The following is a 72,089-nucleotide window of genomic DNA, read 5'->3' as shown; positions in this document are numbered from 1 at the left end:
CCGAATAGGACAATGAAGGGGGGGCGGCGCCCCCCTTGCCTTTCCCCCTCTCCCACTCCTTCCTTCCCCCTCCTAGTGGGACTAGGAAAGGGGAGTCCTACTCCCACTAGGAGGAGGACTCCTCCTCTTGGCGAGCCCTGCAAGGGCCAGCCGGCCTCCCCCCTTGCTCCTTTATATACGGGGGCAGGGGGCACCCCAAGACACACAAGTTGATCAGTTGATCTTTTAGCCGTGTGCGGTGCCCCCTGCACCATAATCCACCTCGGTCATATCGTAGCGGTGCTTAGGCGAAGCCCTGCGTCGGTAGCATCATCAGCACCGTCATCACGCCGTCGTGCTGATGGAACTCTCCCTCGAAGCTCTGCTGGATCGGAGTTCGTGGGACGTCACCGAGCTAAACGTGTGCTGAACTCGGAGGTGTCGTACGTTCGGTACTTGGATCGGTCGGATCGTGAAGACGCACGACTACATCAACCGCGTTCTCATAATGCTTCCGTTTACGGTCTACGAGGGTACGTGGACGACACTCTCCCCTCTCGTTGCTATGCATCACCTTTATCTTCCGTGTGCGTAGGTTTTTTTTGAAATTACTGCGCTCCCCAACACATATATTCTTTGGCTCCCCTTGTATCGAATCTATAAATTTGGGTTGAAACTCTACCCTCGAAAACTGTTGCGATCCCCTATACTTGTGGGTTATCAAGACCTTTTTCTGGCGCCGTTGCTGGGGAGCATAGCTATATTTTTTGAGTCACCTGGGATTATTATCATATTATCACTATGAACAATTTGAAGGATCCAAAGACTAAGATATTTCCCTCAAGGACGAGGGGAGGTAAGGAACTGCCATCCAGTTATGCTTTAGATTCACCATCCGTTATGAGTAAACTTGCAACACCACAACATGCTATTAATTCTGATATGTCGCAAGTTATTGATGATGCTACTTCTACTATGAATGATGCTTATGATGATGCTAGTACCTTGCTTGATAATGATGGTGTGCCACTTGGTGAATTTCTTGATAAACAAATTGCTAGAGTTATACAACATGATGTTGTTGAATCTAATGATGAGCTTGAAACTGAAACTCCTGAAACACCTGCTAGAACTAGCCTTGCTAGATATGAATTGACTAAGGTACCGGAAGGTTATGTTATGAGTGAAGAAGGAACTAGAGATATTCTTGCTTGTAATGATAGAGATGATCTAGAGAAATTACTACACGAGTATAAAGAAAAATATCTGGATGCTAGAATGAAATGTGATCCTAAGTTTGCTACTTCACCTATCTGTATTGATGATAAGGATTATGAATTCTCTGTCGACCCAGAGCTAATTACTCTAGTTGAATCTGATCCTTTCCATGGTTATGAAACTGAAACTGTTGTGGCACATCTTACTAAATTGAATGATATAGCCACCCTTGTTACTCATGATGAGAAAACTCACTATTACTTAATTCTAAAATTATTTCCTTGCTCATTAAAGGGTGATGCTAAAGCTTGGTACAATATTCTTGCTCCTGGTTGTGTGCGTAATCCCCAGGATATGGTTTATTACTTCTCTGAAAAATATTTTCCTGCTCATATGAAACAAGCTGCCTTACGGGAAATATTTAACTTTGTGCAAACTAAAGAAGAGAGTCTCCCACAAGCTTAGGGGAGGCTTTGCTAGTTACTTAATGCTTTGCCTGATCATCCTCTTAAGAAAAATGAAATAGTTGATATCTTCTATAATGGACTAACCGATGCTTCTAGGGACTTCCTAGATAGTTGTGCTGGTTGTGTTTTCAGGGAACGAACTATTGATCAAGCTGAAGAATTATTGAATAACATATTGAAAAATTATGATGATTGGACTATTCCTGAACCACCGCCTAAACCCACTCCGAAGAAGAGGGTATATTATATCTCAGTCATGAAGATATGCAAGAGGTAAAGAAATCTATGAAGGAAAAAGGTATTAAAGCTGAGGATGTTAAAAATTTACCTCCTATTGAAGAAATACATGGGCTTAATACACCACCACTGCCTAAGGTGGTAGAGGTAAATTCTCTTATGAAGTTTAATGAAAATGATAATCCTCACAATATGCATCCTAGTCAATGCCTTTATGAGTTTGAAAACTACATTAGGAAACAAGATCTTCAATGGAAATGTTATGAAATAATTGAAATATAATTCTGATATGATTGCTCGCTTGAGTGACTTGTTATTTAGAATATCAAATGATGTTAGAGGTGTTGGAAAACATGCTTCTATGGTTCAAACTCAATTAGAGTAACTTGCTAAATCACAAAGAGAATTACTTGATGAAATGAATCAAAATATGCATGAATTTGCTGTGAGAGTTGCAACTAGAGGAGGTAAAATGACTCAGGAACCACTTTATCCTGAGGGACACCCAAAAAGAATTGAACAAGATTCACAAAGAGCTAACACTAGTGCACCTAGTCCTTCTAGAAAGAAAAGGAAAAAGAAAAATGATAGGACCTTGCACACTTCCAGTGAACCTGAAATAGAAAAACCTCCTGATAATGATAATGAAGCTTCTATCTCTGATGTTGAAACTCAGTCTGGTTATGAACACTCACCTAATGATAATGAAAAATATAATGATGAGGTTCATGAAGACTCTCAACCAACAAATGACAAAGAACCAGATAATGACGTTGAGATAGAACCACATGTTGATCTTGATAACCCACAACCTAAAAATAAAAGATATGACAAAAGAGACTTTGTGGCTAGGAAACACGGTAAAGAAAGAGAACCGTGGGTTCAAAAACCTATGCCTTTTCCACCCAAGTCAACTAAAAAGAATGATGATGAAGAATTTGAATGCTTTGCTGAAATGTTGAGGCCAGTCTTTTTGCGTACTCGCTTGGCTGGTATCTTGAAAATGCCTCCTTATGCAAAGTATATGAAAGACATCATTACAAATAAGAGAAAAATACCGGAAGCTGAAATCTCCACTATGATTGCTAATTATACTTTTAAAGATGGAGTACCTAAAAAGCTTGGAGATCCGGGAATACCAACTATACCTTGCTCTATCAAAAATAATTATGTGAAAACTGCTTTGTGTGATTTAGGAGTTGGTGTTAGTGTTATGCCTTTCTCTTTATATAAAAGACTTTACTTGATAAACTCACACCTACTGAAATATCTTTGCAAATGGCTGATAAATCAACTGCCATACCTATTGGTATCTGTGAGGACGTGCCCGTTGTTGTTGATCATGTTACTATTTTGACTGACTTTGTTATACTCGAGATGCCCGAGGACAACAACATGTCGATTATCCTTGGTAGACCCTTCTTGAATACTGCAGGGGCTATTATTGATTGCAATAAAAGCAAGGTCACTTTTCATATCAATGTTAATGAGCATACGGTGCACTTTCCGAAGAAACAATTCCAAGTGAATGGTATTAATGTTATTGAAAAATCTCCGACAATCACTATCGGAAGTTTTCAAATATCTCTATCTATTGTCAAAAAGAAATATGAAATGCTTATTGTTGGGGAAATGCATATCCCCATTGAGGTAACTTAGTGATTTATTTACGAAAGTTCTTCGGTTTCATGCTAATCGAAAGTGGTTGTTAATAAGACCTGATCAACCTTATTAATGAATCATTTTTGAGCGGTATGAAATTGATGAATTTAGTAAGCACTACTTTCTGTCCCTACTTTTTATTCTCTGTTTTTATTAGTTAAATAAAATAAAATGCTATGTTTTGTTTGTTTTCTGAATTTCCCATGCAATAAAAAATGACCCAGAAATAAAAGTTCTCGGAATACCCTGAAAATTTTATATGATTTTTTCCTCATTATTTAAGAATTTTTTGTGTAAAAATAACTAGAGGGGGTGCACCAGGTGGGCACAACCCACCTGGGCGCGGCAGCACCCCCTGGCGCGCCCTGGGGGTTGTGGTCCCCACGTGGGCCCCCTCACTTACCTCTTCATACTACATTGTCACCTACCTCCGGAAAAAATCCCCATTGCTCTCTCTCTCGTGTTCTTGCTCATTTTGCTGCCATTTTTGATCTCTTTGCTTGAAGCTCCGTTTCCGGAACTGTTTCGGGGGATTGTTGCTTGGTATGTGACTCCACCATTTGTCCAATTAGTTTTTGTTTTAGTGGTTTATACTTTGAATAATTAGCTACTCTTGGTGCTGCTTTAGATGTGCTTGCATGTTGAATTCTTAGTGTTCTAAGTTGTTTGAATGCTTGTTATGGCCTCTATGTATCCCTATGAGTAGTCGCTATTAGTTTTGTGAAGTTTTATTGACAAATTTTTGTCACTCCAAAAATTTTATTTTCAGAAAATTGTACGCGGACATGATGAACCTATTTGGAAGGAGTTCTTCAAGGACACGATCCTCGGGGGCATCCTCTAGTGACAGTTCTGCCCACCGGTATTACGTTGAACCAAGTGAAAGTTCCACGCGAGATGCAGCCACCAAAACATGATTATGGCCCTGCGATGAGTATATGATGCAGGTGGGCATCAAATAGGAATTTGAGCAATATGTTCACAATGTCGGTCTCTGTCCCTACCTCTCATATAAGGGTGAACAGCGCCATCTCCTCACTGAATCATTTGCCAACGGATTTAAATATTTTCCACGTGAGTCTAGGGTGTCGTTTATGCTTTATGATGAACCATTTACTATTCCACTAGAAAATTTTGCTTACCATTGCAAACTTCCATTTTGGGGTTCACTTGATTAGCCAGCAAAGGCTGAGTATGAGACCTTCTTGACTAGCCTTTGTTACGGTGAAAATAGAGGAGTGAGACAAGGAAGAATAAGAAGTGTTCACTTTCCCGCAATTCAGTACCTTGCATTATTTAACGGCAAATGCATAGTAGGCAAGCAAGACTATAGCATACTTTGTTCACCAGACTTGAGCCTCATTCACACCGCTCTCACTGGTGAAAGAAATTATAACCCTAGAGCGATTGTTGCACGTAGACTTCAGCATAACGCCAAAAGTGGCTGGTTCTATGGTGGAATTTATGCCACACGCTTAGCACGAGGACTGGGTGTTTCACCTTTGCCCTTTGACCCTATCCTACCCACTCGATATTTAGATTTTGATGCCTTAAAGGAGCGTAAGATTCTCAAGGGAAGGGCTGATAACTTCACTTATAATTTGTTGTTTAACCAATCACATGTTGTGGACACATATTTGCCTGCGCCTGCTCTCTTTGATTATCATAGCAAGGAAAGATATAGTGTTCTTGAGAGCGAGGCCCGAGCTCACAACGCAGCAGTGTTGGCGGCACAGCGTGCTGAGGCCTCCGCATCGAGAGCATCCATGAGCTACCATGCCGACTACTACCCTCTAGGCTACTGATTCACTACCAAGTTAGGCCAAAAGCCTAATCTTGGGGGAGTACGTGTTTCTCACCGACATTAAATTCATGTTCACATATCATTTCATTTGTCAGTGTTCACACTTTTTCATTGTATCATCCATGCTTAGATTTATTTTCTTGCTTTCTTCTTGTGTGTATGAAAAACTTTAGAAAAACAAAAAAATAGTTGTAGTTAATTTACTTTCTATGCATGCTTAGTAGTAGTATTAAAAAGAAAATCCAAAAAGATTTCCTTGTTCTTCTTTTGCTTGTTGGGAGCTTACCCGTGTAAATAGTTTTTCTCATTTTTGTTTTTCCCTTATATGCTTTCTTAAGAAAACCAAAAACTCCAAAAAAAATCAGTGTTTTTCTCTGAATTTCTTTTCTTTTATTCGAGTTGTACCGAGGAGAAGACCACGATGAAAATGTTCAATGGCTCTCATATGAATAACTGTTGAACTAATAAAGAGGCCATTTTACCTTGTCTTCTCCTGTTGAATAAAATATTTGCAGATTCCAGCTTAGTCCATGGCACTCTTGCACTATTATTATTTTCATATCATTTGGTCGTGCAAGTGAAAGGCAATAATGATGACATCTGATGAACTGGTCGTGGCAAAGAGAAACTGGTATGAACTCGACTTGTCTTGTCTGTGTAAATATGTTTAACCTAGTGCCCATGATTCAGCCTGTTATGATTAAACATGTTTGCAATGACAATTAGAGATTATAGTTTCTCATGCCATGCATAAGTAGCTGGGAGTTAATAATGATTTATCTTGGATATCAACATAGCGTTAAAATGATTGTGATGCAGTATGATGATATGGTATCCTCCTCTGAATGTTCGAGTGGGTTGACTTGGTACATGTTCATGCATGTAGTTGAATCAAAACCAACATAGCCTCTATAATATTTATGTTCATGTTGTTCATATCCTACTCATGCTAGTGTCCAATGTTACTTATGCATAATGCCTGGTTATGATCGTTGTTGCTCTCTAGCTGGCCGCTTCCCAATCTTAAATTGCTAGCCTTCGCCTGTACTAAGTGGGGATTCTGCTTGTACATCGAAAACCTTGAACCCAAAGTTAATCCAGACGAGTCCACCATACCTACCTATATACGGTATTACCCTGCCGTCCTAAGTAAATTTTCATGTGACACCTCTAAAAACTTCTAAAAAAATTATCCGTTTTGTGTGTCTGGATCATTCGTGGAACGACAGGAGGTGGCCGATATCTTCCGTGCTAAGCATGTTATCCTCAGGTCGAGTGTTTATTCACTTGCCATCGCACGAGGAAATGGGCGGTAATAGGGATGCCCAATCCCAAACTGCAAAATACAAAAAATAGTTCATCTCTTAAATAATCAAACAAAAACTCCCAATGGAGTCAAAACCTTTACTTTACGCTTGGGAACCGCCACTAGCGTGCTTAGCATGGAAGATGTTGATAACTAATGGTCGTGAAGTGAATGAGAAGGGTGCATGTCTCAAAATTTCATTTATCTCTATTTTAAAAATTGAGCTCTGGCACCTCTGCAAATCACTGCTTCCCTCTGCGAAGGGACTTTCTATTTACTTTTATGTTGTGTCACCACCTTCTAAAAACAAGCGCCAGAAACTGAGTAGAGCACATCAGTCATGATTTATGCATTGTGTATAGCTAATGTTGGGTGCATCATGACTGGATCTTTTCTACCATGAATTACAATGTTTAGTCGCTGCTTGAACTTCGAAGGTGCCCTACATTTAAGTTTTGCGGTCTCAAAAAGGGCTAGCGAGATACCATTATTGTTATATTTTATCATGGTTATTTTGACAACGTGTTGTTGTTTGAGATATCTTATTATTGCTCGCTAGCTGATTATGTCATTGATATGAATCATTATAATCTTTAAGAGTTATTGTCGACATGGTTAGTTATAATGATGGCTGAAAACTTGGGTGTTGTTTAAGCTTATTTATGCAAACAAGAGCAAAAGAGTTCGTAAAAGTTTTTCTTTCTCACTTTTAGTTTATCAACTGAATTGCTTGAGGACAAGCAAAGGTTTAAGCTTGGGGGAGTTGATACGTCTCCAATGTATCTACTTTTTCTCATGCTTTTTCTCTTGTTTTGGACTCTAATTTGCATGATTTCAATGAAACTAACCCCGGACTGACGCTGTTTTCAGCAGAACTACCATGGTGTTGTTTTTGTGCGGAAATACAAGTTCTCGGAATGGAACGAAACTCTTTGAGGATTTTTTTATACCGATAATAAGAATTTCTGGAGTAAAGACCTACCAGAGAGGGGCCCCTGGGTGGGCACAACCCACCAGGGCGCGCCCCCCTCTCCTGGCGCGCACAGGTGGGTTGTACCCACCTGGTGGCCCCGCCGATGACCCCCTTGATACTATAAAATCACATTATTCTAGAAAAGAATCAGGGAGAAAGAATTATTGTGATTCACGAGACGGAGCCGCCGCCAAGCCCTGTTCTTCCTCGGGAGGGCAGATCTGGAATCCGTTTGGGGCTCCGGAGAGGGGGATCTTCGTTCTTCGTCATCACCAACCCTTATCCATCGCCAATTCCATGATGCTCCCCACCGGGAGTGAGTAATTCCTTCGTAGGCTCGCTGGTCAGTGAGGAGTTGGATGAGATTCATCATGTAATCGAGTTAGTTTTGTTACTCCTAATCCCTAGTATCCACTATGTTCTTAGATTGATGTTGCTATGACTTTGCCATGCTTAATGCTTGTCACTTTGGGCCCGGGTGCCATGATTTCAGACCTGAACCGTTTATGAATTCATCATTATATCTATGTGTTAGATCCGATCTTGCAAGTTATAGTCACCTACTGTGTGTTATGATCCGGCAACCCCGGAGTGACAACAACCGGGCCCACTCCCGGTGATGACCGTAGTTTGAGGAGTTCATGTATTCACTATGTGTTAATGCTTTGTTTCGGTTCTCTATTAAAAGGAGGCCTTAATATCCCTTAGTTTCCAATATGTACCCCACTGTCACAGGAGGGTAGGACAGAAGATGTCATGCAAGTTCTTTTAATAAAGCATGTATGACTATTTACGGAATACATGCCTACATTATATCGATGAACTGGAGCTAGTGCCGTATCGCCCTAGGTTATAACTGTCACATGATGAATATCATCCAACAAGTCACTGATCCAATGCCTACGAATTTATCCTTATTGATCTTGCTGTGTAATTATTGCCATCATCACTATTACACTTGCTATAAAATTATTGCTATCACTGTTACCGTTACCGTTGCTACCGTCACTACTATCAAAACTATCATATTACTGTGCTACTGATCACTTTGCTGCAGATAATTAATCTCCAGGTGTGGTTGAATTGACAACTCAGCTGCTAATACCTTCAAATATTCTTTGGCTCCCCTTGTGTCAAATATATAAATTTGGGTTGAATACTCTACCCTCGAAAACTGTTGTGATCCCCTATACTTGTGGGTTATCACAGGAGGACTGCGAGGCGTGGGAGCGCCTTGAGGCCGAGGTCGCCGACGAGGCCTACATGCAATAGCTCTGCCGGAAGCACCCGGAGCTAGTGGAGGCGGAGTGGGCGATCTTTGCTGGCGCGGAGGGCGGCGAGGTTATCACGCTCTCCTCCGATGACGAGGTTGAAGGTGGAGAGGACGGCGGCACATAGGGTGTCAAGGTGGGTGGCGAGGACGAGGAGATCGAAGTCGATGAGTGGAGGAGTGTCTTCCCCAACGACCCCGACGACGGCACCAGCCCAGACCCGGATCATGGAACATCGTACCTGACGAGGAAGGATTGGCTTGACCTCTACTTCGACTGAAAGTAGTTTAGCTTAGTTTAAATTTATGTTTTATGTTCGGTTATGCAAAACTATCTATGTTTTATGTTTGAATGCAAGCTACTTTCAGTCGAACCTACTTTGAACTTGATCAAATTGAAGTTTACAACATTAAGTTTAGGGGATCAACTAGAAGCGGCCAAAAATTACTGGAGTATATATATACTCCCTCCGTCCAAAAATACTTGTCATCAAAATGGATAAACATGAATATATCTAGAACTAAAATACGTCTAGATACATCTCCTTTTATCCATTTTGATGAATGATGATAGGTATTTCTGGACGAAGGGAGTATCCACTAAGGGTTTTAGTCCTTTAACTTTTAAAGGATCGGCTAGAGATGGCCTTATGCCTTGTTTATTTCAGTTCTTCATAATGTGATGCTCTATATGTGCAACTATTTTCCGTGCAGTTCAATTTCATCAATAACAGTTTCAAGAATACCACTATGAATTATGATATTTGGTTGTTGTTAAGGATATTGCAGTTAACATGTCTTTTTGTTTTTTAACAATAGCTAGTGTACTTTAGACCTTCACAATACCAATCTGAATGACTATTTGCTTGTTTTTAAATGTCATGCATGCCTGATGCAGTTAACACACCTTTCCACTTCTTGTTTTGCTTAACTAGCGTGCTTAAGCCTACACACTGAAGCTATCATTTGTAGATTATGTTGTCTACCATGAATATATTTGGTTGATGTTTAGCCTGTTGTGGTTAACATGCCTTTATATGTACTCATACAGGACAATATTGAGAACAATGTTGTTTTCCATCGAGGTTAGTTTCATCGCATTGCTTATATGTACTCACTGTTCAATATCTCGGTAGCTGGTACCATATAGCCTGGGGGCTGATAAGGGATTAATGAAGGAAATATGCCCTAGAGGCAATAATAAAGTTATTATTTATTTCCTTATTTCATGATAAATGTTTATTATTCATGCTAGAATTGTATTAACCGGAAACATAATACATGTGTGAATACATAGACAAACAGAGTGTCACTAGTATGCCTCTACTTGACTAGCTCGTTAATCAAAGATGGTTATGTTTCCTAGCCATAGACAAAGAGTTGTCATTTGATTAACGGGATCACATCATTAGGAGAATGATGTGATTGACTTGACCCATTCTGTTAGCTTAGCACTTGATCGTTTAGTTTGTTGCTATTGCTTTCTTCATGACTTATACATATTCCTATGACTATGAGATTATGCAACTCCCGTTTACCAGAGGAACACTTTGTGTGCCACCAAATGTCACAACGTAACTGGGTGATTATAAAGGTGCTCTACAGGTGTCTCCGAAGGTACTTGTTGGGTTGGCGTATTTCGAGATTAGGATTTGTCACTCCGATTGTCGGAGAGGTGTCTCTGGGCCCACTCGGTAATGCACATCACTATAAGCCTTGCAAGCGTTGCAACTAATGAGTTAGTTGCAGGATGATGTATTATGGAACGAGTAAAGAGACTTGCCGATAACAAGATTGAACTAGGTATTGAGATACCGACGATCGAATCTCGGGCAAGTAACATACCGATGACAAAGGGAACAACATATGTTGTTATGCGGTTCGATCGATAAAGATCTTCATAGAATAAGTAGGAGCCAATATGGGAATCCAGGTCCAGCTATTGGTTATTTACCAGAGAGGTGTCTCGGTCATGTCTACATAGTTCTCGAACCCGTAGGGTCCGCACGCTTAATGTTCGTTGACGATATAGTACTATGAGTTATGTATGTTGGTGACCGAATGTTGTTCGGAGTTCCGGATAAGATCACGGACATGACGAGGAACTCTAGAATGGTTCGGAGATAAAGATTGATATATATAGTGTTTGGACTCCGGAAGGGTTCCGGAATTCACCGGAAGGGGTTCCGGATGTTTCCCGAAATGTTTGGTTACGAGAACACTTTATTTGGGCCAAAGGGGAAAGCCCACAAGGTTTTTGGAAAGCGCAAAAGGAAGCTTTGCGGAGTCCAGGGGCCAGACACCAGGGTCCCTGGCGTCTGGAAGGACTCTTGCCTTTCGGGTGAAACCGACTTTGTGGAGGCTTTTACTACAAGTTTCGACCCAAGGCTCAACATATAAATAGAGGGGTAGGGCTAGCACCCAAGGGACATCAAGAAACACCAAGCCGTGTGCCGGCAACCCCGTCCCGTCTAGTTTATCCTCTGTCATAGTTTTCGTAGTGCTTAGGCGAAGCCCTGCGGATATTGTTCTTCAGCAACACCGTCACCACGCCGTTGTGCTGCCGGAACTCATCTACTACTTCGATCCTCTTGCTGGATCGAGAAGGCGAGGACGTCACCGAGCCGAACGTGTGCAGAACTCGGAGGTGCCGTGCTTTCGGTACTTGGATCGGTCGGATCGTGAAGACGTACGACAACATCAACCGCGTTGATATAATGCTTCCGCAAACGGTCTACGAGGGTACGTAGACAACACTCTCCCCTCTCGTTGCTATGCATCACCATGATCCTGCGTGTGCGTAGGATTTTTTTTTAAATTACTACGTTCCCCAACAGTGGCATCCGAGCCAGGTTTTATGTGTAGATGTCATATGCACGAGTAGAACACAAGTGAGTTGTGGGCGACACAAGTCATACTGCTTACCAGCATGTCATACTTTGGTTCGGCGGTATTGTTGGATGAAGCGGCCCGGACCGACATTACGTGTACGCTTACGCGAGACTGGTTCTACCGACTTGCTTTGCACACAGGTGGCTGGCGGGTGTTAGTTTCTCCAACTTTAGTTGAACCGAGTGTGGATACGCCCAGTCCTTGAGAAGGTTAAAACAGCACTAACTTGACGAACTATCGTTGTGGTTTTGATGTGTAGGTAAGAACGGTTCTTGCTCAGCCCATAGCAGCCACGTAAAACTTGCAACAACAAAGTAGAGGACGTCTGACTTGTTTTTGCAGGGCATGTTGTGATGCGATATGGTCAAGGCATGATGCTAAATTTTATTGTATGAGATGATCATGTTTTGTAACCGAGTTATCGGCAACTGGCAGGAGCCATATGGTTGTCGCTTTATTGTATGCAATGCAAACGCCCTGTAGTGCTTTAATTTATCACTAAGCGGTAGCGATAGTCGTAGAAGCATAAGTTGGTGATACGACAACGATGCTACGATGGAGATCAAGGTGTCGCGCCGGTGATGATGGTGATCATGACGGTGCTTCGGAGATGGAGATCACAAGCACAAGATGATGATGGCCATATCATATCACTTATATTGATTGCATGTGATGTTTATCTTTTATGCATCTTATCTTGCTTTGCTTGACGGTAGCATTATAATATGATCTCTCACTAAATTATCAAGGTATAAGTGTTCTCCCTGAGTATGCACCGTTGTGAAAGTTCTTCGTGCTGAGACACCACGTGATGATCGGGTGTGATAGGCTCTATGTTCAAATACAACGGGTGCAAAACAGTTGCACACGTGGAATACTCAGGTTAAACTTGACGAGCCTAGCATATAACAGATATGGCCTCGGAACACTGAGACCGAAAGGTCGAGCGTGAATCATATAGTAGATATGATCAACATAGTGATGTTCACCATTGAAACTACTCCATCTCACGTGATGATCGGACATGGTTTAGTTGATATGGATCACGTGATCACTTAGAGGATTAGAGGGATGTCTATCTAAGTGGGAGTTCTTAACACTACAAAAAAAAGACACATCCGTGACATTTTGGGCCGAACGAATTTTTTTCTGTCATACATATGACACTTCTATGACGATAATTCTGACAAAACCCGGTATCATCATAGATGTGGTGGGCTCCTACTTCTATGACAAAAAATCATGACAGAAAATGGGCTTTTCGTCCTAGGCGGGCCGCAGACACAGCTGCATGACATTCTTTGGCCCGTCCATGACGGAAAAAACCATGGTAGAAGCGAGGGTGAGGAAAATTTCGGGGAGTTCCCGGTTACGGTGGGAGGTCGGGGGCCGAGCGATGCGTGTTTCTCTCATACACGTACGCGTGTGTGTGCGAGGCGTTGGCTCTAACTGAACCCGAGCGAGTCGTTGGGCTCTAACTGAACCCGAGCGATTGCACTGCAGGCTACGCATTACTGAACTCGAGCGATCGATCGATGGCTGTTAACTGAACCCGATCGAGTGATTACTTTGCTACTTCTGCTACCTAAAGTCGATCTATTGGATGAACAGTGAGCGTTGCGGGGGGGTGGATGAACAGTGAGCGGTGGCGTTGCCTCTGGATGAACAAGACCCCGTGGTGTGGAGGGCTGGATGAACAGTAGACGGTGGAGGGGTGCCCGTGGAGGGGTGGTTGAACAGGACCCCGTGGTGTGGAGGGCTGGATGAACAGTAGGCGGTGGAGGGGTGGTTGAACAGTAGCCGGTGGAGTAGCGCGCGGTGGAGGCTGGATGAATAGGAGCCCGTGGAGGCTGGAGGAGGTCGACGGTGGAGATGAACAGTATCCCATGGAGTCCCGTTTTGCGGTACGCCACACCCCTCCCGATGAACAGGACCCCCGTTTCGACCGTAGGAGGTCCGTTTCGTCCGTTTTGCGGTACGCCGCACCCCTCCCGATCAACAGGACCCCCGTTTCGACCGTAGGAGGTCCGTTTCGTCCATTTTGCGGTACGCCACATGTAACACCCCGGATGTAACTTTCCCAATTTGTACTCCAACTCTTGCCATTTCTGGCGTTAAGTTATTTTATTTTCTCGGGTTCGGGTTTTTGTCTCCGTGTGTTGTTATCGTTGTCATGCATCTCATATCATGTCATCATGTGTATTGCATTTGCATACGTGTTCATCTCATGCATTCGAGCATTTTCCCCGTTGTCCGTTTTGCATTCCGGCGCTTTGTTCTCCTCCGGTGGTCATTTCTAGCTTTCTTTCGTGTGTGGGGATTAAACATTTCCGGATTAGACCGAGACTTGCCCAGCGGCCTTGGTTTACTACAGGTAGACCGCCTGTCAAGTTTCGTATCATTTGGACTTCGTTTGATACTCCAACGGTTAACCGAGGGACCGAAAAGGCCTCAAGTGTGTTGCAGCCCAACACCCCTCCAATTTGGCCCAAACCCCACCTAAGCCTTCTCCATCATCTAGAGCGTTCGATCACGATCGCGTGGCCGAAAATCATACCTCATTTGGTCTCTCCTAGCTCCCTCTACCTCTATTTAAAGTCCCCTCCCGAAATTCGCGGATCTTCCCCTTCCTCTAACCCTAAAAATCCACCCCGCGCCGCGCCGGACATGTCCGTGCCGGCCGGACACCGTCCGCCGCCCGCCCGCACCAGTGGCAAGCTGCCACGTGGTGCGCCGCCGCCGAGGCCCGCGAGGCCCAGCCGGGGCCCCCGCGGCCCGTAGCCGCCTCTCCGCCGCCCGCCTCCTCGCGCCCCGCGCGCCCGCCTTCCTCCTCCAGCCCGACGCCGCCGCCGCCAACTCCGGCTGCCCGGAGCTCGCCGCTCTGCCGCGCGCAGGAGCCGGCTGCCACCGCACGCCTCCCTGCCGCCTCGCGCCTAGCTGGCCGGAGCCGAGCTCCGCCGAAGCCGGCCAGCTCCTCCGCCTCCTCCCGGCCTCACCTCCCGTACGGATCTGGCCGCCCCCGGCCGTCCTCTCCCTCTCCGACGAACTCCGGCGAAGATTCCGGCGTTCCTCGATTTCCGTGCCCCAATCCAGATCTGGCCGTGAATAGTAAACCCTAGGTGATTTTCTTCTAAGTCCCGAAATTCCAGATCCATATGCTCCTGTTCATAGCCCCGTAACTTTGCATCCGTAGCTCCGATTCATGCACATAGCATATCAAAATGTTCACCTCAAAGAGTACATCATTTCATTCCATTGCATCATTTTCATTTGAGTTCATCTTGATGCCTGAAATGCTGTTAGAAGAGGGCTACTTGAGATAATTGTCAGATCTGCTACTCCGTTTAGCTTTTTGTCATTTTTGCCATGATTATTGTGTGCATGATATGCCCCTGTGCTCTACATATGTTTTGTTAAGGGTTTTGTCATCTTTCTAGAGGTGCAACCCATGTATTTTTGTGATGTGTGTGGTGACTAGTGCAAGCTTGCAAAGTGGTGCACTTGGTAATTCTGTTTTCAGGGACTTAGCATTTCCACTAAGTCCTTGATCTGTTTATCTCATGATGCCATATGTTCATGTTGTTTCCTAGTGATCCGTGCCTCTTTTGAGGATGATCATTAAGGATGTTTTGTTAATATTGTAGTTCTCTATCCATCCATGTCTTTGTTTGCAATTATGGAGCACCCTAGCTTGAGTCAATCGAGCTCTACTTTTGCTACTTTGTGAATCTGGGCAGATTGTCAACTTGTTTGCAATTTTGCCGATGATGTTGTAGTTGATCCGTGCATGCTATGCTATTGTTCTTGCCATTTCTAGCTTGCATTTTGTGTGTTATTAATGGGTGTGTGCTTAGTTTGTCATGACTTGCTCCGTAGTGAGTGTATCGAGCTCGTAAACATGCCTACTTGAGTTATGTTTCAGCATGGGCCAGTTTTCACTAAGTCTGTGATCTGATTATGTTTTTGCTATGTTCACATGCTTGCAATTGTATTTTCTGATCCCTTTTGGCTCAAGGTCACTTAGGGACTTTTGTTAAGCTCTTTGAGTAGCTCCATGCCATGCTTTACTTTGCCATGTTCAGGTCCTGTAGCATGTGGTTTTGTTGCTCCGAAGAGTGCTACCTGATCTGAAATTCCAGACAAGTGTTAATTTCACTAAGTCTGATATCTGTTTGCCATATGCATTTTTGCCATGCTTGTTTGAACCTGTTAATGGATGAATTGGCCGTAGCTCAGTGCTAGACTTTTGTTAAGCATCTGAATGCATCCCTGCCATGTATTTTGTTGTCATGTTTGGGTGCAGTAGCATGTTCATCTCGTTGCATTTAGATGGCTACTTGCTGTAAATCGCAGACCGGTGTCATATTTGAATCGCTTGCCATTTCCAAACCGTAGCTCCGATTCCGGCGTTCTTTATATCATTTTCAAGCGATTTCATCTCATATTTCCAGTGGCACACTTGGATTTCCAAGTTGAGGCCAGGTTCTTGCATTTCCTGTCATATCTTGCATATGCATCCCGCATCGCATCCCGCATAGCATATCATCATTGCATCATATTGCTTGATCCTTGCACGTGGTTGATTGTATCCTTGTTGCTTGTTTGTCTTGTTTGGGTAGAGCCGGGAGACGAGTTCTCTAACAAGGAGCCCGTTGAGTTTGCTTTCGAGGATCCAGTCAACTCTGACAACTGTGCACGCAAGACGATCATACCCTCGAAATCACTACTATCTTTGATATGCTAGTTTGCTCGCTCTTTTGCTATGCCAATGCTACGATGCCTACCACTTGCTTTCAAGCCTCCCAAATTGCCATGTCAAACCTCTAACCCACCATGTCCTACCAAACCGTTGATTGGCTATGTTACCGCTTTGCTCAGCCCCTCTTATAGCGTTGCTAGTTACAGGTGAAGATTGGAGGCCGTTCCTTGTTGGAACATTTATTTACTTGTTGGGTTATCATTATATTGCCATGTTATCTTAATGCATCTATATACTTGGTAAAGGGTGGAAGACTCAGCCTCTCGCCTAGTGTTTTGTTCCACTCTTGCCGCCCTAGTTTCCGTCATATCGGTGTTATGTTCCCGGATTTTGCATTCCTTACGCGGTTGGGTTATAATGGGAACCCCTTGATAGTTCGCCTTGATTAAAGCTTTTCCAGCAATGCCCAACCTTGGTTTTACCATTCGCCACCTAGCCTCTTTTTCCCTTGGGTTTCCGGAGCCCGAGGGTCATCTTATTTTAACCCCTCCCCCCGGGCCAGTGCTCCTCTGAGTGTTGGTTCGACCGAGTAGATTGCGGGGCCACCTCGGGGCAACTTGAGGGTTGGTTTTACTCGTAGGATGTCTCATCTGAGTGTGCCCTGAGAACGAGATATGTGCAGCTCCTATCGGGATTTGTCGGCACATTCGGGCGGTGTTGCTGGTCTTGTTTTAACCTGTCGAAGTGTCTTGAGTAACCGAGATACCGAGTCTGATCGGAACGTCTTGGGAGGAGGTCTATTCCTTCGTTGACCGTGGGAGCTTGTCATGGGCTAAGTTGGGACTCCCCTGCAGGGATTTGAACTTTCGAAAGTTGTGCCCGCGGTTATGGGCAGATGGGAATTTGTTAATGTCCGGTTGTAGATAACTTGAACCTTAACTTAATTAAAATGAACCAACTGAGTGTGTTACCGTGATGGCCTCTTCTCGGCGGAGTCCGGAAAGTGGACACGGTGTTGGAGTAATGTTTGCGCAGGTTGCTCTCTAGTTTCTCGCTCGCGCTTTGCCTCCTCTTCTCGCTCTCTTTTGCGAACAGGATAGCCACCATATTTTGCTAGTCGCTTGCTGCAGCTCCACATATATTTACCTTGCCATACCTATAAGCTTAAATAGTCTTGATCGCGAGGGTGCGAGATTGCTGAGTCCCTGTGGCTCACAGATTACTATCACACCAGATGCAGGGCCTGATGATTCCGCTCCTGGAGACGCGTTTGAGCTCAAGTGGGAGTTCGACGAGGACTCTCAACGTTACTATGTCTCCTTTCCTGATGATCAGTAGTGGTGCCCAGTTGGGGGTGATCGGGACCGTGTCGCATGTTGGGTTCTCTTTTATTTTTGCGCCGTAGTCGGGCCATGAGTGTTTGGATGATGTAATGTTATTTATGTACTTGATTGACGTGGCGAGTGTAAGCCAACTATGTTATCTCCCCTTTATTATTTATATTACATGGGATGTTGTGAAGATTGCCTAACTTGCGACATATGCCTTCAATGCGATTATGTCTCTAAGTCGTGCCTCGACACGTGGGAGCTATAGTCGCATCGAGGGTGTTACAAGTTGGTAATCAGAGCCTTCCCCGACCTTAGGAGCCCCATTGCTTGATCGTTTTTAGCAGCCGAGTTGTGTCTAGAAAAATGTTTTGAGTCATTAGGAATTATATATCGGAGAGTTTAGGAATTCTTTTTACTTCCCAGTCTCCTCATCGCTCTGGTAAGGCATCCTGACGTAGAGTTTTGACTCTTCTCTTCTCAAATTTCACTAAAAAAATTAGGATCACGCGGGTATCTTGGAATCGTTCCGATGGTTTTATGATGAGAACATTGTCTTGGTGCCTCCTGTCAGGGGTTTTGTGGAAGTGTCCCGGGGAGTTGAGCTCTGAGGTGTTGTCATCATAATTTTATCGTTGCAATTCTGGAATACCTGAGTTTAGTACGCCGACATCGAAAATCTCTTTTATGCAGTTCGTTGGTGAGATAACCTCGACGCCACCCAGTACTGGGGCAGGAGTTCGGGAGTATCGCCATAACTTGTATAACGGATGCTTTTCAAAGGTTGAGGTAGATGGTTTCTGAAGGTTTCTTTGTTATGTGTTGAAGGATGGATACAGCTGGATGTAGGATTTGCTAGTTTGGGTGAGATATTATGCTTCCCCTGTATCCCCAACACCTGATTGCATAACCGGAAAGGCTCGGGAGTTTCATAGGTGGGAATTCTTGTAGCTCTAGTTCTTCTTCCACGGATATTGGTTTGAGATTGGGATTTCTTACCGATTATTCGTTCTTGATCCGTACCTTGTTGATTTATTTCTCTACCTTAATTCTAAGTGGCTTCTCAATTTATGGATATGTGACCATTTCAAGAGGAATGCATTCGTTCATTTTGTTCGGATGTGAAGATTATATGTTGCAATTTTCATTCCGTTGGATTCAGCTTCAATATTTGTCTGTCAATGTGCTAATGGATGTCAACCTCTTCAGGATGGCTCCTCCAACGCGCACGACTCCGAATCCTGATCCGCCACCACCTCCACCTCCTCCGGAGGCATGGCAAGCTGTGATGGCCGCAACCAATGCAAACACACAGTTGATCATGCAAATTCTTCAAGAGCGCAATCAAGGCAACCAAGGGAATCAAGGCAACAATCAGAATCACTTTGCTACACTCAACCAGTTCCTTGCTAATGGGCCAAAGACTTTCAGCAATTGTGTTGAGGCAACCGATGCTGACGATTGGCTTGTGGATCTGTGCAAGCATTTTGAGTGCAGTAACGTCAGGCCTGAGGACTTTGTCAAGTTCGCTTCCTTCCAACTCAAAGATCAAGCTACAGAATGGTTCCAGCAGTACAAGGATTCCAGAGGTGGACGTGTTATCACTTGGGATGAATTCCGTCAATCCGAGCTCATCATATCCCTCAGAGCGTGGTTGAAAGCAAGCGTGAGGAATTCCACAACCTGAAGCAAGGCTCTTTGTCTGTCTATGACTACAACAAGTTGTTCCAGAAGCTCGCCCGCTTTGCCAAGCAGGACGTCCCTGATGAGAAGAGCATGATATACCAGTTCAGGGGTGGTCTCAGAGAAGAAATACAGCTCGCTCTTGTTCTCTTCGAGCCCTTGAGATACGATGAGTTCTACAACATGGCACTGAAGCAAGAGGCTGCTCAGTTGAGGTGTGATGCTTCCAAGAAGCGATTCAGAGATGTTACTCCTTCTTCCTCTACTCAAGTGGCCAAGCAGCAGAAGTATTGGCTTCCTCCTCCTTCGTTCCGTCAGCCGTATCAGCAAAAGAGCAAAGGTGGCAGTGGTTCTTCCCACCCACCCAACCCTGGCTTTCAGAACAAGACTTCATCTCAAGCTCCAAGATCGAGTGCTCCGTACCACCGTCTGCTTTCAGAGGTCACGTGCAATAAGTGCCAACAGAAGGGTCACAATGCCAACAAGTGTTTCAACCAGAGGCGTCTTCCTCCTCCTCCTCCTGTCAGATCGGCAAGTACAGCTGTGGTCAAGCATAACCCCAAGCATGCTAAGGTCAATTTGCTGAATGTAGCTCAGGCAGAGGACTCACCAGATGTGATCATGGGTAACCTTCCTGTTAACGATGTTCCTGCAAAAGTTCTTTATGACACGGGTGCATCGCATTCCTTTTTGTCATGCCCTTTTGCATCGAAGCACAATGTTGAGACTGAGATCATGCCCAAAGTCATGCAAGTTGTTTCTCCCGGCAAGCTTTTGACTTCTAGTTTGGTTGCTCCCGACATCTCTATCACATTGGGTGACTACAAGTTTCTCTCTTCTCCGGTGGTTCTTGGTAACTCGGATATTGATCTTATTCTCGGAATGGATTGGCTCTCTAAGCACAAGGCGCATCTTGATTGTGCAGCCAGGCAGATTCAATTAACTCATTCGTCTGAGGATGTAATTGTCTTTGACGCTCGGGATAATACCATCCGTTTGTTTTCTCTCAATGAGAAGGGTGAACTGGATGCCATCTCGCAAATTCTAGTCATTTGCGAATATCAAGACGTCTTTCCAGAAGAGCTTCCAGGAATGCCTCCGCACCGGCCAGTTGAATTCGTTATTGATCTTGAGCCTGGCACAGAACCTGTGTGCAAACGTCCTTACAAGCTCGGACCTGAAGAGTTGAAGGAGCTGAAGAAGCAACTCGATATTCAAGAAAGAATGGGTCTCATCCGGCCTAGTTCTTCTCCGTGGGGTTGTGGTGTTCTTTTTGTGAAGAAGAAGGATGGAACGGACCGACTTTGTGTTGATTACCGTCCAGTGAACAAGAAGACCATCAAGAACAAATACCCACTTCCCAGCATCAATGAGTTGTCCGAACAACTCAAAGGCTCCCAAGTATTCTCCAAGCTTGATCTCCATATGGGTTATCATCAGATTCGAATCCGTGAGCAAGATATTCCCAAGACGGCCTTCAGGACAAGCTTTGATTCATATGAATATACTGTCATGTCTTTTGGTCTCGTCAACGCTCCTCCGACGTTCTCTCGCATGATGAACTTCATCTTCAACGCCTACACCAATGACTTCGTTTTGGTCTATCTCGACGACATTCTGGTTTTCTCCAAGAACAAGGAAGATCATGCCAAGCACTTGCATTTGGTTCTTGATAAGCTCAGGGAACATCAGTTCTACTCCAAGTTCTCCAAGTGTGAATTTTGGCTCGATGAGGTTCTTTATCTTGGTCATATCATCTCTGCCAAGGGCATTGCCGTGAATCCTGAGAAGGTGTCTGCAATTGTGAATTGGGAACCTCCTCAGAATGTGAAGCAACTCCGTAGCTTCCTCGGTCTCGCAAGCTATTGCCGAAGATTCATTGAAAACTTTTCTAAGATCGTGAAGCCTCTCTCAAATCTTCTCCAGAAGCACGTCAAGTACGTTTGGTCTCCGGAGTGTGATATTGCTTTCAACACTTTGAAAGAGAAATTGATCACTGCTCCAGTTCTAACTCCACCTGATGAATACAAGCCGTACGAGATCTTTTGTGATGCCTCTCTCCAAGGTCTTGGCGCAGTGTTGATGCAAGAGAAGAAAGTTGTTGCGTATACCTCTCGCCAGTTGAAGCCCAATGAGAAGAACTACCCCACTCATGATCTCGAGTTGGCGGCAGTTGTGCACGCTCTTTTGACTTGGAGACATCTTCTATTGGGAAGAAAAGTGGACATTTTCACTAACCACAAGAGTCTCAAGTACATCTTCACTCAGCCTAATCTCAACCTCAGGCAAACTCGATGGGTTGAAATGATTCAAGAGTATAATCCGAGTATCGAGTATACTCCAGGCAAGGCCAATGTGATTGCTGACGCATTGAGTAGAAAAGCTTATTGCAACAGTCTGATTCTTAAGCCTTATCAACCCGAGCTTTGTGAAGCTTTCTGCAAGCTTAATCTGCAAGTTGTTCCTCAAGGTTTCCTCACCAACCTTCAAGTCTCTCCTACCTTGGAAGACCAGATTCGCCAAGCCCGGCTTCTTGATGCTATGGTGAAAAAGGTGAAGATTGGGATTGCCAAGAGTCAACCCAAGTACAAGTGCTACCGCCTTGATGACAAGGACACTCTCTTCTTCGAGGATCGTATTGTTGTACCCAAAGGTGACCTTCGTAAAGTGATCTTGAACGAGGCTCACAATTCTCTCCTCTCCATCCACCCTGGGAGCACGAAGATGTATCAGGACCTCAAGAAAGCTTATTGGTGGACTCGAATGAAGCGTGAGATTGCTCAGTTCGTGAATGAATGTGATGTCTGCAGAAGAGTGAAGGCAGAACACCAAAGGCCAGCAGGTCTCCTCCAACCTCTTGCCATTCCAGAATGGAAGTTTGACCACATTGAGATGGACTTCGTGACTGGGTTTCCAAAGTCCAAGCGTGGCAATGATGCTATATTCGTTGTCATTGACAAACTCACCAAAGTGGCTCACTTTCTGCCTATAAAAGAGTCGATCACTGTAGCTCAATTGGCGGAACTCTATACCTCTCGTATTGTCTCTCTGCACGGTATTCCACAAGTGATCTCTTCAGACCGTGGCAGCATTTTTACCTCCAAGTTTTGGGATTCTTTTCAGAAGGCCATGGGCACCAACATCCGCTTCAGCAAGCTTTCCATCCTCAAACTAGCGGTCAAGTCGAGCGTGTCAACCAGATTCTTGAAGATATGCTCAGGGATTGTGTGATCTCCTTCGGCATGAAGTGGGAGGATTGTCTTCCTTATGCTGAATTCTCCTACAGCAACAGTTTTCAAGCAAGTTCGGGCAAGGCCCCATTTGAAATTCGGTATGGCAGGAAGTGTCGTACCCCTCTCAACTGGTCTGAAACCGGGGAATGTCGGCTCTTGGGTAATGACTTAATCACAGAGGCAGAGGAAATGTGCAAAGTCATTCGTGAAAACCTCAAAGCAGCCCAATCCCGCCAGAAGAGCTACTATGATAGTAAGCACCGTGATTTGGCTTTCGAGATCGGAGATCATGTTTACCTCCGCGTCTCTCCTATGAAAGGTACTCGTCGCTTCGGTATCAAAGGGAAGCTTGCCCCTAGATACGTGGGACCTTTCAAGATTGTCAGCAAGAGAGGCGACCTCGCCTATCAACTCGAGCTTCCTTCAAACTTTGCAAATGTTCATGACGTGTTCCATGTCTCTCAGCTTCGAAAGTTCTTCAAGACTCCTGACCGCACCGTCAACTTCGAGGACATTGAGCTCCAAGAAGATCTCTCTTATCGTGAGCACCCAGTTGCTATTCTCGAAGAGATTGAATGCAAGACTCGCAACAAGTCAATCAAATTTCTCAAAGTCAAGTGGTCACACCATTCTGATCATGAAGCTACCTGGGAACGCGAGGATCACCTCCGTTCTGAGTACCCGGCGTTCTTTCAGTCCTAGATCTCGGGATGAGATCCTTTCGTAGTGGTGGAGTGTTGTAACACCCCGGATGTAACTTTCCCAATTTGTACTCCAACTCTTGCCATTTCCGGCGTTAAGTTATTTTATTTTCTCGGGTTCGAGTTTTTGTCTCCGTGTGTTGTTATCGTTGTCATGCGTCTCATATCATGTCATCATGTGCATTGCATTTGCATACGTGTTCGTCTCATGCATTCGAGCATTTTCCCCATTGTCCGTTTTGCATTCCGGCGCTTTTTTCTCCTACAGTGGTCATTTCTAGCTTTCTTTCATGTGTGGGGATTAAACATTTCCGAATTGGACCGAGACTTGCCCAGCGGCCTTGGTTTACTACCGGTAGACCGCCTGTCAAGTTTCGTATCATTTGGACTTCGTTTGATACTCCAACGGTGAACCGAGGGACCGAAAAGGCCTCGTGTGTGTTGCAGCCCAACACCCCTCCAATTTGGCCCAAAACCCACCTAAGCCTTCTCCATCATCTAGAGCGTTTGATCATGACCGCATGGCCAAAAACTGCACCTCATTTGGACTCTCCTAGCTCCCTCTACCTCTATTTAAAGTCCCCTCCCGAAATTCGCGGATCTTCCCCTTCCTCTAACCCTAAAAATCCACCCCGCGCCACGGCGGACACGTCCGTGCTAGCCGGACACCGTCCGCCGCCCGCCCGCACTAGTGGCAAGCTGCCACGTGGCGCGCCGCCGCCGCCGCCGAGGCCCGCGAGGCCCAGCCGGGGCCCCCGCGGCCCGTAGCCGCCTCTCCGCCGCCCGCCTCCTCGCGCCCCGTGCGCCCGCCTTCCTCCTCCGGCCCGACGCCGCCGCCGCCAACTCCGGCTGCCCGGAGCTCGTCGCTCCGCCGCGCGCAGTAGCCGGCCGCCACCGCACGCCTCCCCGCCGCCTCGCGCCTAGCTGGCCGGAGCCGAGCTCCGCCAAAGCCGGCCAGCTCCTCCGCCTCCTCCCAGCCCCGCCTCCCGTACGGATCCGGCCGCCCCCGGCCGTCTTCTCCCTCTCCGACGAACTCCGGCGAAGATTCTGGCGTTCCTCGATTTCCGTGCCCCGATCCAGATCTGGCCGTGAACAGTAAACCCTAGGTGATTTTCTTCTAAGTCCCAAAATTCCAGATCCATATGCTCCTGTTCATAGCCCCGTAACTTTGCATCCGTAGCTCTGATTCATGCATATAGCATATCAAAATGTTCATCTCAGAGAGTAAATCATTTCATTCCATTGCATCATTTTCATTTGAGTTCATCTTGATGCCCGAAATGCTGTTAGAAGAGGGCTACTTGAGATAATTGTCAGATCTGCTACTCCATTTAGCTTTTTGTCATTTTTGCCATGATTATTGTGTGCATGATATGCCCCTGTGCTCTACATATGTTTTGTTAAGGGTTTTGTCATCTTTCCAGAGGTGCAACCCATGTATTCTTGTGATGTGTGTGGTGACTAGTGCAAGCTTGCAAAGTGGTGCACTTGGTAATTCTGTTTTCAGGGACTTAGCATTTCCACTAAGTCCTTGATCTGTTTATCTCATGATGCCATATGTTCATGTTGTTTCCTAGTGATCCGTGCCTCTTTTGAGGATGATCATTAAGGATGTTTTGTTAATATTGTAGTTCTCTATCCATCCATGTCTTTGTTTGCAATTATGGAGCACCCTAGCTTGAGTCAATCGAGCTCTACTTTTGCTACTTTGTGAATCTGGGCAGATTGTCAACTTGTTTGCAATTTTGCCGATGATGTTGTAGTTGATCCGTGCATGCTATGCTATTGTTCTTGCCATTTCTAGCTTGCATTTTGTGTGTTATTAATGGGTGTGTGCTTAGTTTGTCATGACTTGCTCCGTAGTGAGTGTATCGAGCTCGTAAACATGCCTACTTGAGTTATGTTTCAGCATGGGCCAGTTTTCACTAAGTCTGTGATCTGATTATGTTTTTGCTATGTTCACATGCTTGCAATTGTATTTTCTGATCCCTTTTGGCTCAAGGTCACTTAGGGACTTTTGTTAAGCTCTTTGAGTAGCTCCATGCCATGCTTTACTTTGCCATGTTCAGGTCCTGTAGCATGTGGTTTTGTTGCTCCGAAGAGTGCTACCTGATCTGAAATTCCAGACAAGTGTTAATTTCACTAAGTCTGATATCTGTTTGCCATATGCATTTTTGCCATGCTTGTTTGAACCTGTTAATGGATGAATTGGCCGTAGCTCAGTGCTAGACTTTTGTTAAGCATCTGAATGCATCCCTGCCATGTATTTTGTTGTCATGTTTGGGTGCAGTAGCATGTTCATCTCGTTGCATTTAGATGGCTACTTGCTGTAAATCGCAGACCGGTGTCATATTTGAATCGCTTGCCATTTCCAAACCGTAGCTCCGATTCCGGCGTTCTTTATATCATTTTCAAGCGATTTCATCTCATATTTCCAGTGGCACACTTGGATTTCCAAGTTGAGGCCAGGTTCTTGCATTTCCTGTCATATCTTGCATATGCATCCCGCATCGCATCCCGCATAGCATATCATCATTGCATCATATTGCTTGATCCTTGCACGTGGTTGATTGTATCCTTGTTGCTTGTTTGTCTTGTTTGGGTAGAGCCGGGAGACGAGTTCTCTAACAAGGAGCCCGTTGAGTTTGCTTTCGAGGATCCAGTCAACTCTGACAACTGTGCACGCAAGACGATCATACCCTCGAAATCACTACTATCTTTGATATGCTAGTTTGCTCGCTCTTTTGCTATGCCAATGCTACGATGCCTACCACTTGCTTTCAAGCCTCCCAAATTGCCATGTCAAACCTCTAACCCACCATGTCCTACCAAACCGTTGATTGGCTATGTTACCGCTTTGCTCAGCCCCTCTTATAGCGTTGCTAGTTACAGGTGAAGATTGGAGGCCGTTCCTTGTTGGAACATTTATTTACTTGTTGGGTTATCATTATATTGCCATGTTATCTTAATGCATCTATATACTTGGTAAAGGGTGGAAGACTCAGCCTCTCGCCTAGTGTTTTGTTCCACTCTTGCCGCCCTAGTTTCCGTCATATCGGTGTTATGTTCCCGGATTTTGCATTCCTTACGCGGTTGGGTTATAATGGGAACCCCTTGATAGTTCGCCTTGATTAAAGCTTTTCCAGCAATGCCCAACCTTGGTTTTACCATTCGCCACCTAGCCTCTTTTTCCCTTGGGTTTCCGGAGCCCGAGGGTCATCTTATTTTAACCCCTCCCCCCCCCCCCCCGGGCCAGTGCTCCTCTGAGTGTTGGTCCGACCGAGTAGACTGCGGGGCCACCTCGGGGCAACTTGAGGGTTGGTTTTACTCGTAGGATGTCTCATCTGAGTGTGCCCTGAGAATGAGATATGTGCAGCTCCTATCGGGATTTGTCGGCACATTCGGGCGGTGTTGCTGGTCTTGTTTTAACCTGTCGAAGTGTCTTGAGTAACCGAGATACCGAGTCTGATCGGAACGTCTTGGGAGGAGGTCTATTCCTTCGTTGACCGTGGGAGCTTGTCATGGGCTAAGTTGGGACTCCCCTGCAGGGATTTGAACTTTCGAAAGCCGTGCCCGCGGTTATGGGCAAATGGGAATTTGTTAATGTCCGGTTGTAGATAACTTGAACCTTAACTTAATTAAAATGAACCAACTGAGTGTGTTACCGTGATGGCCTCTTCTCGGCGGAGTCCGGGAAGTGGACACGGTGTTGGAGTAATGTTTGCGTAGGTTGCTCTCTAGTTTCTCGCTCGCACTTTGCCTCCTCTTCTCGCTCTCTTTTGCGAACAGGATAGCCACCATATTTTGCTAGTCGCTTGCTGCAGCTCCACATATATTTACCTTGCCATACCTATAAGCTTAAATAGTCTTGATCGCGAGGGTGCGAGATTGCTGAGTCCCTGTGGCTCACAGATTACTATCACACCAGATGCATGGCCTGATGATTCCGCTCCTGGAGACGCGCTTGAGCTCAAGTGGGAGTTCGACGAGGACTCTCAACGTTACTATGTCTCCTTTCCTGATGATCAGTAGTGGTGCCCAGTTGGGGGTGATCGGGACCGTGTCGCATGTTGGGTTCTCTTTTATTTTGGCGTCGTAGTCGGGCCATGAGTGTTTGGATGATGTAATGTTATTTATGTACTTGATTGACGTGGCGAGTGTAAGCCAACTATGTTATCTCCCCTTTATTATTTATATTACATGGGATGTTGTGAAGATTGCCTAACTTGCGACATATGCCTTCAATGCGATTATGTCTCTAAGTCATGCCTCGACACATGGGAGCTATAGTCGCATCGAGGGTGTTACACCACACCCCTCCCGATCAACAGGAGTTATGTGTTTGTCCAGGAGTTATGTGTAAGTAATGTTATTCATGGCAATTACTTTGCTTCGTCCCATACATCCTACCTCCATGATGGTTATAATATAGCAAATTTTCCCATTTTTGTCTATAGAGAAGGATCGATTTGGAAACTCAGGATGATGTAACCTGTGCTAATACCTCTGCTATCTTCAAGAATGCTTGGTGGCAGTAACGGAATTACCTGAAGAAAACGTACTTCACCGGCAAAGAAACTCAACAAATTCCCTTACGTTCTCCTGAGACACATTTACTGGACGATGACTGGGAACACCTTGTTCTGTACTGGTCCCGAACCAAGAATATGGTAAGGTCTATGAGCTCATTTTCTATTTTTAAGTATTATATTTCTGCGTCTTACTGTACTCTGTTCATGTAGAACAAGTGCCTAAACCTGAAGAACAAATGTTCTAATTTAAGATTCCATTGCTATCATAGTTCAAAAAAGCGCTAGGCGTTAATTGTGTGTTTTGCCACCGCCTTGCGCTTTACTGACCAAAGCGCATGCTTATGCGCAGTTATGCATAGATTATGTGTATTAATGCGCAATGCGTTTTGCCAACGCCTGGAGCCTAGGCACGCTTAAGCGCTCGCTTAGGCGCGCCTTTTTAACTATGATTGCTTTGCTCTTGTATCACTGTATTTACTCATACAAACTTATTTTTAAATTGAAGGATCCAATCGAAACTCCAATGGCACAACAGGTATGTTCACGCATGTTTCTTTAACAGGTTTTCTTTTATCAATAGCTCTGTTGATTTCAATTTCAATTGTGTATACAGTTGACTTTCATATCATGCACATTACTAGCATCACAACAGAGCCAATAGTGTTGTTGTACATGTAGACCCGTGGTACCCATTTGAAATCTTGTTGTGTCGTGTAGTTTCACACGCTTTGTATTCTTTCACTGCTGCTTTGTCTTGAACTGATATGATTTGAACCATGTCTCTATTTTGATTTGGCAAGACAATGCAGTGACCATAGGACATAGATATATGTTTGTTTGATGCTTTTATTATGTACTAGTACTTGGCAATAGAAGACTTGGTAGTTTAATCATGTCCACCTTACTAATGAACTGGTTCACCGAAATGAGTTTCATATACTAGTACATGCTAAGCTTGTTATGTGTCTGCTTGTTTCTTCTTTTAGAATGCTGACACAATATTGGGGAAGAGTGCCTTATTAAGCAATGGTAAAGGAAGTAATGCAGATAAGGTTCAGGATAGTGACACATCCTTGTTGGTCTCCAACAAAGCTGATAAAACAGCTAAGGAAGACTATCTTGAAGACAACGAGACAACCCCAAAGTCCTGTCTTGGTTTAGTGTTCGAGTTACTGGCCACTACCGCTTGCACAAGCTATTCAAACTCACTATCTGAATCAGTTCGGTTTCTTGATTCTCAACTACAAGCTGAAAGACATCGATCAGCTGTGCTGCGACAAGAAGCGGAAGGACTGCGGAAGTCCCTGGAGCATTCAGATGCATACTTTCTGGTGCAACAACAAGCGTTGGACGATTTTAGCGCCAAACAGGACAAAGCTAATCAGCTTGCTAAGCTTATTGCCAGCATGGTGGATACCCAGGATAACGTTTCTTGAGCTCTTCTGAACTTGTTTCAGTTATGCTCTTGTTTTGCTGCCGCGTTTATTTGCACTGGTGGCCAATTTTGACGGCCAGTGTATGTAATGTGCTGCTTTGTTCCCTATATTTGCACTGGTGGCGAACTTTGATGCCCAGTGGATGTAATATGTGTAATAGCGGTAATAGGCTAGCGTTAATTGCTTGCTTATTTATTTCCTTATTGTCTTGTTTAGTTGTTTGCTTGTAGTCACTGCAGTTCTTTTTCTGTTTTTTTCTAATGGCCACAATAGCCTATTTTTGGTAACTAGGCCAAAATAATCATGGCAACACACGGACTGTTGTAACCATGGGCCTCCTGCAGGCCGTATGATCCATGGGCCTTCGTCCGGCCGTAGGATCCATCGGCCTTCTATACGGGCCTTAGGGTCCATGGGCCTTCTACGGGCCGTAGGGTCCATGGGCCTTCTATAGGCCGTACGATCCATGGGCCTTCTACGGGCTGTACTATCCATGGGCCTCATATGGGCCGTAGGATCCATGGGCCTTCTACGGGGCGTATCATCATTTCGCCAATCATGGGCCGTACTATTCGTGGACCATAACGGGTCGTTAATAGGTCGTATTTGATAACTCTATGAAAACATCCCGACGGGTTTTTTTGACATGAAAACGGCCCAACGTATTAACGGTTCGCAAACGGGCCGACTGTAACGACGGGCTGAATTTGGCCCACAAGCAGAAAATGACAGTAATGGGTTGTATGTGACTGAATGCTGCAAATGAGCCCAAGAATCAATGGGCCCTGAGAAGGCCGAAAGATAACTTGGGCTGGAAACGACCCAATGGAATAACGGCCCGTTAATGGGTATAAAGTGATACACTGTTCATTACGGGCCAGTTTCACCACGGGCTGTTAATGGGCCAAGAATTACAAAGGTCCTCATATGGGCCGAAAGAAGTCATGGGCCACACATGGGCCGGAAGTTAAAACGGGCTGAATCATATTAGATGGCCCAGATGACGCTACTGGGCCTAATTCGGATAGGACGTAACGGGCCCTGGGTTAGCGGGCTGTAAATGGGCTATATGCGAACAGGCTGTTAATAGGCTTTCCGTGGGCCGGCCCACCACCTTTTGACCAAGTCAAACGGGCCGGCCTTTTCACAGGAATGGGCCTCTATTGGGTCGTGCCACGTGTCGCCGTATCATAGGCGCCTTCGGTCCAATGAGCGGATGAAATCTGTCCCAATGGTGAGCCGACATGTGTTTCCTCCAGCCAATGATGATTTTACACGTGGAAAATCCCCATTGGTCGGGGCTGTTAACGGGTTATCGGATCCAAAACCCGACCCGATAGCTTAACGGTGTTCCGTTACGGTGGATGCCACGTGTCGGTCACCCTTGACGAAAGCACTTCTGTGACGCGTGATTTATCATCATGGAAGTGGACACTTCCATGATGATAATTTTGGTAATGTCATGGAACACTTCTACGACAGCACAGGTATGACTATCTTGATTCTGTCATAAAATCGTCATGGATGTACATGCATGACAAAAAACGCGACCTACTGTGACAAACACGTATCATCACGGAAGTGTATTTTTTTGTAGTGTAAGTAATATGATTAATTGAACTTAAATTTATCATGAACTTAGTCTTGGTAGTATTAGCATATCTATGTTGTAGATCAATAGCTCACGTTTAGCTCCCCTGTTTTATTTTTGATATGTTCCTAGAGAAAACTAAGTTGAAAGATGTTAGTAGCAATTATGCGAATTGGATCCATGATCTGAGGTTTATCCTCATTGCTGCACAGAAGAATTATGTCCTTGATGCACCGCTAGGTGAAAAACATATTGCAGGAGCAGATGCAGATGTTATGAACGTTTGGCTAGCTCAATATGATGACTACTTGATAGTTTAGTGCACCATGCTTAAACGGCTTAGAATCGGAACTTCAAAGACGTTTTGAACGGCATGGACCATATGAGATGTTCCAGGAGTTGAAGTTAATATTTTAAGAAAATACCCGAGTTGAGAGATATGAAGTCTCCAACAAGTTCTATAGCTAAAAGATGGAGGAGAATAGCTTAAGCAGTGAGCATGTGCTCAGATTGTCTGGGTACTACAATCGCTTGAATCAAGTGGGAGTTAATCTTCCAGATAAAATAGTGATTGACAGAATTCTCTAGTCACCATCACCAAGTTAGTAGAACTTCGTGATGAACTATAATATGCAAGGGATAACGGAAACGATTCCCAAGCTCTTCGTGATGCTGAAATCGACGAAGGTAGAAATCAAGAAAAGCATCAAGTGTTGATGGTAAACAAAACCACTAGTTTCAAGTAAAGGGACAAAGGGAAGAAATAGGAACTTCAAGAAGAACGGCAAGCAAGTTGCTGCTCAAGTGAAAAAACCCAAGTCTGGACATAAGCCTGAAACTGAGTGCTTCTACTGCAATGGGACTGGTCACTGGAAGCGGAACTACCCCAAGTAATTGGAGGATAAGAAGGATGGCAAAGTGAACATAGGTATATTTGATATACATGTTATTGATTTGTACTTTACTAGTGTTTATAGCAACCCCTCAGTATTTGATACTAGTTCAGTTGCTAAGAATAGTAACTCGAAACGGGAGTTGCAGAATGAACAGAGACTAGTTAAGGGTGAAGTGGCGATGTGTATTGGAAATGGTTCCAAGATTGATATGATCATTATTGCACACTCCCTACACTTTCTGGATTAGTGTTAAGCCTAAAATAAATGTATTTAGTGTTTGCCTTGAGCATGAATATGATTGGATCATGTTTATTGCAATACGATTATTCATGTAAGTTAGAGAATAATTGTTGTTCTGTTTACATGAATAAAACCTTCTATGGTCATACACCCAATGAAAATGGTTTGTTGGATCTCGATCGTGGTGATACACATTTTCATAATATTGAAGCCAAAAGATGCAAAGTTAATAATGATAGTGCAACTTATTTGTGGCACTGCCGTTTAGGTCATATTGGTGTAAAGCGCATGAAGAAAATCCATGTTGATGGGCTTTTGGAATCACTTGATTATGAATCAGTTGATGCTTGCGAACCATGCCTCATGGGCAAGATGACTAAGACTCCGTTCTCCGGAACAATGGAGCGAGCAACAGATTTGTTGGAAACCATACATACTGATGTATGTGGTCCGATGAATATTGAAGCTCGCGGCAGGTATCATTAATTTCTGGTCTTCATAGATGATTTGAGCAGATATGAGTATATCTACTTGATGAAACACAAGTCTGAAACATTTGAAAAGTTTAAAGAATTTCAGAGTGAAGTGGAGAATCATCGTAACAAAATTAAAAGTTTCTACGATATGATCGCAGAAGTAAAATATTTGAGCTATGAGTTTGGCCTTCAGTTAAAACAATGTGAAATAGTTTCACTACTCACGCCACCTGGAACACCACAGTGTAATGGTGTGTCCGAACGTCGTAACCGTACTTTATTAGATATGGTGCGATCTATGATGTCTCTTACCGATTTACCACTATCGTTTTGGGGTTATGCATTAGAGACAGCTACATTCACATTAAATAGGGCACCATCTAAATCCGTTGAGACGACACCGTATGAACTATGGTTTGGCAAGAAACCTAAGTTGTCGTTTCTTAAAGTTTGAGGTTGCAATGCTTATGTGAAAAAGTTTCAACCTGATAAGCTCAAACCCAAATCGGAGAAGTGCATCTTCATAGGATACCCAAAAAAATGTTGGGTACACCTTCTATCACAGATCCGAAGGCAAGATATTCATTGCTGAGAATGGATCCTTTCTAGAGAAGGAGTTTCTCTCAAAAGAAGTGAGTGGGAGGAAAGTAGAACTTGATGAGGTAATTGTACCTGCTCCCTTATTGGAAAGTAGTTCATCACAGAAATCTATTCCTGTGACTACTACACCAATTAGTGAGGAAGCTAATAATGATGATCATGTAACTTCAGATCAAGTTACTACCGAACCTCTTAGGTAAACTAGAGTGAGATCCCCACCAGAGTGGTACGGTAATCCTGTTCTGGAGGTCATGTTACTTGACCATGACGAACCTGCGAACTATGAGGAAGCGATGATGAGCCCAGATTCCACGAAATGGCTTGAGGCCATCAAAACTGAGATGAGATCCATGTATGAGAACAGAGTATGGACTTTGATTGACTTGCCCAATGATCGGCGAGCCATTGAGATTAAATGGATCTTTAAGAGGAAGACGGACGCTGATAGTAGTGTTACTATCTACAAAGCTAGAATTGTCGCAAAAATCTTTTCGACAAGTTCAAGGTGTTGACTACGATGAGAGTTTCTCACTCATATCTATGCTTAAGTCTGTCCGGATCACGTTAGCAATTGCCGCATTTTATGAAATCTGGCAAATGGATAAACAAAACTGCATTCCTTAATGGATTTATTAAAGAAGAGTTGTATATGATGCAACCAGAAGGTTTTGTCAATCCTAAAGGTGCTAACAAAATATGCAAGCTCCAGCGATCCATCTATGGACTGGTGCAAGCATCTCGGAGTTGGAATATACGCTTTGATAAGTTGATCAAAGCATATAGTTTTATACAGACTTGCGGTGAAGCCTGTATTTACAAGAAAGTGAGTGGGAGCACTACAACATTTCTGATAAGTATATGTGAATGACATATTGTCGATCGGAGATAATGTAGAATTATTCTGCAAAGCATAAAGGAATGTTGGAAAGGAGTTTTTCAAAGAAAGACCTCGGTGAAGCTGCTTACATATTGAGCATCAAGATCTATAGAGATAGATCAAGACGCTTGATAAGTTTTTCAATGAGTACATACCTTGACAAGATTTTGAAGTAGTTCAAAATGGAACAGTCAAAGAAAGAGTTCTTGCCTGTGTTACAAGGTGTGAAACTGAGTAAGACTCAAAGCCCGACCATGGCAGCAGATAGAAAGAGAATGAAAGTCATTCCCTATGCCTTGGCCATAGGTTCTATAAAATATGACATGCTGTGTACCAGATCTATTGTATACCCTACACTGATTTTGGCAAGGGAGTACAATAGTGATCTAGGAGTAGATCACTGGACAGCGGTCAAAATTATCCTTAGTGAAATAAGGATATGTTTCTCAATTATGGAAGTGACAAAAAGGTTCGTCATAAATGGTTACGTCGATGCAAATTTTGACACTGATCCAGATGACTCTAAGTCTCAATCTGGATACTATTGAAAGTGGAAGCAATTAGCTAGAGTAGCTCCGTGCAGAGCATTGTTGACGTAGAAATTTGCTACATACATACGGATCTGAATGTTGCAAACCCGTTGACTAAACTTCTCTCACAAGCAAAACATGATCACACATTAGTACTCTTTGGGTGTCAATCACATAGCGATGTGAACTAGATTATTGACTCTAGTAAACCCTTTGGGTGTTGGTCATATGACGATGTGAACTATGGGTGTTAATCACATGGCGATGTGAACTATTGATGTTAAATCACATGGCGATGTGATCTAGATTATTAACTCTAGTGCAAGTGGTAGACTGAAGAAAATATGCCCTAGAGGCAATAATAAAGTTATTATTTATTTCCTTATTTCATGATAAATGTTTATTATTCATGCTAGAATTGTATTAACCGGAAACATAATACATGTGTGAATACATAGACAAATAGAGTGTCACTAGTATGCCTCTACTTGACTAGCTCATTAATCAAAGATGGTTATGTTTCCTAGCCATAGACAAAGAGTAGTCATTTGATTAACGGGATCACATCATTAGGAGAATGATGTGATTGACTTGACCCATTCCGTTATCTTAGCACTTGATCGTTTAGTTTATTGCTATTGCTTTCTTCATGACTTATACATATTCCTATGACTATGAGATTATGCAACTCCCGTTTACTGGAGGAACACTTTGTGTGCCACCAAATGTCACAACGTAACTGGGTGATTATAAAGGTGCTCTACAGGTGTCTCCGAAGGTACTTGTTGGGTTGGCGTATTTCGAGATTAGTATTTGTCACTCCGATTGTCGGAGAGGTATCTCTGGGCCCACTCGGTAATGCACATCACTATAAGCCTTGCAAGCATTGCAACTAATGAGTTAGTTGTGGGATGATGTATTATGGAACGAGTAAAGAGACTTGCCGGTAACGAGATTGAACTAGGTATTGAGATACCGACGACCGAATCTCGGGCAAGTAACATACCGATGACAAAGGGAACAACGCATGTTGTTATGCGGTTCAATCGATAAAGATCTTCGTAGAATATGTAGGAGCCAATATGGGCATCCAGGTCCCGCTATTGGTTATTTACTAGAGAGGTGTCTCGGTCATGTCTACATAGTTCTTGAACCCGTAGGGTCCGCACGCTTAACGTTCGTTGACGATATAGTACTATGAGTTATGTATGTTGGTGACCGAATGTTGTTCGGAGTTCTGGATAAGATCACGGACATGACGAGGAACTCCGGAATGGTCCAGAGATAAAGATTGATATATGGGATAATAGTGTTTGGACTCCGGAAGGGGTTCTGGATGTTTCCCAAAATGTTTGGGTACGAGAACACTTTATTTGGGCCAAAGGGGAAAGCCCACAAGGTTTTTGGAAAACGCAAAAGGAAGTTTTGCGGAGCCGAGGGGCCAGACGCCAGGATCCCTGGCGTCTGGGTCCAGACGCCGGGAACCCTGGCGTCTGGCCCTGGAGTCCGAGAAGGACTCTTGCCTTTCGGGTGAAACCGACTTTGTGGAGGCTTTTACTCCAAGTTTCGACCCCAAGGCTCAACATATAAATAGAGGGGTAGGGCTAGCACCCAAGGGACATGAAGAAACACCAAGCCGTGTGCCGGCAACCCCGTCCCCTCTAGTTTATCCTCCGTCATAGTTTTCGTAGTGCTTAGGCAAAGCCCTGCGGAGATTGTTCTTCACCAACACCGTCACCACGCCGTCGTGCTGTCGGAACTCATCTACTACTTCGCTCCTCTTGCTGGATCGAGAAGGCGAGGACGTCACCGAGCCGAACGTGTGCATAACTCGGAGGTGTCGTGCTTTCGGTACTTGGATTGGTCGGATCGTGAAGACATACGACTACATCAACCGCGTTGATATAACGCTTCCGCGAACGGTCTACGAGGGTACGTAGACAACACTCTCCCCTCTCATTGCTATGCATCACCATGATCCTGCGTGTGCGTAGGATTTTTTTTTTGAAATTACTACGTTCCCCAACAATTAATCATCGAATCGGACATTTCACTAAATATATATGTAACCCATTTATCAGTAGGTTAACTAGGGCCATATTTAATATATCTGAGGCAACATAGCAACATGCATCGTACTGAATGACTAAATATGCAATCCCATGCTACATAGCAACAAGGAAGAGTGTTAGCTTAATGTTCGTATTACCTTAATGTTCTAATGATGTCTAAATATACATGTAATAAAATCTTATATAATAGGATAGAGGGAATGTTGTACTACATCATTTTGCAATTGTTGTTTAGCTTCTAATGTTAACTTGGTGCTTTTAGGTACACATGTCATTGCCAAAGATCCACACTTCGACCCTTTCTGCGTATGGGGCAATTTGATATTCATGAACCAACATCAAGTGAGGAAACTGATAAAGATTGTTATTAAAATGGGTCAAAAGATGCCAATCGAACTATTTGTTTACACTTTATGCAAGACAACAGTGAAATGTAGGATGGTAAGTAAGAACCATGTAGCCTTCTTTTTACTGCCCGTAATGAGTTGTGTTACATGACAATGTCTGGATCTTTTTTCCTTTGAAGTGGATCCAGAAGCAGTTTACTCAAGATTACCTCTCAAACTACATGATTGGTGGCCGACCATCACAAGGGGTTGGACTAGAGTCGTGTGTGCCTTCTGCATCCAGGAGAGCATAATAGGGCCATTCCGCTTCACCTTGTTCAGCAACCAGAATGTCTGTCGCCTCTTTCTTTATCATCTGTAATAGTACAAGTATAGAACCCTGGTTCATCATTTTTTATTTGTTGCTTATGTAATTCTTGAACATATGTACCTGTGAATTGAATAATGCATTGGTTGTTTGAACCTGATGGATATGAATAAAGCTATAGCCTACTTTCAAGTTTAAATTAGGTACAATTTTAAATAGCAGCAATTTTAGGGCAAAAATTACGGTGTGCAGGTCATTACGGTGCACACGGTTAATAAAAGCACAACGTGTGCGATATACATCATAATCCGACATGGCTCACAGAGAAAACTAAAGCGTTTTTGATGTCAGACACTATCACATACGGTGCGGGAAAACTAAATGTGTATGATTGTCTACCTATCGTACACGGTTTATAATCATGAACTGTTTGTGATGTGCCAAGCATCGTAAACGTATAGCCAGTTTGGTACGTGCCTGGAAAACTCCCGTGCCTGGAATCTGCCTGGTTTTAGGTAAAACCACAAAACTCCGACTGCGATGGCAATGCGAGCACAAATGAGTAGCAAGGATGAAGCGTTTGGGATATTCGAGATATTGGAAACGGTTATATAGGGACAACTGTATGCACCAAGGCCCCTTATCCCCGACAGTTTCTGGGTCGTGTGGGAAGGACCCCCCCTATCGCCCACACTCACTTGGCGACGGTTCCAAATGCCGTCGCGGAAAGGGGTTAAAAACCGTTTGTATAGCACCGACGTGTACCAGTGAAAGAATCACTCCAAATTTTCTATTAGAGAACATAGGACAAAAACATGCATCAACCCCTATGCATAGATTACCCCAATGTCACCTCGGGAATCTGCGAGTTGAGTGCCAAAACATACATCAAGTGAATCAATAGAACATCCCATTGTCACCACAGATATCCCATCGCAAGACATACATCAAGTGTTCTCAAATTCAATACTCAATCCAACATAACGAAACCTCAAAGAGCAAGACTCAATTCATCACAAGAAGGTAGAGGGGGAGAAACATCATATGATTCAACTATAGTAACAAAGCTTGCGGTACATCAAGATCGTGCAAAATCAAGAATACGGGAGAGAGAGAGAGAGAGAGAGATCAAACACATAGCTACTGGTACATACCCTCAGCCCCGAGGGTGAACTACTCCCTCCTCGTCATGGAGAGCATCGGGATGATGAAGATGGCCCCCGGTGATGGTTTCCCCCTCCGGCAGGATGCCGGAACGGGCCCCGATTGGTTTTTGTGGCTACAGAGGCTTGCGGCGGTGGAACTCCCGATCTAGGTTTCTTTCTGGGGGTTTCTGAATTTATAGGAATTTTTGGCGTCGGTTTCACATCAGGAGGGTCCACGAGTCAGTGACAAGGCAGAGGGGCGTGCCCTAGGGGGTGGAGGCACCCTCCACCCTTGTCGTTGACTCGGGACTCTTCTGGCCCAACTCTTTTGCTTCAGGGGTTTCTTTTGGTCCATAAAAAATCACCATAAATTTTCAGGTCATTTGCCCCGTTTGATATTCCTTTCTGTAAAACTCAAAAATAAGAAAAAAACAGAAACTGACACTGGGCTCTAGGTTAATAGGTTAGTCCCAAAAATAATATAAAATAGCATATAAATGCATATAAAACATCCAAGATGGATAATATAGTAGCATGGAACAATAAAAAATTATACATACATTGGAGACATACCAGTAGGCTCAGGGAGCGAATATGGAGCACCCTTATATTATTTTATCAATAGTGATCCATGTGCCATCGATATATTACTTTTCTATTGTTGCAATGTCATATTAACAGATATTAGGATGATCAACTACATGTGACACATCTGGTAAACTTGCTCCAATTACTATCAAACTATCCCTTTAGTATTCCTCACAACAAAGATCCATTGGGTATATCAAGTATGTCGGCATGGTTTGCTATTCACCACGCCCTGATGACTTTCTGTTAAAGGGCTCCAATATGTCTCATCGCTGGAAACATTAGCAACAATATTTTTGGTCAGAGTTAAATGTCAGCTAAAGATTGGCACCCCACCAGAACTAAAAAGTTCGATAGATCTCTTTTCAGGACTAATTTTGGAACATATGGAGTTTCACATGAACATAGAGCAACTCCAGTGGAAATCCAAACCAAGTTTTGTATTGTCGTCTCATGTTTATACTCCCTCTGTTTCTAAATATAAGTCTTTTTATATTTAGGAACGGAGGGAGTACATAATAATTTTCATGATAAAATTGATGTTGTAATTTGTTAGCAAAAAAAGTTGAACCGCAAAGAAACGAGAGCGGTTGAAGGCTTGAAGCACAGAGCACCGGAGAAGTGTAAGAATACGCCAGCGTGTCAGATTTCTTCACTTCCCTCCGCAAGGGCATATTCCACGTGCTCCCAGCTCGCTGTCCCCACCACACACGGCGCGGTGCATGCGTAAGCTCGTCCCATGCGCCGCGTCTGTCAAGAGCCGTCGATGCGGCGATGGACGGCTCATCTCCTTTTCCGTGAGGAAGAACGTTGCTTGTGTGGGCAAAGCCGCGTGGTGTGTGGCCAGTCTAGGACTCATTTATTTCGAGTCACATGTAGTTTCGAGGAGTTTTGCACTTTGAGCCTCGAGGTCTGGGTAATTGATGATTTCACATGCTACTTTACTACTCCACATTTGGAAAATGGTTGTGTTTTTGTGGTAAGCATTTGCTTATCGGTGTCTAAACCATCTCATACTTTTTTAGCATTTGGACAATCATTCCTTGCTTTCAGAAAAAAGACAATCATTCCATAAAACCAAATTGGAGAAAATGTCTTGCCAAAAGTCATGATAGCAAAGTGAACACATGCTTACTCTTATTACCTTCTCAAAATTCCATAGTAGTGGATGTTTTAGCCTCAACCAAATTGCCATATATAGCACTAAAGGGTCGAGCTTTTTCCTAATAGGTCGAGCCTCTTCCATGTCATTCCAATAAAAAGTATGTTTTAAAATGTGAAAGTTATCATGAAAGTACGGAAAAGACCCATTCAATCCAGGAGCCTAGAAAAATCCACCTACCACCATAGACTAAGTCCCTTCACTGATCCAAGCCAAATTTCATGATATCGAAAGTGTTGTCGAGGAACCTAAACATTTAAAAATGAATATACAAAATATTGAAAAAAATGCCATGAATCGGTATTAAAAATGTCCGATACCTATTATATCTAGAGGTACTCCTGGATGATATCACTATACATGTTTATCTACATACCGGTACCAACAATTAATTTTTTATGGAGCACTATATATATAGCAACTAACGATTTGATGCCTTAATTGGATCCTACATTCACTTAATAAGTGGATAACGGTGCAAAAAAATAGCTCCCTATGTTTTAACCGCTTTCATGTCAATCAAATCCATAATGATTGAGATCACACTACTACATAAGCGATTGCATAATGAAAGTTGGCGGTGTCCGTAAAAACTAACAAGTATGATATTCCTATGAACGTTTGCGCCATATATTTCTCAACACTCAAAATTGCACAAAACAATCTTAGCACAAAAACTCCACCTATAATGACAAGAGGAATCAAGTTCTCCAAGTCAATTGATTAGGACTCCTAACTAAACAAAACATTAACACAAATAGGTGCTTCCACGAGGGCCCCGACGCACCACAAAGCTCCCCTCCCCTTAAAATTCTTACTTTGTTCCTCCGCCTTGCTTTTCCCTCCCGCTTCCGACTCCTCCCCCACCGCTCCCCATGTCGGCGGTGTAGGCGGACACGGCGGAGCCGGCGGCGGAGTGCAGAGGCAAGCCAGGGTCGTAGGCGCTCGCGAGGACATGGCGGCGCCCTCCTCTTCAGCCGGGTTCGGGGGCATGTCGTCGGACAACGCCAAGGGCCTGGCCCTCGCAGTGTCGTCCAGCGCCTTCATCGGCGCCAGCTTCATCGTCAAGAAGATGGGGCTCAGGAGGGCCGCAGACTCCGGCGTCCGCGCAGGTGAGTTGCGCCACTCGGTGGCTGAGGCCCCACTGCTGCCTTGCTTGCTTCCTCTGGCCTCTGGATCTCGCCGGTGCGGGTTGGTTGGTCGGCGAGGGGGTCGATTGGGGCGGCCGATTTGGAGTGATGGGTAGCGGAATCGAGCGGAGTTTGGTTTTGGTTGCTGTTCTTTGCTTGGTTGGTGGGAGGGATCTGCCTCTGGTAATAAAAAAACAAAAGGGAGCAGCGCGGTTTATTCTTCTCCGGTAGATTGGCGGTCCAGACCAGTTGAATCGAATAGATTCCTCGGAGCAATGGAGTTTGCTTATCATTGCAACTTCGCTGGAACTTTTTCTTGCTCTCGTGGGTCAGAACAGAGGAGTGGAGTCGACGCTGGTAAAATTCGGACAGGGGGGCGCGTTCTTCGCGGTAGATTTGGCCGCGCGGGGAGTCCAGTTGAGTCCAGACTCCAGAGCGAAGACTCGCATCTTTCCGTTGCAATTGGATGGCTTGATTCTCTTATCTTTCCGCGGTGTGAAAAAGACTGCAATCATTTGGTTTCGTCGTTGAAAGTTCTCGCTGCTTCGCTGTGCTGTTTTGGTCCGAAAGCTTACATGAAAATCCAGTCCAGGATCAAGTTTCTTTTCTTTTCTTTTGTTTTACCTTTTGCGATGGCATTTGTTCCATGTCTGGAGTTTCTCTTGTTGGAATTGGGATGAGTGAGTCTGCGGAAGTGGATTTTTGGGGGAGGGGGGCTGGGATGGCCTTCCGCGGTCGTCTTCCATTGCTAAATATGCTTATGAATGGCGTCCATTATCGGTGGCTCGTTGCGAGTGAATGCTGTTTTAGATTGAAATTTCAGTATGTCTTGTCACGAGCTTTCAGGTCAAACTATCTGATGGGGCCACTGATCTTTACCTGGATTTCTGTTTTGTTGGATTGATTGATTCAAATCAAATTTGGTGTTGTTACTTGCACAGAGCTTCCTCAATCATGAATAGATCTGGGCTAGTTGAGATCTTTTGCACGATTGAAGTGGTTTACTGCCACATTCTGTTAAAGAGACAATGACTCAAACATGCCCTTTCCGAAAATGATAAGGGAACCAGTAAATCTCAGAGCAGCCTGTGTTTTATATCGTCTTGTTGTGTTGATCAGTGTGGCTATTTAGTTTGTTGGGTACTCAGGTTAAAATGATCAATTTCCCAGCTTACTATTTGGTATACAACTTGAATAGTTTTGTTATTCCTAGCGACGAAGTTTGCTGGTGATTTCAGTTTAGTAACCATGAAGTCTGACCAATGCACCATTGCACCTATATCCTTCGTATCATAAATTATTTAATCATACTTCCTACAAATTTTAGTGCTGAATATAATAAGGGTGTTTATTTACATGAAACAGGTTATGGAGGGTATTCTTACTTAGTGGAGCCACTTTGGTGGATAGGCATGATTTCAAGTAAGTCGCTTTCCATTCTTTCTAAACGCTATGCCACTTTTCTAATTTTTAATATATTCCTTTATTTGCTTTATCACATATTCGGGACCAGTGCTTTCCGTCCAATCGTAGCATGTCTTGCCTGATCATTTTCCCACTGTTATTTTTCCTTGTTAAACGCCTGGCCATGATGAGATTTTTGGTGGCTCTCACAGTCACCTCACATTGGTCGTGATGTCCATTTCCTCAGGGACGCAGATACACACGAAGATGATTTAGTGTTTAAGAGTTGGGATTGATATTGTAACTTATAATAGGAGAAACTAACAATTTGTAATGAGGCAGATGTTAGTGCAGGAAAAAGAACATGTTTTTGATAAGGTTTGGCTAGATGTAGCATATTTAGACACAATATTGGACCATGAAAGTGGCTTGAGAGCAAATGAAATCTTGTCATCAGAATGTGATACTTCAGCTGTTTGCTGTTCTTAGGGAATAGAAATCCATTTTTTCCTTCAAAATATCTATTGAATCTTATTGAGTGTAACTTGACAGAGTTGGCTTCAGGGTTTTATAAGTTTTCTAAGTGTCTTTTTATGCTAGCAAAGTTGCCGACTCATTTTTTTAGGAAAATGTTACTAATACTTTTGACCAAAAGAAACTTGACTAATGTTTGCTCACATGGTCTCCTATGGACAGTGATTGTTGGCGAAATAGCTAATTTTGCTGCTTATGCATTTGCTCCTGCTATTCTTGTCACTCCTCTTGGAGCACTCAGTATAATCATCAGGTACAGTCATAGGAGTTCCATAGAAAACTGTTAATAATGTGCTTTAGCTTGCTGCTTATTAAACTGAAATAACAGTCCATTCTAAATGTTTGCAGTGCTGCACTTGCTCATTCCATTCTACAGGAGAAACTGCACACATTTGGTATACTTGGTTGTGTTCTTTGTGTAGTCGGATCGATCACAATTGCACTTCATGCTCCACAGGAGCGTGATATTGATTCTGTAAGGGAAGTTTGGGATCTTGCAACTGAGCCAGGTATTTGCAACTGAAAGATAGCGATGACAATGCCATTATTAACTTAATTTATATTTCACACGCTAGATGGATTCAATATTGTTTTCTTTGTTTTGTCAGCTTTTCTTTCATATGCGACTATAGTAGTGGTGGCAGCCCTGGTTCTTATATATTTTGTTGTCCCTCAACATGGACAAACAAACATCATGGTGTACATTGGAGTCTGTTCTCTTCTAGGATCTCTCACCGTATGCCTTTTCCCCAAACAGATAACTCTTGCCTATAGCATAATTCATCTTGAGAATTCTTTATGGGATTTTCACTGAATCCCATTTTTCATCTGATAGTGAGAATTTAACAGGTTATGAGTGTAAAGGCTCTTGGAATTGCATTGAAGTTAACATTCTCAGGAGTGAACCAATTATTCTATCCTCAGACTTGGGCTTTTGCTCTAATTGTTGCTACCTGCGTAAGCACCCAGATAAACTATCTAAACAAGGTAAATGTTTCAGTTTCTATATTATTATTGATGCCATAGAGTTGTGCATTGGTGCATCAAGCTGGATAGGAAACTTGAGGGAGCAAAAATGTTTTCTGTTACACGCAAACTCAACAGTGCATCACATCACCCAAGAGAATATCTATGCCTATTTCTGGCATTTTCTCCACACGATGCCACATGCACATTTGGTGCCAACGGGGCATCACCTTACCTTTTGCCTATCATATGGAAGGCCTTCTAGCTAATTGCGTGAATATTTTTTCTTGTAGTTTTAGCTTTAGTTATCTCTATCTCTCATTCTGTTGATCTACAGTAGAATGTGTAGTACCATTTGGTCCTTCAAAGAAAAGGTCATTACCTTCTGCAAGTTATTCTCCTCAATATGTAATAAAGTTTTTCGTACATGACATGGAACTGGGCTTCATGTTATAAGGAATGTTCTAACAACTCTCTAATGCATGCTGCTTTTTGGCATTATATGTTTTCTATTGGCACTCAAATTTCTTTCTGTTGAGCCACTAACATAAGCAAATCACGTTTGGTGCTAACAACATTTTATTTCATCTGTAAATTGCAGGCATTGGACACCTTTAATACAGCAGTTGTCTCACCAATATATTACGTGATGTTTACCTCGCTAACAATTATAGCCAGTGTGATAATGTTCAAGGTAACATTTTGCATCGTTTTCAGTGCACCCTTATTGCCAACTGAACTTCCTTAAAGTAAAATGTTGTAAACATTGCTGCTGGACTGTGGCGTGATTCTACTTTCATGTCTTGCTCTTATAAGTTGTGCCTAAGCGGCCCGTTAGAGGTTTACCTGAAAATAGCTCTCACGAGTCACGATGACAAGGACATCTGAGCATATAGTGCCACTGAAATTGTAGTTTAGGATTATTGCTTTTTCCTGAATGCAAGCCACATGACCATTGTAATTGGACCACTATGATATTTAACTCTGCATATTTATGGATGTTGGGGTGCTTTAAGTTCTAGTTGCATACCCATTACGACGCAATGTTGCTGTGGTTGTTATTTATGTCTGATGACTTGTGCTTTTTATCTTGATCAACATACCTTATTTTTTCATTGATGCTGTTACTCTCATAGAAAGATACCTACATCATGCCAGAATTTTCTCCTCAGCTCGTAGCTCATTGACATGCAGGATTGGGATCGGCAAAATCCAACACAGATTGTCACGGAAATGTGTGGTTTTGTGACCATCCTTTCTGGAACATTTCTCCTTCACAAGACGAAGGACATGAATGACAGTATGTCATGAGTTTAGCCATTTTACGCATCTTCATTATAAACAGAATCTCACAAGGTCTAATGGGATTTTGTGCTGAATAGGTACTGGGCCGACTTTGTCTACACGACGCTCAAAGCATGCTAGTCAGACTGCATTTGCCATTGAGGTTCTTCCACTAAAATATCAAGATTGTGTGGATGAGGAGACCTTGCCACTGTCACTCCCCAAGGCTGATAATCACTACCTAATGCAAGAGCTTCCTCTTAGATACAAAGACTTGAATATTGCCTGATGGACATTCCTTTGCCCATATGTGCTAGGAACCTCTTAGCAAAGTTTGCCGTGCACAGTTTCAGGCAGGATTGGTTGATGAGGAACTGAACTTGGAGGTTTTATCTCATCTTTGCTGTTGGATAGAATGCGGTTATGGAAATTACAAGTTGATAGTATTATCCTTGCTCCTTCCTGGATTACAATTTCACCTTTTATAAGGAGAAAACGAGGGATGATGTCAAACATGAGGTCAGTCAAGGGATGGTTACTCGGGAATACCAACCAGTTCTGGAAAACCGGATGAAGTGTACTTACATACAGTGGCACCATTTATTATTATACCTTTTTTTTCATTTTTAGACAGTCAAGCAGTTATGCTGCAATTTGGGCTTATCTGATTCTAGGAAGATGTTATATAGGAAAAACAAACCTCATTTTTTTCTTGTACCTATCTCATAAATTGCTGCCCAGTTTGGTGCCAATTGTTATCTGTGTAATTATCAATTCATATTTTTTGGTAGACAATTGGCGAACCTAATTTGCATGTCTGCATAAATATTTCGTGAGGATGGGTCACTGCGTTATGCCATTTTTTTTCCTCGTCTTGAAAATGTAATTCAGTTAATTTGATTAAAGCAACAAGCTGTGCATGAGAGAAAAACGAAAGCAAATAAAGTGTTCTTATAGAGAAATATTAAGTCAATGTTTTTACAGCAAGTATACTGCTATCTCAGTGAGATTAGTTCTTAAGAGAGTGTATTTGAGATATATGTAGGCTTAATACTCTATAACACTAAGCTTCATAGTTTTAAAGAGCCTACATTTAATTGAGGTCTTCAATTAGAATTTGATCACCCGATTTTGACCGGCTCAACAATTTCTCAAAGCTCCATCATTCAATTATTTTATACTATAAATTATGCTCTCAAATTTGTATGGCTTCATATTGGGTCATCCGATTTTGACCAGGTCAACAATTTTTTAAGCTCTCCCATTCAATTCTATTAGTTCACTATGTTCCTAACATTTAAAGCTCTTTCATTCAATCGAGATATTCAATTTTGATTTGGTTTACATTTTTTATTGGGCCAAGGATTTTTTAAATCAATCAGGCCTCATTCGGTTTGGAGGAAATCAAAACTTAGGAATTAGGAGTAGTATAGGAATTTGATAGGATGACACTTGCCATCCTAAGGATTTGACTTGCCTCGTTCCTACGCACAAAATGAGCTTTGAGTGGATGTGTAGTTTCCTTCCAAAACACGGGAAATGAGTAGTATTCCTATGGAATTCCTGTACGCATTTCCTACAAACCGAATGCATATATAGAAAAATTTCCTTCGGAATCCTTATTCCTATGTTTTTCCTACAAAAATCCTTCAAACAGAATGAGGCCTCAACAGCAAACAACCTATAAAAACATATCAATCCCACGCACCCTCCTACAACCTAGAAAAAAAATAAGCGCCACCATGTGATATTGTAGCATCAATATAGTACATGCAACAACCAACACGAAAATTTCCCCAGTTTAATATAGGTTGGTTAGTGGATAACACAGAATCACACCACGAAAGGCCCACCAAATCACCGCATTATAAATAAAAATAAAACACACTCTATCATCTCCCCTACCCGTCAAACTAAATTTCCATCCCTTATAAAATATAAGGGGTGTTAGGTTTTAAGAAAATCAAATTTCTTTAACTTTGATCAAGTTCAGAGCAAAAATATCAACATCCACAATATTGAACAAAAAAATGTATGGAAATTCATTTCGGGTTGAATCTAAAAATACCGATTTGATATTATGGATTTTGATAGATTTCTCTATAAATTTGATCAAACTTACAATGTTTGACTTTTTAAAAAAATAATACACCTTATATTTTGAAACAAAGTGATTTTTTTAAGAAACCCAACAACACGAACGGCGCAGCAAAGCACGCACAACCCTTTTAGTAATTTTGATATTTATGGATGTTGGGGTGCTTTAAGTTCTAGTTGCATACCCATTACGACGCAATGTTGCTGTGGTTGTTATTTATGTCTGATGACTTGTGCTTTTTATCTTGATCAACATACCTTATTTTTTCATTGATGCTGTTACTCTCATAGAAAGATACCTACATCATGCCAGAATTTTCTCCTCAGCTCGTAGCTCATTGACATGCAGGATTGGGATCGGCAAAATCCAACACAGATTGTCACGGAAATGTGTGGTTTTGTGACCATCCTTTCTGGAACATTTCTCCTTCACAAGACGAAGGACATGAATGACAGTATGTCATGAGTTTAGCCATTTTACGCATCTTCATTATAAACAGAATCTCACAAGGTCTAATGGGATTTTGTGCTGAATAGGTACTGGGCCGACTTTGTCTACACGACGCTCAAAGCATGCTAGTCAGACTGCATTTGCCATTGAGGTTCTTCCACTAAAATATCAAGATTGTGTGGATGAGGAGACCTTGCCACTGTCACTCCCCAAGGCTGATAATCACTACCTAATGCAAGAGCTTCCTCTTAGATACAAAGACTTGAATATTGCCTGATGGACATTCCTTTGCCCATATGTGCTAGGAACCTCTTAGCAAAGTTTGCCGTGCACAGTTTCAGGCAGGATTGGTTGATGAGGAACTGAACTTGGAGGTTTTATCTCATCTTTGCTGTTGGATAGAATGCGGTTATGGAAATTACAAGTTGATAGTATTATCCTTGCTCCTTCCTGGATTACAATTTCACCTTTTATAAGGAGAAAACGAGGGATGATGTCAAACATGAGGTCAGTCAAGGGATGGTTACTCGGGAATACCAACCAGTTCTGGAAAACCGGATGAAGTGTACTTACATACAGTGGCACCATTTATTATTATACCTTTTTTTTCATTTTTAGACAGTCAAGCAGTTATGCTGCAATTTGGGCTTATCTGATTCTAGGAAGATGTTATATAGGAAAAACAAACCTCATTTTTTTCTTGTACCTATCTCATAAATTGCTGCCCAGTTTGGTGCCAATTGTTATCTGTGTAATTATCAATTCATATTTTTTGGTAGACAATTGGCGAACCTAATTTGCATGTCTGCATAAATATTTCGTGAGGATGGGTCACTGCGTTATGCCATTTTTTTTCCTCGTCTTGAAAATGTAATTCAGTTAATTTGATTAAAGCAACAAGCTGTGCATGAGAGAAAAACGAAAGCAAATAAAGTGTTCTTATAGAGAAATATTAAGTCAATGTTTTTACAGCAAGTATACTGCTATCTCAGTGAGATTAGTTCTTAAGAGAGTGTATTTGAGATATATGTAGGCTTAATACTCTATAACACTAAGCTTCATAGTTTTAAAGAGCCTACATTTAATTGAGGTCTTCAATTAGAATTTGATCACCCGATTTTGACCGGCTCAACAATTTCTCAAAGCTCCATCATTCAATTATTTTATACTATAAATTATGCTCTCAAATTTGTATGGCTTCATATTGGGTCATCCGATTTTGACCAGGTCAACAATTTTTTAAGCTCTCCCATTCAATTCTATTAGTTCACTATGTTCCTAACATTTAAAGCTCTTTCATTCAATCGAGATATTCAATTTTGATTTGGTTTACATTTTTTATTGGGCCAAGGATTTTTTAAATCAATCAGGCCTCATTCGGTTTGGAGGAAATCAAAACTTAGGAATTAGGAGTAGTATAGGAATTTGATAGGATGACACTTGCCATCCTAAGGATTTGACTTGCCTCGTTCCTACGCACAAAATGAGCTTTGAGTGGATGTGTAGTTTCCTTCCAAAACACGGGAAATGAGTAGTATTCCTATGGAATTCCTGTACGCATTTCCTACAAACCGAATGCATATATAGAAAAATTTCCTTCGGAATCCTTATTCCTATGTTTTTCCTACAAAAATCCCTCAAACAGAATGAGGCCTCAACAGCAAACAACCTATAAAAACATATCAATCCCACGCACCCTCCTACAACCTAGAAAAAAAATAAGCGCCACCATGTGATATTGTAGCATCAATATAGTACATGCAACAACCAACACGAAAATTTCCCCAGTTTAATATAGGTTGGTTAGTGGATAACACAGAATCACACCACGAAAGGCCCACCAAATCACCGCATTATAAATAAAAATAAAACACACTCTATCATCTCCCCTACCCGTCAAACTAAATTTCCATCCCTTATAAAATATAAGGGGTGTTAGGTTTTAAGAAAATCAAATTTCTTTAACTTTGATCAAGTTCAGAGCAAAAATATCAACATCCACAATATTGAACAAAAAAATGTATGGAAATTCATTTCGGGTTGAATCTAAAAATACCGATTTGATATTATGGATTTTGATAGATTTCTCTATAAATTTGATCAAACTTACAATGTTTGACTTTTTAAAAAAATAATACACCTTATATTTTGAAACAAAGTGATTTTTTTTAAGAAACCCAACAACACGAACGGCGCAGCAAAGCACGCACAACCCTTTTAGTAATTTTGATATTTATGGATGTTGGGGTGCTTTAAGTTCTAGTTGCATACCCATTACGACGCAATGTTGCTGTGGTTGTTATTTATGTCTGATGACTTGTGCTTTTTATCTTGATCAACATACCTTATTTTTTCATTGATGCTGTTACTCTCATAGAAAGATACCTACATCATGCCAGAATTTTCTCCTCAGCTCGTAGCTCATTGACATGCAGGATTGGGATCGGCAAAATCCAACACAGATTGTCACGGAAATGTGTGGTTTTGTGACCATCCTTTCTGGAACATTTCTCCTTCACAAGACGAAGGACATGAATGACAGTATGTCATGAGTTTAGCCATTTTACGCATCTTCATTATAAACAGAATCTCACAAGGTCTAATGGGATTTTGTGCTGAATAGGTACTGGGCCGACTTTGTCTACACGACGCTCAAAGCATGCTAGTCAGACTGCATTTGCCATTGAGGTTCTTCCACTAAAATATCAAGATTGTGTGGATGAGGAGACCTTGCCACTGTCACTCCCCAAGGCTGATAATCACTACCTAATGCAAGAGCTTCCTCTTAGATACAAAGACTTGAATATTGCCTGATGGACATTCCTTTGCCCATATGTGCTAGGAACCTCTTAGCAAAGTTTGCCGTGCACAGTTTCAGGCAGGATTGGTTGATGAGGAACTGAACTTGGAGGTTTTATCTCATCTTTGCTGTTGGATAGAATGCGGTTATGGAAATTACAAGTTGATAGTATTATCCTTGCTCCTTCCTGGATTACAATTTCACCTTTTATAAGGAGAAAACGAGGGATGATGTCAAACATGAGGTCAGTCAAGGGATGGTTACTCGGGAATACCAACCAGTTCTGGAAAACCGGATGAAGTGTACTTACATACAGTGGCACCATTTATTATTATACCTTTTTTTTTCATTTTTAGACAGTCAAGCAGTTATGCTGCAATTTGGGCTTATCTGATTCTAGGAAGATGTTATATAGGAAAAACAAACCTCATTTTTTTCTTGTACCTATCTCATAAATTGCTGCCCAGTTTGGTGCCAATTGTTATCTGTGTAATTATCAATTCATATTTTTTGGTAGACAATTGGCGAACCTAATTTGCATGTCTGCATAAATATTTTGTGAGGATGGGTCACTGCGTTATGCCATTTTTTTTCCTCGTCTTGAAAATGTAATTCAGTTAATTTGATTAAAGCAACAAGCTGTGCATGAGAGAAAAACGAAAGCAAATAAAGTGTTCTTATAGAGAAATATTAAGTCAATGTTTTTACAGCAAGTATACTGCTATCTCAGTGAGATTAGTTCTTAAGAGAGTGTATTTGAGATATATGTAGGCTTAATACTCTATAACACTAAGCTTCATAGTTTTAAAGAGCCTACATTTAATTGAGGTCTTCAATTAGAATTTGATCACCCGATTTTGACCGGCTCAACAATTTCTCAAAGCTCCATCATTCAATTATTTTATACTATAAATTATGCTCTCAAATTTGTATGGCTTCATATTGGGTCATCCGATTTTGACCAGGTCAACAATTTTTTAAGCTCTCCCATTCAATTCTATTAGTTCACTATGTTCCTAACATTTAAAGCTCTTTCATTCAATCGAGATATTCAATTTTGATTTGGTTTACATTTTTTATTGGGCCAAGGATTTTTTAAATCAATCAGGCCTCATTCGGTTTGGAGGAAATCAAAACTTAGGAATTAGGAGTAGTATAGGAATTTGATAGGATGACACTTGCCATCCTAAGGATTTGACTTGCCTCGTTCCTACGCACAAAATGAGCTTTGAGTGGATGTGTAGTTTCCTTCCAAAACACGGGAAATGAGTAGTATTCCTATGGAATTCCTGTACGCATTTCCTACAAACCGAATGCATATATAGAAAAATTTCCTTCGGAATCCTTATTCCTATGTTTTTCCTACAAAAATCCTTCAAACAGAATGAGGCCTCAACAGCAAACAACCTATAAAAACATATCAATCCCACGCACCCTCCTACAACCTAGAAAAAAAATAAGCGCCACCATGTGATATTGTAGCATCAATATAGTACATGCAACAACCAACACGAAAATTTCCCCAGTTTAATATAGGTTGGTTAGTGGATAACACAGAATCACACCACGAAAGGCCCACCAAATCACCGCATTATAAATAAAAATAAAACACACTCTATCATCTCCCCTACCCGTCAAACTAAATTTCCATCCCTTATAAAATATAAGGGGTGTTAGGTTTTAAGAAAATCAAATTTCTTTAACTTTGATCAAGTTCAGAGCAAAAATATCAACATCCACAATATTGAACAAAAAAATGTATGGAAATTCATTTCGGGTTGAATCTAAAAATACCGATTTGATATTATGGATTTTGATAGATTTCTCTATAAATTTGATCAAACTTACAATGTTTGACTTTTTAAAAAAATAATACACCTTATATTTTGAAACAAAGTGATTTTTTTTAAGAAACCCAACAACACGAACGGCAGCAAAGCACGCACAACCCTTTTAGTAATTTTGATATTTATGGATGTTGGGGTGCTTTAAGTTCTAGTTGCATACCCATTACGACGCAATGTTGCTGTGGTTGTTATTTATGTCTGATGACTTGTGCTTTTTATCTTGATCAACATACCTTATTTTTTCATTGATGCTGTTACTCTCATAGAAAGATACCTACATCATGCCAGAATTTTCTCCTCAGCTCGTAGCTCATTGACATGCAGGATTGGGATCGGCAAAATCCAACACAGATTGTCACGGAAATGTGTGGTTTTGTGACCATCCTTTCTGGAACATTTCTCCTTCACAAGACGAAGGACATGAATGACAGTATGTCATGAGTTTAGCCATTTTACGCATCTTCATTATAAACAGAATCTCACAAGGTCTAATGGGATTTTGTGCTGAATAGGTACTGGGCCGACTTTGTCTACACGACGCTCAAAGCATGCTAGTCAGACTGCATTTGCCATTGAGGTTCTTCCACTAAAATATCAAGATTGTGTGGATGAGGAGACCTTGCCACTGTCACTCCCCAAGGCTGATAATCACTACCTAATGCAAGAGCTTCCTCTTAGATACAAAGACTTGAATATTGCCTGATGGACATTCCTTTGCCCATATGTGCTAGGAACCTCTTAGCAAAGTTTGCCGTGCACAGTTTCAGGCAGGATTGGTTGATGAGGAACTGAACTTGGAGGTTTTATCTCATCTTTGCTGTTGGATAGAATGCGGTTATGGAAATTACAAGTTGATAGTATTATCCTTGCTCCTTCCTGGATTACAATTTCACCTTTTATAAGGAGAAAACGAGGGATGATGTCAAACATGAGGTCAGTCAAGGGATGGTTACTCGGGAATACCAACCAGTTCTGGAAAACCGGATGAAGTGTACTTACATACAGTGGCACCATTTATTATTATACCTTTTTTTTCATTTTTAGACAGTCAAGCAGTTATGCTGCAATTTGGGCTTATCTGATTCTAGGAAGATGTTATATAGGAAAAACAAACCTCATTTTTTTCTTGTACCTATCTCATAAATTGCTGCCCAGTTTGGTGCCAATTGTTATCTGTGTAATTATCAATTCATATTTTTTGGTAGACAATTGGCGAACCTAATTTGCATGTCTGCATAAATATTTCGTGAGGATGGGTCACTGCGTTATGCCATTTTTTTTCCTCGTCTTGAAAATGTAATTCAGTTAATTTGATTAAAGCAACAAGCTGTGCATGAGAGAAAAACGAAAGCAAATAAAGTGTTCTTATAGAGAAATATTAAGTCAATGTTTTTACAGCAAGTATACTGCTATCTCAGTGAGATTAGTTCTTAAGAGAGTGTATTTGAGATATATGTAGGCTTAATACTCTATAACACTAAGCTTCATAGTTTTAAAGAGCCTACATTTAATTGAGGTCTTCAATTAGAATTTGATCACCCGATTTTGACCGGCTCAACAATTTCTCAAAGCTCCATCATTCAATTATTTTATACTATAAATTATGCTCTCAAATTTGTATGGCTTCATATTGGGTCATCCGATTTTGACCAGGTCAACAATTTTTTAAGCTCTCCCATTCAATTCTATTAGTTCACTATGTTCCTAACATTTAAAGCTCTTTCATTCAATCGAGATATTCAATTTTGATTTGGTTTACATTTTTTATTGGGCCAAGGATTTTTTAAATCAATCAGGCCTCATTCGGTTTGGAGGAAATCAAAACTTAGGAATTAGGAGTAGTATAGGAATTTGATAGGATGACACTTGCCATCCTAAGGATTTGACTTGCCTCGTTCCTACGCACAAAATGAGCTTTGAGTGGATGTGTAGTTTCCTTCCAAAACACGGGAAATGAGTAGTATTCCTATGGAATTCCTGTACGCATTTCCTACAAACCGAATGCATATATAGAAAAATTTCCTTCGGAATCCTTATTCCTATGTTTTTCCTACAAAAATCCTTCAAACAGAATGAGGCCTCAACAGCAAACAACCTATAAAAACATATCAATCCCACGCACCCTCCTACAACCTAGAAAAAAAATAAGCGCCACCATGTGATATTGTAGCATCAATATAGTACATGCAACAACCAACACGAAAATTTCCCCAGTTTAATATAGGTTGGTTAGTGGATAACACAGAATCACACCACGAAAGGCCCACCAAATCACCGCATTATAAATAAAAATAAAACACACTCTATCATCTCCCCTACCCGTCAAACTAAATTTCCATCCCTTATAAAATATAAGGGGTGTTAGGTTTTAAGAAAATCAAATTTCTTTAACTTTGATCAAGTTCAGAGCAAAAATATCAACATCCACAATATTGAACAAAAAAATGTATGGAAATTCATTTCGGGTTGAATCTAAAAATACCGATTTGATATTATGGATTTTGATAGATTTCTCTATAAATTTGATCAAACTTACAATGTTTGACTTTTTAAAAAAATAATACACCTTATATTTTGAAACAAAGTGATTTTTTTAAGAAACCCAACAACACGAACGGCGCAGCAAAGCACGCACAACCCTTTTAGTAATTTTGATATTTATGGATGTTGGGGTGCTTTAAGTTCTAGTTGCATACCCATTACGACGCAATGTTGCTGTGGTTGTTATTTATGTCTGATGACTTGTGCTTTTTATCTTGATCAACATACCTTATTTTTTCATTGATGCTGTTACTCTCATAGAAAGATACCTACATCATGCCAGAATTTTCTCCTCAGCTCGTAGCTCATTGACATGCAGGATTGGGATCGGCAAAATCCAACACAGATTGTCACGGAAATGTGTGGTTTTGTGACCATCCTTTCTGGAACATTTCTCCTTCACAAGACGAAGGACATGAATGACAGTATGTCATGAGTTTAGCCATTTTACGCATCTTCATTATAAACAGAATCTCACAAGGTCTAATGGGATTTTGTGCTGAATAGGTACTGGGCCGACTTTGTCTACACGACGCTCAAAGCATGCTAGTCAGACTGCATTTGCCATTGAGGTTCTTCCACTAAAATATCAAGATTGTGTGGATGAGGAGACCTTGCCACTGTCACTCCCCAAGGCTGATAATCACTACCTAATGCAAGAGCTTCCTCTTAGATACAAAGACTTGAATATTGCCTGATGGACATTCCTTTGCCCATATGTGCTAGGAACCTCTTAGCAAAGTTTGCCGTGCACAGTTTCAGGCAGGATTGGTTGATGAGGAACTGAACTTGGAGGTTTTATCTCATCTTTGCTGTTGGATAGAATGCGGTTATGGAAATTACAAGTTGATAGTATTATCCTTGCTCCTTCCTGGATTACAATTTCACCTTTTATAAGGAGAAAACGAGGGATGATGTCAAACATGAGGTCAGTCAAGGGATGGTTACTCGGGAATACCAACCAGTTCTGGAAAACCGGATGAAGTGTACTTACATACAGTGGCACCATTTATTATTATACCTTTTTTTTTCATTTTTAGACAGTCAAGCAGTTATGCTGCAATTTGGGCTTATCTGATTCTAGGAAGATGTTATATAGGAAAAACAAACCTCATTTTTTTCTTGTACCTATCTCATAAATTGCTGCCCAGTTTGGTGCCAATTGTTATCTGTGTAATTATCAATTCATATTTTTTGGTAGACAATTGGCGAACCTAATTTGCATGTCTGCATAAATATTTCGTGAGGATGGGTCACTGCGTTATGCCATTTTTTTTCCTCGTCTTGAAAATGTAATTCAGTTAATTTGATTAAAGCAACAAGCTGTGCATGAGAGAAAAACGAAAGCAAATAAAGTGTTCTTATAGAGAAATATTAAGTCAATGTTTTTACAGCAAGTATACTGCTATCTCAGTGAGATTAGTTCTTAAGAGAGTGTATTTGAGATATATGTAGGCTTAATACTCTATAACACTAAGCTTCATAGTTTTAAAGAGCCTACATTTAATTGAGGTCTTCAATTAGAATTTGATCACCCGATTTTGACCGGCTCAACAATTTCTCAAAGCTCCATCATTCAATTATTTTATACTATAAATTATGCTCTCAAATTTGTATGGCTTCATATTGGGTCATCCGATTTTGACCAGGTCAACAATTTTTTAAGCTCTCCCATTCAATTCTATTAGTTCACTATGTTCCTAACATTTAAAGCTCTTTCATTCAATCGAGATATTCAATTTTGATTTGGTTTACATTTTTTATTGGGCCAAGGATTTTTTAAATCAATCAGGCCTCATTCGGTTTGGAGGAAATCAAAACTTAGGAATTAGGAGTAGTATAGGAATTTGATAGGATGACACTTGCCATCCTAAGGATTTGACTTGCCTCGTTCCTACGCACAAAATGAGCTTTGAGTGGATGTGTAGTTTCCTTCCAAAACACGGGAAATGAGTAGTATTCCTATGGAATTCCTGTACGCATTTCCTACAAACCGAATGCATATATAGAAAAATTTCCTTCGGAATCCTTATTCCTATGTTTTTCCTACAAAAATCCTTCAAACAGAATGAGGCCTCAACAGCAAACAACCTATAAAAACATATCAATCCCACGCACCCTCCTACAACCTAGAAAAAAAATAAGCGCCACCATGTGATATTGTAGCATCAATATAGTACATGCAACAACCAACACGAAAATTTCCCCAGTTTAATATAGGTTGGTTAGTGGATAACACAGAATCACACCACGAAAGGCCCACCAAATCACCGCATTATAAATAAAAATAAAACACACTCTATCATCTCCCCTACCCGTCAAACTAAATTTCCATCCCTTATAAAATATAAGGGGTGTTAGGTTTTAAGAAAATCAAATTTCTTTAACTTTGATCAAGTTCAGAGCAAAAATATCAACATCCACAATATTGAACAAAAAAATGTATGGAAATTCATTTCGGGTTGAATCTAAAAATACCGATTTGATATTATGGATTTTGATAGATTTCTCTATAAATTTGATCAAACTTACAATGTTTGACTTTTTAAAAAAATAATACACCTTATATTTTGAAACAAAGTGATTTTTTTTAAGAAACCCAACAACACGAACGGCGCAGCAAAGCACGCACAACCCTTTTAGTAATTTTGAAATGCAAGAAGTGTGATGTTACAAAAATGTGAAAAATCCAGATTGGTAGATATGATTATGTGATTGGTATGAACAACATAATTTATGTATTGTTAGGTACTGATGCAGCAGCAGGTAAAACATGAGTACGACTTGTAGCTTGATATATGTATAGAATGAGTATATATTAGATTTTCAATGTGAGAAAACAATACAGTGAGCATATTGATTAATGAGAGTCACTTGACGGTGGAAGGAGCTCCTCCCCCGCTAGGGTTCCTCCCCCGCCGCCGCCGGCCTCCTCGCCTGCTTCCGCCGCCGCCGGCCACCGGGCGAGCGCCTCCAGGCTTGCCCTGCTCCCCCCTCCCCCACCAACCCCCTCGCGGCGCGCCCGCGCGCGCCGGGGGGGATCCATTCCTCTGCAGCCTCGAACCCTCCTTCCTACCCTCCCTCCTGTTGTCGCCGGCGAGCTCCGTCGGGCAAAGCCCGGGGGGCGCGGCGGCAGCGGGGCCCTTCTCCCCCCTGTTCGTGGGACACCGGCGCGGGGCGGTCTCCTCGAGCTGCGGCGTTGGTCTTCGCGGGGTCCGGCGGCTCGGCGGCGGGCTCGCAGGGCGGCCGGCTGGTGGCGGTGCGCCGGTGCCCTGGGGCTCGTGCGTGGCGGGGCCGCTGCGGCGCTCCCGTCTCGGGAGGTGGCGCGCGGTTGGCCCCTTGCTGGATCCAGCCGGATCTGGTGGTGGGGGTCGGTCGGCGGCGTGTGGCGGCGGTGGTGCGTGCCCGGCGGCTCCGGCGCTATGAGCGCGCCGGGCGACGCGGGTAGGGCAGCGGCCGGGCGTGGCCGTTGCTCCGGCCGTGGGCGGCGACATGTGGAGGTCCGGCGGTGGTGGACTCCCGGTGTCGTGGCGGCACCATGGTGGCTTGGCGGATCTGCTTGCGGCGGCGGACGGCTTCTCCGGCGTCGGCTTGTTTGCAATCAGACCGTTCGGCCTTCACTCCATGTCCTCGGCGCTCGTTCGTTACTCCCTTCGAAGGGCTGGCCCTTTCCTAGCTGCGGTCCATCGCTCGTCTCGCACCTGGTGCAGCAGGACCGAGGTCGTCTCGTGCACAGTGCCGCAAGACCGAGCTCGGCTCGCGCACGGTGCAGCAGGACTGACTCCGTCCCCGCCCCACGGTGTTGCAGGACCGATCTCGTCTCGCGCTCCGGGCTGCAGGATGGGTCGATGGATGCCAGTGTTGGCCGACCTATTGGGTCTCGACGCTGGGGTGGGCCAGGGGTGCAAAGGCGTCTCCTTTTCTGCTCGTCTCTTTGGTTGGGGTAGCGGCGGGTCTCGGGTGTGGTGGTTTCAAGGTCTTGGATGCCGGGGCGGCGGCCCTGGTGGCGGTGCACGGTGCTCTTGGGCAGAGCCCGTGTCTTGGCGCTGCCCGGTGATCATGGCCGTGTGGGCGGCGTGGTTGCCGAGGTGTAGCGGTCGGTGACGGTGAGTGTAGACCGGGGTGAAAACCTGCTCTATCTTCGGATGGACCGGCGACGGCGAAGCTTGCTCCCTTCTTGAAGGCGTCGTCGCGGCTCTCACCGCCCGTCGTGCGGCTCCGGGGGAAACTCTGATCCTTGGATCTGGCGGTGGCGGCACTCCGGTGTCGTATCCTTCCGGAAGGCGCCGCCTTGGAGTCCACGGTTCGCTGTATGCGGCTTCATCTCTTCGTGGTAGTGTGCTAGGGGTGGTGTTGTTGTGCTCAGCACTTTTGTATCCTGCCTTGGGTGTGTGTGGTGTGGGCGTGTGTTTGTTTCGGAGATGTTGATCTTTGCTTTATATATAAAACGGGGCGTAAGCCTTTTTCGGTATAACAAAAGAAATGTATGTTGAACTAATCATGAAAATTTTGCAGTCATGGACAAATAATCAAAAATGCTTAAATGAATGTTTCATATGAACTGAATTGCTATTGAACATACCGGTAAAGATGCACCGTACGCACATAAAGAGGGATGTAGAAGAACGGCTGGACCCAGAATTTGTACGGATAAACATGTATATTGTCTATTGAGAGGGTTCCGAATTTGTATCCATTTTTCAGCTAAATTCGACTGAAGTAACTTTTCAGATCACAGTGCTGCTATGAACTTTCGTATATATGAACTGAGTTTGAGGGGTGTCAGGACAACCCGAACATATGAGTTGATTTTGACGAGACCAATTAGGCTGCTTTTTTGAGTCTGGGTGGTGTCCATGTTGTCCGCCCGACTTTTACGAGGAAATGGGAGGTGGGGGTGGGGGTGGGGGTTGTTGGCTGTAGTTGCTCTAAACCTCAAAATGCATGGAGGCCGGACATAATGGAACACATTCGCCCCATTCGTATATGCAAGTGCTTCGAAGAAGACAACCGGTGCGGGAAGCTGAGCGGCCTGGCCCCAGCCACCATGTACACGCTCAGAAATAAGGGGCGAACTGTGGAAGCCGCAATGGCGCCGCCGACATGAAGTCAAAGGCGGAGGGGACGCCCGGTAAACTCTTCGTGTCGGGTACAATGGCCTTTAACTGCGGACGGTGTCTATTTTGCCGCCTTTGCCTATGATGCCCAGTTTGTGGCTAGGATTGAAAAGCCGGGGCCGGAAAGATTGTGGAATGAAAGGATGGAAGGGAGGATCAAGTTCTACATATGGCTACTGCTACAAAACAGAAATTGAACGGCGGGCCGATTACAAGCCCGGGGATGATCGCACAACAACATTTGCTGTCTCTGTAACCAGGAGCCGGAAACTGCGGAACACATCACAATGCGGTGCTACTTCACGAAGAAGATTCTGGTTCAGCTACAAGGGCCAAACGCCTTGATGAGCGCGGAGGCTTTCTCAGCGCCATCCATTGGAGAGTGGTGGTCGAGGCTATGCTCCGGCCATGGGACCAGAATCAAGACCAAGGAGAAGGTCACCTTGAGACTTTCAAGCAGAAAGAATTAACGGCCATCGTGTTTGCCAGCCTGATCGAGGACGAGGTGAAGACGTTCTATGAGGCCACCAAAGTGACTAACGCTGTGGGACCATGGCCGGAGTATTCTTAGTCTCATTTGAGTGCTGTACTCCTTCCGTTTCAAAATAAATGTTTTAAACTTAGTACAACTTTGTCTAAAGTACGCGTGAATGGGATCGGTTAGGCTTTTTCCTGGCTTCTCGACTGTGTTTGTAACATTTCTATTCTCCCCTGGTGTCTTGGATCGTGTTCCAAAGATTGATTCATGTCGTCCCAGGCATTGACCCTGACCCTCGATCCGGGTCAGAGTAGCCACAATGAGAGTAATTTAACTAATAACATCATATATTTTAATATAAGATTGCTTATGTGACAGCTAATTAATGAGGAGAGAGGTTTGTGGTAACTTAGTTACTGTAACACCATATATTTCAAGGCATCATGAGTCTATAGCCTAATAAATAAACTCTTTCATGATACCACTCACATGTTACTACCCATTATGGAGGTAGTAATATAGACTAGTAACATCGGCAAGTTATTACTCTATGTTACTCCCCACTGTGAACAGTCAGAGGACGCGGCATGGTTTCACGTTTCCTGCTGCCAGCCCTTGGAACGCCATCTTCTGGTGACTTCCGTTTGTGCGGATTCGGAATGAATAATCGAGAAGCACATGCAGAGTATTACTTACTACTGTACTCTATTTGCGAACAGATTATTGGTACAACAATTGCAACTTGCCGCCATTTTTAAAATACAAGAGGTCGACGACTTGATGAGGTCCGTGGGTCATCGATTCTTATTACAAGAGCATCTTCAACAATCGCGCTAAAATAATGCCGCGTCGCAAAATTATCCATTTTAGCACGCGCAATCGGTATAATGGCTCCAGAAGCGCGCAAAAACCGCGCGCGCGGCATATCTAGTTCAGTGCGCGGGCCGAAACTGCATCGCGCGCAGCTTATTTGCTATCCTTGCGCGCTGTACTTTTGCGCGCTCGCTCGCAACTCACCCCCTCTCCAGCCACGGCGTCGCCGCCGCCCGCGCCATCCGGCGACCGTTCTGGCGCTTCCCCGGCATATCCCCGCGCCGCGGCGGCTTCCTCCGCCCCCCTCTAGTCACCGCCGCCCCTCGCGCGCGTCCGTCCTCCGACGAACAGCGCCCGGGCGCTCGCTGCCACTCGGCGCCCGCAAGGTGTTCGACAAAACGCCTGCAAGGTATGTATTGCTCAAACTTCATGAATTTGATGTATGTTGATTGTAGTTTTTATAGCATAGTATTGAACACTGTAGATGAGTTCGTGGTATGATTCTTTCGAAGAAGAATTTGATATGGAAGAGGAGGATCTTGCAATGATCCTAGCTATGCACATCAATAAAAAACCGAAGTACGGTGGTTCGGTTATGGGTCGGCAGAAAATTTGGAGGGATATGATTGATGTCCATAACAGATTGATGAAGCACTATTTCGTGGAGAATCCCACATACCCGGAGTCGTACTTCCGTCGCCGGTTTAGGATGAGCACTGAGTTGTTCAGGCACATTGCAAAGAAACTAGTGAGCCATGACTGGTTTTTTCAGCAAAGGAGGAATGCCGCCGGAGAGCTCGGGCATAGCACCTTTCAGAAGGTGACAGCCGCTTTACGTATATTGGCATACGGTATCCCGGCTGATTTAGTTGATGATCACTTGGCTATGGGTGAGAGCCGAGCCATCATGTGTGTCAAGCGCTTCGCAGCCGGAATTGTGTAAGTGTTTGGCCAGGAGTATTTGAGATCTCCCAATGCTGAAGACGCCGCAAGGCTATTGGAGATGAACAAAGCTCGCGGCTTCCCAGGTATGCTTGGCTCAATAGATTGCATGCATTGGGGTTGGAAGAATTGTCCAAAGGCATGGCATGTGTAATTCCACGGCCAAAAAAAGGGTTCCACTATAATCCTTGAAGCAGTGGCCGATCAAGAGACTTGGATTTGGCATGCATTCTTTGGAATGCCTGAATCTTTGAATGACATCAATGTTGTCAATCAGTCACCACTGATGAATAAGATTGCAAATGGTGATTTGCCACCGGTGTAGTTTATAGCAAATGACCATACATACAACTATGGCTATTATCTAGCGGATGTCATCTATCCAAAGTGGCAAACCTTTGTGAAGCCATTAAAAAAGCCGGAAGGTAAGAAAAATCTTGATTTCCACAATGCTTAGGCGGCGGCTAGAAAAGATGTGGAGAAAGCTTTTGAGATTTTGCAAGCCCAATTTGCTATTGTGAAAGGACCGGCTAGATTTTGGGATCAAAAAATGCTTTGGTACATCATGCACGCTTGTGTGATCATGCATAACATGATCATCGAGAATGAGTATGGCCAAGATGTAGACTACTCTCAGTATGACCTTTTGGGACATCCCGTGCGAGTGCGACGGAGGGCTAAAAGGGTGCCCCGTTTTATTGTCTCCTATCATGCCATTCGACGTCCCGCAGCGCATGATGATTTTCAGAAGGATCTCATTGAGGAGTGGTGGGCATGGAATGGACGACAAAGAGCATCATAATTTGTGTGTTCGATATTGTATTGTTGAACTATTTGTTGTATCGAACGAGAAACTGTTTGTTTGAGTTGTAATAACGAAATTGAACTATTTATTTTGATTTATTTTGTTTGTGTTTGATCTTTTTGTTTCTGTTTTGAAATGCATATGTTGTTTGTGTGAGAGTCACGCGCACTGCTGGAGCTGCGCGCGTGCTGCATTTTAGCGCGACTGCTGGAGCCAGCGTTGCACGCCGCGCCAAACCAGACGATAGGCACGCGGCAAAGTAGTTTTTAGCGCGCGACGCGTTCGACGACTATTGGAGATGCTCTAAGGCGATGGTCAACCAAGAGCTTAATTGGAAGACAGAAGAGGTGTATACATCCCATCATGCATTTTTCAGACCGTGGATTGATCCTATCATGTCCATTCTTCTCAAGTTCATTGCAAGCAGCACTGCACCTTGAGAAAATAGATACTAATGTCAAAAACCCTTTTATATTATGAGACGAAAGGAGTAGATAGCTAGCCAGGCTGCAAGGTCTACCGTTCGCCTCGCCGCTGATTAGAGCAAGATTCCGGCCAAGCATGGAGCAAGAGCCTGATCTGCCTGGAGAAGTGCCTCTGCTCGGAACAAGCCGAGAAGTGATCCGGCCCACTGAAGCGGGTGCGGCCAGAAAAGAGGTCGCTTAACTATTACTAGATCGGCAACGCGCCTTGGCGCGAGGGTGCCGGTCCAACCGATATGTCAAGCGATGGAAGATCAAACCGCATGATGCATCAGTAGGAAGCAAGTTTAGCACATGTAAAATGTCAACAACTGATTTTCTGGTTCATGGGAAAGAATAAACATCCCAGAAGAGTAATATCATCGAGTTCAACAAAATCATGAGATTGTAAAAATTAATCCACCCCAGAAGTAGCGCAACATCAAGTTCAATGCAATCATGAGATTACAAAAACAAATTAGCTCACATTAAGTTCAGTTATACGAGTAGGAACATAAGAGAGCAAAAGCTACCACAACGGCAATGGAGGCTCTTGGTTCAACTGCCTCCATGAGTGCTATTCCATTATGATGACCACCTAATGGTTTTGTATAGAAAATGCACTTGTGATTTCCCTCTAAAACGTATGTACAGTGAGCGATGGTATCCCTTCTAATCTTGAAGGCGATCGCCTTCGCCAACGGATGGATCAAGGTGCCCCTCATCTACTGAGCTCCGGTCGAGCTCTCCTCCTTCCTCTTCCAGCGAGAGACATGACTTGCTTCCATTCTATAGAGATTGTTGTAAAGCATTCATTTCTTCAGAGATCTTTATATAGTGGAGTCACCAGCTGCTCTACATTCAGGATAGCATCTGGTTCTATATTAAACTAAAGGCCCTGACATTTGTTAAGCTTGTGAGCAGCTCCCACAGTTCAAGATCAATCAATCAAGAATTTGGGGGAAAGCTAAATGGCATCGGTACCAGCAACTACAAATTTCAACCAAGTAGGCAAGAATCTACACATAAGATGTCACAGATATAGCAATTTTCCTCAATTGCTTCATTTGTAATAGAACACAAGAGGTTTACAGTTATATAACTCTGGCCAGTTATGATGAATAGATGTACATTAGATGCTTTAAGGTCCACGTTTTTCTGGTTGGAGCACCGAATGCTCACAGAATGAAAGAAAGAAGAGAAAATGCATGGTGTCTTTATTTCTTATCTTCTAGGTCTAATTGACAGTTCAGTGATTGTTGCCAAACCGTACCAGTAACTATTCTACTTACCAAGTACATAACCTTCCAGTATCTCTCTAATGTTGCACTTTGCTACTCGAAAGGTTAAAAGAACAAGGGAATCAAGCTGCAAGTAAACATAGCTCTCCTAGCGATAGAAATATACTATCAAATCTAAGGGTGTACTACATTTGAAAGCATAGTTTCATGATAAGAGAAGTGAAAAAAATGAAAGAAATATATGTAAAGAAAATTGAGTATACCTTCCCCTGAAGGTATCCATCTCCCTGAAATTAGTCCCAAAGAGTTGGTTCAATAAGGTACTCTTTCCTGCTCAAAATAGGAATATGATTAATCTTATGTCAACTAAATTCTGAAGTACGTACTGTCGATTTGTGATAAAGGGCAGGAAGTCCACAACTCACACTTATCATCCAAGAATACATGTTTAAGTTCAGTATTATACTATCAGTGAAATGATGAAAATACGCATTTTCCAGTTAAATGTCAGAGAAGACTAACAAATAACCCCCAGGAGAAAGGATATACAGTGCAATTATAATTAATTGTTCACCAGTGGACTCTGATTCTTAGATGTCACTCGTGTTAGCAAGTGAAGGGCTTCAAAATAGATATGCACGGACACACTACTTTTACAATAAACACATGCCACCAAGTCAGGGTTGCAAGGATCAATGTAAATGTAGCATTAATCACCAAAAACAAATTTAGCACCAACAATGTATGAAGTCTGTCCAAAACCATGATATACTTGTAGGCAAAAATAGTGAGGCTGCGGTCGATCCACATGCAGCTGCAAATATAACCAGTGTGCCTCACTATAGAAACGGTGAGTGTAGAATTTTGTCATTGACATTAGAAGTTAAAAGAAAAGGACCGCATCCAGAAACAAAATCACCATAATTGTTGAATAAAGAGTTGAGGAAATCCGCAAAAACATGATTCTCGCTTGAATGTAAACCTACTTCTAGTAATGTGATTCCAGTCTGTAAATACTATGGATTTACTGAAAGTTCTAAGCCTCTAATTATTATTTACAAAGTTACCACCTGATTATCAGTTTGGACAAAGTTGCATGATGAATACATATCAAACAAATACTCCTACTCCTAGATTGTCACATGACCTGTGATTAAAGATGAGGTGTGTATACCAGAGAAAAATCATGTAAAAACATTTAACCCATACAGGAAGCAACATAAACTTACATTGTTCTGTGTTTTAACCTGATTGAGTGAATAAAAAAAACACTGTATGCCTCTGTCTTTTAGCAGCCTCTGTAATTCATCAAAACTAAACCAATATAAAAAGTAAGAATAGCAGTGTAACATGGTTCTATATTCCAAAGAAGTATGCATCACGATCACCATACAATTGTGTATAAAGAAACACTATGCAATGACAAAAACAGTAAGCATTTGGAAATAAGATACATGGCACACACATGCATAATTACTGTGTCTGAATTATCAAGAAATACTATGCAACTACACACATAGTAAACATTTGGAAATTAGAAATACAACAAACCCATGCATAAATGATGTATATGAATTCTCGACCTTACAGTAGTTGGTATGCCCTCTATACATTTGCTTTCTACTCATCAGCAATTCACATATAATTAGCCTCTAGTATCAACCTACAAAATCAGTCTACGTGGCTGACGGCGCTGATCATCTGGTTTTACTTTTAAAATAGAACTGAAGATTTTTTTCGTCCTTGCAATTTGTAAAAACTACAGTATTGCGATCACTTTCTAAAAAATAGCGTATGCAGAAGTGAAAATGAATCATGACTAACTATTGGCATATAGCGAGACACTCGCACATGAATGAATCATCCGACTCTGTTCAGCGATTATTTGCCACACTTTCTCATTAGTCATTACTAACACAACCTAAACAGCACATGCAGAGATGATGTTGCCAGTGCAAGAAAAAAGCGAATCAAATTTGCATTTATCCTGCAACAGTGTTATAAACTACACATATTTGTCCTGCCCACAACAATAAGCAATAACAGCAAAAATGCAATTCGTTTAGGGGAACAATGCAATGCAAATTTAATGGCCTGATTAACATTTATAATATGATAAATCATGCAACAATAGTTATGGGACGACACTCAGCTCCATAAGATGATGAGACTAATGGTTTTCTTATGTTTCTCTCCATGATGGTGATGATGATGATGAAGAAGAAGAAGAACACACCTCTTACTCTCTTGCATATGACCTCCTTGTAAGAATCATTGAAGAGCCCGAGAAGCTCGTCGACGGCGGGGAAAACGGGTGGCGCGGCATCGAGCAGGGGCGGCGACGACAGCCAGACCACCTCGAGCACCACGGTCCAGAAGCCAAGAGCATGAGCAGACCAAAATCAGAATGGATTAACCAGGAAACCCTAGACAGATCCCTAGAAAACAACAAAGCCCTTGATGAGCACATACACATCACAAAGAGAAAGACAAACAAGGGAGCAAATAATCACCTCAGCCATCTCAGAAGCCCACTCGGTGTGCTCCCTCTCCGGTCGACCCGCAAGACAGCCCCAGCGCCACACCACCGTCCCAACCATGAAACAGACAGAGAAGGAAGATGGTAAAAAACAAGCGAAATAAAATATAGGAACGATGAGCGAAAGGAAAGCCACCTGAAGAACGGTTCCTGCTCGGAGTTTCCTTTTGTTAACATGGTTCTTGACAATGGTGGGAGGCACAAATGACATAATGATTTGGATAGATTAGTCCAGGGTAGTGAGGGCCAATAAAATAGTGTTATTACAATACTTAATTCACAATTCAATTGCAAGTTGCAACTGGAAATGTGCAATCCTATGTCTTACACTATAAAACATTCCACTTTGCTTCTCATTTAGTTTTGTGTTTACAGTGATACTAATTGTGCTCCCTGCTCGCCCCAGATGAATATATGCAAAATAGTTGTCTGTGGCGGTTTTTCTTTTGGTTTACACAAGCAATAAAGAGCAATTAGACATGACACTTCTTTCCCAGCCTTGATTATTTGCTTCCTGTGCATGCCTTATAGTATTAAATATTAAATACATGGTTCATCAGGGGCATATAGATAGATGTGTTCATTAGGCATGTCCTAAATGAAACGGAGCAATATTGGATATAAACAGCAAATATAAAAAAATACTCAGCTCCAATACAAACATTAACCAGCCTAAAGACGATGTTATTAGAAACAGGACACTGTGGTTTCTGCTGGTTTATCAACAAATTAAAACAAGCCATTCAACCGACAACTTGCTGGGAGCGAGTCTTCTAGCATAACAATGTGCAACTTACTCTTGACCAGATGAAATCAGGTCCAACAACAAACAATAAAAGATCAAGAACAACTTTTATGCAATAAAGATATGAGAGAGAAGAAATCTTTACATAAGACAGCTATAAACACTCGAGCACAAATAAGCAACACCTTTAAATACAAATAAAAGGGGTTAAGGGTGCATTGCATAATGGGCTCAGATTCGCCTTTCCTCGATCATATAACCTATCCCCGTCATCTCTTATCACCAGATCAATCAGTTTATACAATGGAGCTGCCCTGGTTATCACTCAACAAGAATGACCATCCAAGGACAGATCAATAGGTATCACAGGATCAAGAAGGATTCTAGAGACAAGAGGGAGGATCCAACTTGATACCCACAGGTGCCTCGATTACTCAAAAGCATACTTATTTCAGCCATGGTTAATCATCATTGCCCTAGCACGAACACCATTGATCAATTTAGCAAATCCAGGAGCATAGCTACAGGACCAGGGCACCCACATGTAACCCAGAGCATTGCACGAGCTCCTATGATAGCAACTGAACATGAACAGCAGCCTGCAAACCCTAGAATAGCATGGATCCACTACTACAGAGCTCAAGTACGAACCGATGCATGAGTAGGGCATAGAGCAACAACCATACGAGCACCACATGAACATAGCCACGACCTTGTCCCATACAGTAGCCGAAGCAAAGGAGCAGGAGGAAGACGGAGCTCACCAAGGGTGGTTGTAGCCGAGGAGAGAGGCGGCTAGGTCATCTCCACGAGAGCAGGGACGCAATTTATACGCGCAAGCGTGAAATGACGAAAATGCCCCCGGCGGGGCAGGCTATTTACATGCGGTGGCACGGTCGAGGTGAAACTATTCATTCCTACAGTACCAGGATCTGATGCAATGAGCGAGGTCATTCCAGGGGTTGATCTGACGGCCCAGATCGCATCAAGCAGCCAGATCCAACGGCCAGGAATCCAAATCGCTGAGGAGGCTTGTAGGAAAATCCTTCTCTTCTTTCTGGATGGATTCTCGATAAATAAGCAACACCTTTAAATACAAATAAAGAGGGTTCAGGGTTCATTGCATAGTGGGCTCAAATTCGCCTTTCCTCGATCATATAGCCTACCCCGTCATCTCTTATCACCAGATCAATCTGTTTATACAGGGTAGCTACCCTGGTTATCACTCAACAAGAATGACCATCCAAGGGCAGAACAACAAGTATCACATGATCAAAAAGGATTCTAGAGACAAGAGGGAGGATCCAACTTGATACCCACCGATGCCTCGATTGCTCAAAGGCACACTTATTTCAGCCAATGTTAATCATCACCGCCCTAGCACTAACACCACTGGTCAATTTAGCAAATCCAGGAGCATAGCTATACGACATCCACATGTAAACCAAATCATCACAGGAGCTCCTATGATAGCAACCAAACATGAACAACATCCTGCAAACCCTAGAATAGCATGCATCCACAACTACAGAGCTCAGGTAGGGACCGATGCATGAGTAGGTCATAGAGCATCAACCAGACAAGCACCACATCAATATAGCCACGACCATGTCCAATATAGTAGCCGAAGCAGATGAGCAGGAGGAAGATGGAGCTCACGGAGGGAGGTTGTAGCTGAGGCAGTACTCAGTGGGCACCAGGGTTGCGCCTGAATGCCGTCCAACCGGCAAGGAACCGCTTCCTACACCGCACATCCACCATGCGACCGCGTCGGAGTTGTGCCTTGCACCGTCCCGCCGACGAGCACGAACGCCACGGTCACATAACTCTCCTTGAAAACCACATACATATGCACACATGCTCTCATCTATTAGTATAGTTATACATAGAAATTGCTAGTTGCTTCAAACCAAAAAAACTTAATTCATGCATTCATTGCCCTTTTTCACACAGAATAATGCATCAAATCCTATGACTCAGAAGTTGTTGATCATAGCAGGCCATGTCGCTCGTCTTGACACCAACGTGTGTTGTTAATGAGACCAAAAACTATGTTAAACGACAATGGCCAAAATCAGGTACATGTTGGTAACAGCAAATAACATGATTGGTAAGCTACATCAGTAAAATAACCACAGAATATCTGTTGCACACTACCATGTATTTCTGAATCACAATGAGTTCACAAATTTTGTGCACATGAGATGGCAAAGGAGCATCCACTTGTTTTCAGTTACTTATGAGTGGAACCACCGGCTTCTTCAACGATCGGGAATCATAATGGTAGCAAATCAGCAGCAAACCAAGCAGCTGCACTACAACTACACCTACTTATACATCATTAAAACCTGACAACCAGGTGTTGTATATCTGACTACACCCCACTTAAAACCTGACAACTACGCTTTATTAAACACAACAACCATGTATTTATAAAAAAATGGCAACCACTCCCTTGTTGCGGATAGCAAAGTATATTCGCGGCAACCACGGGTTTATAAACATGGCAAGGTCATATGAAAGAACACATGACAACAAGGTATGATTAATTTGACAACCACTCAATGGTTAATATGGTCAAAACAGTAAAAAAACATGGCAACTGCTGACATGGACTATCAAATTAAACCCCCCCTTGCACTGAAATACACTCCTAAGAAATAAAAAATGGTAGTTATATTCGAAACAATTATGGTTTGTGTCTAGAGGAAACATCACAAAAAAATATCTCACTAAAACAGAAAAGGTTGGCAGTTGTGTAGTCGGCACACACCTTATTGTCTGTCCGCCTGCCCCTTGCATCCGGATCCAGCTTTCTTCCTGCTTGGCATATCGACACCCCCTCCCCCTGTTTAAGAAAACACACAGAGGAGGAAGAAACACACCATGAGAGAGGGAGAGAGGGCACTTCTCACATAACCAATATGCAATTCAAGTTAGCTTCTCCCCAAGGATCAAATGCATGCATTTTGTTCAGGTAAAAAGCTACTGATGTTGCCTGGAAAAAGCAAGGTAACTATTGGCAGGAATAAGATAAGCTTGACACTACAGATAAACTACAAGACCGAGGATTCTCATGATGATAAAAATATGTTGAGATGCAGAGAAAAGGAGACAGGAAGCAGCAATGATGACACAAATAAACATATTCCATTCACAGGACTGTAAACACCAAACCGGTGACTACATCTAGTTCATCAATCAACTGGAATAAATAAAAGTAGCAGCATCATCTCTAATCAGCAAAAAAAACTCCTAGTTCATCGTCAGACAACTGGAAAATAAAAGGCATCAGCATAGACTTGTATAGATAAACATCAGCAACGGCATAGAAGGCGAGGACAAACATGCATAGATAGACAGTAGCAGCAGCCTAAAACTTGCACATAGCCTCTGAACTGAATAAGTCAGGCGGCAACATAAAGCCTAAAAATCTGCATATGGAAGAAAACAACAAGCCTAAGCCACCGTCGCCACCTCCCCTGGGGTACGGCCCCTCCCACGAGCCCATCAACAGAAACAAACTCCAGCTCGCCCCCATGCACCTAGGCACGCCCCGCCGTGGTCACCATGCTGTATGGAAGCATCACCATGCTCTCCTACGTCCTGTACATCAACGCCCCTCCCTTCGCCACACGCCGGT

The 72,089-nt window shown here is 42.8% G+C and overlaps 1 protein-coding gene and 4 long non-coding RNA genes across 5 annotated transcripts; all 5 read left to right on the top strand.

Annotated features, from left to right (window-relative positions):
• The first annotated feature begins 41,030 nt into the window (after positions 1 to 41,030).
• LOC125550774 (putative magnesium transporter NIPA4) lies at positions 41,031 to 46,377 on the top strand. Its single transcript, XM_048713862.2, has 9 exons — positions 41,031 to 41,363; positions 42,747 to 42,803; positions 43,482 to 43,572; positions 43,668 to 43,828; positions 43,928 to 44,055; positions 44,169 to 44,306; positions 44,887 to 44,979; positions 45,480 to 45,585; positions 45,668 to 46,377. Exons 1-9 carry the CDS (start codon positions 41,207 to 41,209, stop codon positions 45,856 to 45,858), a joined length of 1,122 nt encoding a protein of 373 aa, XP_048569819.1. The 5' UTR covers positions 41,031 to 41,206; the 3' UTR covers positions 45,859 to 46,377.
• A 1,444-nt stretch (positions 46,378 to 47,821) lies between these two features.
• On the top strand, positions 47,822 to 48,913 carry LOC147974935 (uncharacterized). The gene is made up of 2 exons (XR_015600433.1): positions 47,822 to 48,121; positions 48,204 to 48,913. It is a non-coding gene; the product is annotated as an uncharacterized LOC147974935 (long non-coding RNA).
• A 1,445-nt stretch (positions 48,914 to 50,358) lies between these two features.
• Positions 50,359 to 51,451, top strand: LOC147974934 (uncharacterized). Its single transcript, XR_015600432.1, has 2 exons — positions 50,359 to 50,658; positions 50,741 to 51,451. It is a non-coding gene; the product is annotated as an uncharacterized LOC147974934 (long non-coding RNA).
• A 1,443-nt stretch (positions 51,452 to 52,894) lies between these two features.
• Positions 52,895 to 53,986, top strand: LOC147974933 (uncharacterized). The gene is made up of 2 exons (XR_015600431.1): positions 52,895 to 53,194; positions 53,277 to 53,986. It is a non-coding gene; the product is annotated as an uncharacterized LOC147974933 (long non-coding RNA).
• Positions 53,987 to 55,430: 1,444 nt separating this feature from the next.
• LOC147974932 (uncharacterized) lies at positions 55,431 to 56,523 on the top strand. The gene is made up of 2 exons (XR_015600430.1): positions 55,431 to 55,730; positions 55,813 to 56,523. It is a non-coding gene; the product is annotated as an uncharacterized LOC147974932 (long non-coding RNA).
• Positions 56,524 to 72,089: the final 15,566 nt, after the last annotated feature.

Source organism: Triticum urartu, chromosome 4A, assembly GCF_056163025.1.
Source record: "Triticum urartu cultivar PI428250 chromosome 4A, HENAU_Tu73, whole genome shotgun sequence".
Lineage (NCBI taxonomy): Eukaryota > Viridiplantae > Streptophyta > Magnoliopsida > Poales > Poaceae > Triticum > Triticum urartu.
This window is presented reverse-complemented; position numbering and strand designations above follow the sequence as displayed.

What these genes read in the sequence shown, in the direction of transcription:
- LOC125550774 (XM_048713862.2), top strand. Translation starts at nt 41,207, where the DNA reads ATGGCGGCGCCCTCCTCTTCAGCCGGGTTCGGGGGCATGTCGTCGGAC. An exon ending in AGACTCCGGCGTCCGCGCAG is followed by an intron (nt 41,364 to 42,746) that starts GTGAGTTGCGCC and finishes TACATGAAACAG; the next exon opens with GTTATGGAGGGTATTCTTAC. An exon ending in CCAGTGTGATAATGTTCAAG is followed by an intron (nt 44,980 to 45,479) that starts GTAACATTTTGC and finishes ATTGACATGCAG; the next exon opens with GATTGGGATCGGCAAAATCC.